The sequence below is a fragment of the Amphiprion ocellaris genome, chromosome 6 (genome assembly GCF_022539595.1).
Source record: "Amphiprion ocellaris isolate individual 3 ecotype Okinawa chromosome 6, ASM2253959v1, whole genome shotgun sequence".
NCBI classification, from domain to species: domain Eukaryota; kingdom Metazoa; phylum Chordata; class Actinopteri; family Pomacentridae; genus Amphiprion; species Amphiprion ocellaris.
In genome coordinates, this window is record NC_072771.1 from 8,087,720 (window position 1) to 8,159,808 (window position 72,089).

At 40.3% G+C, this 72,089-nt stretch overlaps 4 protein-coding genes across 5 annotated transcripts; 3 read left to right on the forward strand and 1 right to left on the reverse strand.

Moving 5' to 3' along the window:
* Positions 1-4,628: 4,628 nt before the first annotated feature.
* On the forward strand, positions 4,629-10,534 carry ccn1l2 (cellular communication network factor 1, like 2). Its single transcript, XM_023267121.3, has 5 exons — positions 4,629-4,929; positions 5,097-5,310; positions 7,158-7,520; positions 8,580-8,782; positions 9,405-10,534. Exons 1-5 carry the CDS (start codon positions 4,861-4,863, stop codon positions 9,699-9,701), a joined length of 1,146 nt encoding a protein of 381 aa, XP_023122889.2. The 5' UTR covers positions 4,629-4,860; the 3' UTR covers positions 9,702-10,534.
* Positions 10,535-17,474: 6,940 nt separating this feature from the next.
* On the forward strand, positions 17,475-22,663 carry si:dkey-90l8.3 (LIM domain transcription factor LMO4-B). The gene is made up of 5 exons (XM_023267127.3): positions 17,475-17,823; positions 19,217-19,453; positions 19,555-19,651; positions 20,021-20,179; positions 21,858-22,663. Exons 2-5 carry the CDS (start codon positions 19,239-19,241, stop codon positions 21,864-21,866), a joined length of 480 nt encoding a protein of 159 aa, XP_023122895.1. The 5' UTR covers positions 17,475-17,823; positions 19,217-19,238; the 3' UTR covers positions 21,867-22,663.
* Positions 22,664-60,172: 37,509 nt separating this feature from the next.
* On the forward strand, positions 60,173-66,570 carry bcl2l16 (BCL2 like 16). Of its 2 annotated transcripts, none has more exons than XM_023267123.3 (3): positions 60,173-60,326; positions 60,403-61,007; positions 64,551-66,570. In XM_023267123.3, exons 2-3 carry the CDS (start codon positions 60,525-60,527, stop codon positions 64,677-64,679), a joined length of 612 nt encoding a protein of 203 aa, XP_023122891.1. In that variant the 5' UTR covers positions 60,173-60,326; positions 60,403-60,524; the 3' UTR covers positions 64,680-66,570. The 2 variants fall into 2 exon arrangements, with proteins under 2 accessions (XP_023122891.1, XP_023122893.1); XM_023267125.3 differs by having other exon boundaries at positions 60,187-60,326; positions 60,461-61,007.
* On the reverse strand, positions 65,397-68,010 carry tubb2b (tubulin, beta 2b). Its single transcript, XM_023267122.2, has 4 exons — positions 67,853-68,010; positions 66,883-66,991; positions 66,683-66,793; positions 65,397-66,569 (listed from the first exon to the last, which is right to left on the reverse strand). The coding sequence occupies exons 1-4, from the start codon at positions 67,907-67,909 to the stop codon at positions 65,509-65,511; spliced, it is 1,338 nt and encodes a 445-aa protein (XP_023122890.1). The 5' UTR covers positions 67,910-68,010; the 3' UTR covers positions 65,397-65,508.
* Positions 68,011-72,089: the final 4,079 nt, after the last annotated feature.

Genomic DNA, 72,089 nt, shown 5'->3' on the forward strand with positions numbered 1-72,089 from the left:
TTTTTTGTCATTTGTTTCAGTATATCACTTTCATTTGTAGACACTGTCTCAAGAGAATCAGATGTTTGCTTGTTCAAATATGTACCGAAAACATCAATTACCATTCAATATAATTATGTTTTCTTGTGTCTGTCCACTGTGTAGTTCAAATACTGTAGGGGCTGTTTCTTATGCAAACCAGTGAGCTCCATTTAATTTGCACAGACTCACACCTTGTGTTTCATGAGCTCTTATATAAGTCCAGTATAAACTCTGTGTAATCCAGTCAGCACTGTGGGTCTGTTTGGGTTCCTGTTCCTGTTGTTAGTTGTCTGTGGTTGGCTCAGATGTTGCAGCTCCTCGTCCCGCATGCTGCATGCGCTTCCTGTTTACCCTCTTGGTGACTGTGAAAGTGTGAATGCAGGATTTTGTGAACAAGTTTTTGCTGTTGCACTTCAAGGAAGCTCCTCAGTGAGAGGACTCTGAGGTGAATTGTCGTGTTTTTGATTAGAAAATGACACCTGACTGAAGGAAGAAACCTGCATTCTAATGGAGGCAGGTTGGAAGGTTGCAAGAAAAACAACTTGTTGAAAGAGTTTAGAGGAAGGAGCGTTCGGGTCGGTGGCTGGTGTCAGATATCGAGCTGAGAAAACAAACAGGGGGGCAGCGGCAGCCGGCAACTCCTGACCTCCTTGAGTTTTGGAAATGTTTGCCTGGCTGACAAACAATGGTTGGCACATGGCCAGGCAGGAGGGTGCCAAACTGGCAACTCCTCCCCCTCCCACCTCAAACCACCCCCCCCTCCTCCATCAGTGTCAAACACAGTGTGGCCAGTGCACACATCCTGCCTTTGTGGGCCAGGAATGCCAAGAATCCAGACTGCTGCCCTTCTCCCCCTCCTGCCAACAAGGTGCTCTTGACCCAACCTCCCCCTCATCCCCCACCTCACCCCGGCGTCCCAGCGGTTTTACTGGCTAGCCGGTTGAGGTGTCTGGATGGTTGCTTGCGTAAGCTGGAGCGCTGCGTGAGGTTTATTGTGCCCTTTCTGCCCATAGTAACATCACCACTTCAGTCGGCTGCTGAAACACCTGCTCAAAGGCGGCTTCAACCTGAAGGCCACGGGTTTGCTCTGAACAACATACACCGTTTTGATGAGGCTTTCAGGGTAGGCTGTGGAGGTTGAGGCCTTTTTTCATCTTTAAATTGTGTTTGAATTTGACATGTACCCACCTCTCATCTGTGCAGCAATAGAAATTGTTCTTGATGTTTCTCCTAGATGTAGAAACTATGGAGAAATCTAAGTTCAGCAGGTAGTATTAAGAGTGGGCAGGTCCCATTCCAAAATACAGTATACAACAGAAGTGTGTACAACCCTGTGCAATATGTCAGACATGTCAAATTGTTCACTTTTCTATCACCTCTTTATAACTGCATTATTCAAAAACATAAAAATGAGCTGTGAAGACCAGATGTTCCTCAGTTTGGGTTGTGTCTACCAGCATGTATGCATCATTGCTCCACATGAAAAAGAATTGCCAGAGGAACTGAAAAATGTGACTACGAGAATTCACAGAGAGAGAAATATAGATATAGGATATTTGATTACCAACTAGATGAGCCATAATTAGCACAGCAGTGACTGTTCTTCTCAAAATGACACCCTGAGTAGTGCACTACTTGCACAACTATGATCCATCATGGAGGACTGGTAAGTGCATCAGATTTGACAGATGGGTTATCAATAGAAATTAGCGTTTCTGTGTCAGTCCAGGCAGTGTTATGGGCAACTACATACTGTTAACCTCTACAAACTGCATCCAAGAAAAAAACATGGTCGCTGTTTGATCCAAATCTTTGAGATTAAACTTTGATAAAGCAGATGAAAAGAAGCCTGATGGATATTGAGAGCGCATTCTTTGGGATGTTTGGTGAAGCTGACAGTGAAGGATGGAGGCTGGAGTGTGATGATATGAAGCTGCCTGAGCCTGTGGATACACCAAAGTATTGTCTGACAAGATGAGTCCCAGTCTGCAGAAGTTTGACAAAGACGTATATTCTCCCATGATAACAATCCAAAACACAATGCCAAAATCACACAAGAAAAAAAACATGAAAACTACGATCTAGCTGAGTATATTGCCTGACTTCAATCCAATAAAACACTTGGGGTATTTTCAAGAAAAGGTAGAGTAACAACCTCCCCAAGCAAAGAGGCACTGAGAAGAAATGTTTGACAGAAATTTGTGGGCACCGGTGTCCTTCATGCCTAGGAGGATTGAGCCTGTCATCAACAATAAAGGTGGACATATGAAGTATTGGGGAAAAAAATCAAAGATTTCAATCTTAGTACTGACTTTTGCTGCATTGAGTTAATGCTGTGGGACTTGTGTTGTTAATACAGTAGTAACATATGAGCAAATGCACCACTGTTCAACCTAGAGGTAATGCAGTTACTCTAAGGTCTCACAATCTGAATAATTTTACATTGACAGAAAAATGCAGTAGGATGTACTCACATTTGTTCTACACTGTATCTATTGGCATAGTTTTCTTTATTACCATGACAAGTTTTATGTTAACCACTTGACGCCTATTGTTACGAATTCGCAACATAGCACTTTCATTCAGACTGCAGCCAAGATAGCGCATCCATTCCTCCAATGCCGGTTTGTGCATATTCAGTATGTACCTCAGAACCTTTTGCAAGCACTGGTTTGTCGTAGGACCAGTCGGAGTGGGACCTAATTATTATATATCTGTTATTATTATTATTATTATTATTATATATCTGTTCTATGTGTAATAGATAAATTAACGATCTCCGCTTATTTTAGCATTGACTGGAAAGCAAAAACACACAAAAAAGTTTTTTATTTAATTGTAAAGAAATTCAGGCGTCAAGGGGTTAACCGCTCCTAGTAACTGTAACCACAGATTAAGTATTGACTAAGACAACACCGTTTCACCAACAGAAAACTTCTGCCAAGTAAATAATATGAAAATTAAGTATAATAATATACATATAATGAAATAAACTTAAATAAAAAACAATATATTCTCATAAAAGATATATATACACATATATGTATACATATATATGTGTATATATATATATATATATATACACATATATACATATATACATACATATATATACATATACATGTATATATATGTATGTATATATATGTATGTATATATATATATATATATATATATATATATATATATATATATATATATATATATATATATATATATATATATATATATATATATATATCGTCTCGCAGCTAGAAGATCTCCGGTTTGTGTTCTGACCTGGTATCTTTCTGCATGGAGTTTACATGTTCTCCTGTACATGTGTCAGTTTTCTCCAGGTTCTCCAGCTTCCTCCCATAGTCCAAAAACATGCTGAGGTTAATTGGTGATTCTAAATTGTCCGTAGGTGTGAGTGTGATTGTTTGTCTTTCTGTGTAGCCCTGTGACTGTTACCTGTCCAGGTGTCCCCTGTCTTCACTCTAAGTCAGCTGGGATAGACTCCAGCCCCCCATGACCCTGATGAGGATTTAGTGGTGTATAGAAAAATAAGCAAACACTCAGAACATGCTAATTCGCGTGAACTGGGGATCTTCTAACTGCAAGGCAGTGGTCCTAACCACCAAGTTACTGTACAGCCCATAAATGGAACCCCATACCATAATGGAAACTGTGTTTCACATTTAGCATCAAAACGTTCTCAAGCTTTTCTGCAAACATAAAGACGACGATGCTGACCAAAGAGTTCAAACTTGGACTCATCCATCCAGAGTACCTTCTCCCAGTCATCCACACTCCAGTGGCAAATTTTAGGTAACACAATATTTTGAAATTGCAGTCCTAGAATACATTTGTTTCCTTGTAAATTAATTTAGAGATGTAGATTGTTCTGCGTCCATGGGCTCCGTGCTGAGCAGGCTGTACCCACAGTATTTTTAAGAGCCTTCAGCAATCTTATCAAATGCACCAAATTGTGTTTCCTATGTTTCATGACAGCCAACACTTAATGTGAGGACTTTCCTGCTCTCCAACTGGTGCCCGTGGGATGACAATGGGAATGCAGAGTTTTTCCTACCAATCATGGGAACTTAAGGATAGGTCTGTATTTCCTGGAACACAGCCCATTAGGAAAGAGACAGAGGGAACACAGGATGTCCTGAGCACAGAGCTGAAAGCTGTTTCCAGGGATTTTCTCCATATCGCCACTCTCCCTGTTTAAGACTCTGTCATGATGGACCAGGATTTCCTACTTAGGTTTTCCATTACACCTGTTCTAACACTGTTTTGTTTTCTCTCTTGCAGATCTTTCTAATATGACCTGGCCTATGTGAAGCCGTTACCTAGATTTTTTTAGACACACAGCAGGAATTAGGAGCCTCTAGAAACCAGTGACTTAGAATTATATATACAATGACACCTTGACACTGTCCCATATTTACACCGTGACTCGAACACATCTCTGTCAGTGTTTCACATCAAGGAACCCACCACCATCTCCCTCCTGGACGCTCTTCAGCCTTCAGCCGTCTTGAGAGGAGAGTCCATGATGTCACAGAGGAAGGGGCGGGGGCCGGTGTGTCTATAAATGCACAGGGAAACCTCTCTGTGAAGTAGAGCTGAGCTGTGCTCACACCAAGACACTGTAGGAAAGCAAACAAGTGCAGATGGATTGGGTACCTCTCAGTGCATGGACCATGACCTATGGATACCCTTCCATCCTATAGCTGACAGACAAGACTTCCTTCTTCTTGGCACTCTGGACCTGAACAGCTTTTTACTTCTTGCGCTTCTTTGTTCCTTTGGGAAGATTTTATCCGGTTTTGTTCATCTGCTGTGATCAGTATGCTCAGCCCTGTGACTCTGCAGCAGATCATTTCCACCCTGGTTGTGCTGTGCAGCGTTGAAGTGATAGTGAGTTGCTGTGCCTTGTGACCAATTGTTTCATCCTTTTCTGTATTTTTTCTATACAATTTCATATTCTTTAGTCTTTAGCTAATGCTGAAAAAAACTGTTTTTTTAAGGAAGATTTCTAAAGATTTTGAAACCCCTCCTGAACCTGGCTGTGACCCTGTCCTCAGGTAAAGGGTGAGTGTCCGGCTGAGTGTTCCTGCGCCCCCTCACCCCCGCTGTGTCTGCCAGGCGTCAGCTGGGTAACCGACCACTGTGGCTGCTGTAAAGTTTGTGCTCGGCAGTTCAATGAAGACTGCAGTGCGACCGAACCCTGCGATCACATCAAGGGGCTGCACTGCCACCTGGGGGCCGGAGGAGACCCTGAGAGAGGACTGTGTCGAGGTGAGGGCCGCATCATTCAATGTGAAAAAACAAAGACAGAAAAAGCATTTGTTGGTTGTATGTTTTTCCATTGCTCCTCTGGAAGGTAAACTTTGTATTTACAGAAAAATGCAGTGAAAATCAGCTAGATAATCAAATCGATCTAGTTCCCAACACAAGAATCCCATAGAGAAACGTCTAAAATTGATTTATATATATATATATATATATATATATATATATATATATATATATATATATATATATATATATATATATATATATATATATACACACAAATCTCTTCCTGTGATGATTCCTGTTCTGACCCAGGGCTGCACAGTGGCTCGGTGGTTAGCACTGTCGCCTTGCAGCTAGAAGATCCCCGGTTCACCTCCTGGCCTTCCTGGGATCTTCCTGCATGGAGTTTCCATGTTCTTCCTGTGCATACGTGGATTTTCTCCTCCCACAGTCCAAAAACATGCTGAGGTTAACTGCTGATTCTAAATTGTCTGTAGGTGTGAATGTGAGTGTGATTGTTTGTCTCTATGTGTAGCCCTGTGATAGACTGTTACCTGTCCAGGTGTCTCCTGCCTTCACCCTCAGTCAGCTGGGATAGACTCCAGCCCCCCATGACCCAAAGGAGGATTAATCAGTACATAGATAATGTATGGATGGATGTTTTGACCCATCTGATTTTCTTTATTGCTTGCACATGTTTAGATGCACATATGTGGTTGCACCTATTCCTCTTTCAAAACCTTTTTAAAGCTTTCTAGTTTTGTATATAGTTATTTGTATGTTAAATACTTCTATTTCATTTTTAGGGCAGCTGGAAGGAGAAAAACCCATTTTACCGCATACTACATGTGACATGAAGTTGTTAAATGTTAGACATTATTTTATATTAAAGGTCAACAAGCAACAGGACTGTCACTCACCTCTTACAGCAAGGGAAAAATCTTACTGAGTTAAATTAGCGTCATGAAAAAAGATGTAGTTGCACATTAAATGAGGACTCCAGCTACTTGGAACTGTGCTGAAACACTTATGTAAGACCTTCTGTGGCACTGGAAGAGCTCTTTCAAGCGTAACAAAATAACACTGCTGATGTCTTCAGCATCATTTTGGAGAATACAAAACTCTGTTTTTCAAATTGAATGTATTTGTTAAAAGATAGATAAAAGGCACTGTGAATCTTAATTCTGGAAGATATCAGATCCTGTGTTTTTGGAGAACCTAGAAACATCAACAATCATCAGCTGGACGTCTTGAACCCTCTGAACTCCAAGCAGTTTCTCCATTCTGTCACATTTTTACTCATTGTGGACTTATTTTTCACTGCTAGCTAAAGTCCTGCACATATATGGAAACAGAACAGCCATGAATAAGTAGAAAGACCTCAAAAATGTTTTATAGAAGCTATAATATGGTAATTATCAACTATAACCACACTACTGTTCAAAAGTTTGGGGTCACCCAGACAATTTCATGTTTTCCATGAAAACTCACACTTTTATTCATGTGCTAACATCACTGCACAAGGGTTTTCTAATCATCAATGAGCCTTTCAACACCATTAGCTAACACAATGTAGCATTAGAACACAGGAGTGATGGTTGCTGGAAATGTTCCTCTGTACCCCTATGGAGATATTCCATTAAAAATCAGCTGTTTCCAGCTACAATAGTCATTTACCACATTAACAAAGTCTAGACTGGATTTATCATTCATTTAATGCTATCTTCATAGAACAGAACTGCTTTTCTTTCAAAAATAAGGACTTTTCTAAGTGACCCCAGACTTTTGATCGATCAGAGGTCTCTGCTCACATCTCGGTTTCCTGTTTTGTGTGTTTTTGTGGATAGCTGAGGCCCACGGTTTGCCCTGTGCCTTCAACGGACGGGTGTACCAGCACGGTGAGGACTTCCAGCCAATCTGCCAACACCAGTGCACCTGTATGAACGGCGTGGTGGGCTGCATGCCCCTCTGTCCTCACCAAGTGCCCCTGCCCAACTGGCGCTGCTCACGGCCCCGGCTGGCCTTGCCTGAGGGCGCCTGCTGCGAGGTGTGGGTGTGCGACGACGACAACCGCATCAGTGAGGAGCCCGAGGAGCCGACGCACACTTCCCCGCCAGACAGCCAACCTCATCCCAACCACATCAGTGCCCTGCTGAAGGCGCAGCCACAACCTCAACATCCAGCTGCCATCGGAGAGGCCACATTCAGAGGTAAACATCTGAGCCTTTCCTGGTGCTCACCACCAATATTATTTATGGTTTTTCATGTTGATGTGTTGGAGAGGAGATAACTTTGCTTTGAAATCACAGCACTTCTGGGAGACAGCAGTGCTGTGCACAAATACGGCACTTGGGTGTCATTCTGTGATCATTGTTCTTCCATCATGCATGCATAACATTTCATTTCACTTCTGAATGGTTTTCTACTTTTATGTCTTTAGCAGGGTTTTTTAAAATGTACACAACTGTTTAAAAGTTTGGGGTCACTTAGTAATGTCCTCATTTTTGAAAGAAAAGCAGTTTTTTTCAATGAAGATAACATTAAATGAATGATAAATCCAGTGTAGACATTGTTAATGTTGTAAATGACTATTCTAGCTGGAAACAGCTGATTTTTAATGGAATATCTCCATAGAGGTACAGAGGAACATTTCCAGCAACCATCACTCCTGTGTTCTAATGCTACATTGTGTTAGCTAATGGTGTTGAAAGGCTCATTGATGATTAGAAAACTCTTGTGCAATTATGTTAGCACATGAAAAAAAATGTGAGTTTTCATTGAAAACATGAAATTGTCTGGTTGACCCCAAATTTCTGAACAGTAGTGTATATTCAAACCATTAAACTACATATGTAATTACTTTAATCAAGATCTGACAAAAGATCTGTTATCGTCAGACAGCAGAAATATAAAAACCTTCCCATTTAAAAAAATGTCACAGCAATGTTTTTCCGTCACCTTGTCAGCAAGCTTATTATATTCGAAGGATGACACTACAGGAAAGTTCCCAATGAGTACAAAAAAAATTCACTCAGGAAATGTAACAACTTGCATATAAGAGCTCTGGCTATGAGGCTATTGTGGGCACACCGGAGCAAATAATAATATCACATAAGCAGAATTTGATAATGGATTGACAAAAGCATCTAGGCCTAAAATGTATATTGACTTCTGTGACATTTAAAACCTAAAAGTCCCAGGATGTCTGACCGTCTGCTGGGATTCATAGTGTGATTGTTCCGTGTTGTCTGTCTTTGGCTCTCTCGTAGAGACGCCGTCCTTCCCCATGTTTGATGTTTTACTCGAGCCCCGCTGTTTCCAACAAACAACTGAGTGGAGCCAGTGCTCTGCCACATGTGGGATGGGAGTTTCAAGTCGTGTGACCAACAACAACCCTGACTGTCGGCTGGTCACAGAAACTAGACTGTGCCTGATCCGCCACTGTGAGCTGCAACTTCCTGTAACTAGCAAGGTAGGAAATGTCTCCGTCAGAAAGTGAAACATTTGTTGGAGATAAACATTTAAAAAATGGCAGTGGTGCTGCATAGTCACACGGTGTGAAGAAAAGGGTAGCCCAAATATAAGATATAAACACTAAATTTGAGAAGAAAATCACTTAAAACTAGTGAAATTATCTGTCCATGCAGCAACTTAATTTTACTTGAAAAGAAATCTTGAAATAAGATTTTTAAATCTAGAAATAAGTGGTCCCAGGTAAGTATGCAAAGATTAAAATAAGTTGAGAATGCTGATTTTCAGGTCAAAATACTTGAAATCAAACTTGATATTGCCCAATAATAAGTGAAAAATATTAAATATAAGCAAATCATTCTCTTTTTTAACTTTTTATTTTCTTATTTGCAGCGAATCAAGGTTTTAAACCAAGAAAAACATGACTAATTGAAGTAAAGATGACTCAGTACTAGTGCAGTATGATTACAGTGTCTTGATAGAAGTTGGTTTATCTTGAAATAAATCTAAATCCATATTAAAACTAAACCCAAAAACTTAAAACCAGGCGTTATTCTATGATTATACATCTTAACATTGTACTGTTGCTGAACGTGCTAATTTTTTGTCTTATCATGTGGAAGGGGAAGAAGTGTCAGCGAACTGTCCGCCCACAGCAGCCTGTCAGGATCACCTTTGCTGGATGCTCCACAGCTCAGCGGTATCGTCCTCGTACCTGCGGATCTTGTACCGATGGCCGCTGCTGCTCCCCTTCTCTGTCCCGCACCGTACGCCTCCGCTTCCACTGCCCTGACAGCGACACCTTCTACAACGTCATGTGGATCCAGCGCTGCAGCTGCACTACGAGCTGCCGTACGGACGGCGGGCCCTCCAGCCCTTCAGTCAGCCTCTACAAAGACATCCACACCTTCAGGGACTGACACGTCATACCCAGACCTGGCCTGCCACACTGGGTGGAGATTCTACAACCTCTCCCATCCCTGAACCCACTGCCTCCCTGTCAGTCAGTCAGCTGGGTGGAAACGCTCGCTTGCACTTTAAGCTTCCTGCCACCGTGATGTCAGTTTGTCCACACTAAAGCGACACCAGGCCAACACTGAGGACAACATGCTGCAGTGTTCCTGCTGGCAGAGAGCTTTAACTGAAACTTCTTTTATTTATTTGTAACTTTGGATCCAAAGGGTGACACAACAATTTGTCAAACAGCAAACAGCATCTTTTCTTTTGATGCATTTAAAAATATTGAAGAATATTTAGATGACATAAGGTGTATTCTTTAGTATCTGTACAGGCTGTGTGCTCCTGGCCTGTCCTTTGTCATACAGTTATTTCTATACATGTACTGATTGTAGAATTGATTACTTACTGTTTGTGCATGTGTGTGTGTGTGTGTGTGTGTGTGTGTGTGTGTGTGTGTGTGTGTGTGTGTAGATGAAAGTCTATTGCTCTATTTGAAGAATGAGAAACTTTCACATGGTAAAGTTTAGAGAAACTGTGCTTATTCTGCTACTCTGGTATATAGATATAAGCATATCGTGTATATAGACTTCACTCTTAGTTGTGGAGTGGTAAATTGAAGGATCTCCTCATTTTTCGGGGTGTGATTTTATTGCGTTTTTTCCTTCTCGGTGTGCATACAGCGCTTTGTTTTGAGGGATGATATAATACTGTATATTTAAGACATGTTGCATGTGTTCACTGGACGTTTTTGTCTGTCATCTTCTGTACATCAAATAAAAACTTACCAATCTTGGATGTCTCTGAAATTTAGGCTAAGGTCTGAATTAGATGCCTCAAGAGGTTTTGCAGTTGTCCTGCAAACGTTCCTGGACCCATGGCTTTGTCAACTGTCTGCATGTATATACAGAAATATTGAGAAGACAGAGAACAAATTAGTAATCTTACTAGCGTTATGGACAACTCACAAGATGCTTCAGTTGGGACAGATATTTCCAAGCCAAGGTCACTGATACCACCATACACTCTCCTCCAAAATGAGCTCACCAGGAATCATCAAGCACTGATTTTTAATTTTCCATTCCTACTATAGTGTTCCTCCCACTGGATTTTTTTCCCCCATTAAAATAGTCCCTTCCTGCCATAAGGCTCATTCATGGTTTCCACGCAACCGATGGGGTCTTTGAACACCAACACTGGACTACAAACAGTAGTTACCCATCGGTTTTCTAAGCAGACAGTCACATCGCCCCTCACATTGAACACAGAAAGTCACAGAGGGTGTTTCTGACAGTCTGTGACTTTGTCTTCTGGTTACAGATTAGACTATAACATTATTCCTGAGGTGTGCTGAACACAGTTGGTGCTTTAAATGTATTTTTTGATTGATATTCTAAATTATTTTATTTGAAATATGTGACAGTAATGCTGACTAAGGGTAACTGGCCATAAGGAATCTTGAACAATACGTTGTTAACCTGAAACCCGTGTAGGTTCTGATCCTGTGATGTGAGCCTGCTGTACTTCTCCTGCTCTGGTAGTCTGTAATTAGGCCACTGATCTGTCAGCGATCTGGTTACATCTAAGTGAGCAACAGTCTTCTGAACTTGAAGGATTTGTTTTCAGTTTGTTTTATTTGTTGAAAAGACAACCAAGTATATGATTCAATGAATATAATCTCAGTTATTGAAAGGCTTACATCTCTGTGTGTGTTTTAGGCAGAAGAGTGTGTGTCACTTCCTCTAAGCTCTGGTGATTAAAATAAGTTTAAATGATTAGCCATTACAGTAAAAAATGTAGAACTTCTGTATTTTGGCTCCATCTATGCAAAAACATGCACAAATCAAAATACCTCCAAAACACCAGCAGCTACTTTAATTGCAACTCTGTTAGTGATGAACTATGAAGGTGTGGATGATTGAAAACCTCCATCTGCTAAAAAGAAAATGTTTTGTTCTGTTTCATACGACACATGCTGCATATACACCTTCTTTGGCTTTGTTACAACAGTGGAACCCTGAACCTGAAGCATTAGTGTCTTACACTCAGCACACGTTCATGCTCCTGCTCTGTACTCATGTTGCTTCGTGTCCTTACACAATGCTCCGGCCGGCTCTGGAGCACAAACATTACGGAGGACTACCAAATTCCTCACCCCAGCCTCCCTGGCCCCTGCCTCCTTCTGACAGAAGGGAGGAACACTGTGACCTCCTGACTGCTTTAATCACGGCTGCTGGTGTGGGCTTCATCTCAGCCACCTCTCCAGTCTTGACCAGCACCAACTGGACCGGAGATATTTAGTGTGGTATGTAAAGCAGTATGTTAACTGCTTGGTGGTTACTGCCCATTCCCTGCACTGAGGGTGGCGCTAGAAGAAAACTCTCATTTCAAGGGTTCATTGCAGCCTTGTTGCTGTTTCTTTCCAGTGGTCTTTTGCAGAATCGCCACAAGAAATCCCATTTAACCCAAAAGGTTTTGTCCTCACAGACCAAGATTAGAAGCAATACCTTCAGAAACCTATTGACTTTAACACTTCCAACTGCAAAGAGGATTAGATTTTACTCCTTTTGGTGATAATTTTGAATCCATATTGGATCCATCATTTTATATTTGTAAGACTTTCCTAGAGCCAATAAATATGTTTCTTGGGACATGTGTAAAGTCCACAATGTGGAGGCAAACCTTGAAGCTATAAAACTATATTGCCTCCTCAAGAGGCAGTAGATCTATCTTTAAATGTCTATGACTAAATCAATCTTGGTGTGCAGGATTTCTTTGGGATGAAATTAACTCCCAAAATGCATTTCATAACAAAACATCCAATCTCTTCACTTCAATTCTGCTGCTACTATACAGACAAGAGTTAAAGATAATGCTGCTGAGTCAACTAAAACCAAATTCTGCAGCTTACATCAGTTCCATTTGGACTTGATTTGGGTTAGATAGCTGTGGTACCACGTTTGGGTAACAACAAAAACCACTGCAATGTATGTACAGAATGAGTAAAAGATCTTTACTGAACCAGCAACCCTTTATGTTTCTGAGCTCTGGCCTCATTAGCATCATTCTCTAGTCAAGGTAAGTGAGAGCATACTGTCTGAGATCACCATGGTCATGACTTTCTATTACTAGCTCCTTCATGTTCTGATCATTTACAATGCCTATTAAAAAAGTACTCACCCCTTGGATGTTTCACCCTTTTGTTGCTTGTATACATGAAATCATGGTTAAAATAATTTGGCTCTCACTCGCTCTCTGAGTGCTTTTCATGTTAACAATGGCTGATTTCTAAATAAATACCTTTAAATTCAGAGGGCACTGATTCGTTTACCCTCAACAGAGAGAAAATAGAGTCTCAGCTGGAAGGATCTCACCATATTACAGTGAGGGCGTTTCATTAAAGTGACTGAGTTGGCTGTGATGCTCCACAGTGGTTTGAATTGACTGGGAACCCAGACTGGAAGGTACAGGTGTTGTCCAGCCTCACAGAAAGCTGTGACTTTTAGCATGGCCTTGATAGAGGAACAGGAAATATGTCGGAAATCAACGGAGGCCTTAGAGAGCTGTCTGCCTCTCTGACCACACAGCAAGGAAACCTCCCACTACCCCAACACACATTCTGAAAACAGATGTGTCAAGGTGCTTATTTTTCAGCACAACGAGGGACAATAACACTTTAACAAATATATATAAACATAACAAATTATTTTATCTGTTGCTATTGGCACAATGTGCTTAAAAGGAAATGTGTGGAACATGGACCACCTTCTTTTAAACCTTGTGTTGTCGTGTGGGTCAAAATTGACCCATTTTAAAGTTTGAAAATGTGGGGGAAAAAATCATTTTCACAGTGAAACTTCTGATGTCCACACTTTCAACATTTTTGGGAAATTTTGAACATTTTTTGGTGGAAAAAAAGAAATGGTAAAAATGTTTCCTAAGAACATTTACAAAAAAATCAACCGAAATCAGCAGATTTCGCTGGATTTTGGTTGAATTTTTTGTGAATGTTCTTAAGGAAAATATTAGAAGTTTTACTGATAAATATGTAATCACTTTAGATATTTTTTGGATTTTTTTGGGAAGATTTTTACTCATTTTTTGAAAATATTTACAAGAATTCTCTTGCCAAATTTGGTGGATTTTTTTTTTTAAAATAAAACTTTTAAGAAATTATTGGAATTTTTTTCCTGAAGGTTTTGCAAATTTTCAGAAATTTGGGGAATTTTTTTGCTGAATTTTTGAAATTTTTTCAGACAAGGAAACAATATTTTTTGGTGCCCGTAAATGAGGACAACAAGAAGGTTAAGACCATCATAGCAAACCTATTTTATGGAACTAAAGTCAACATTTCTACAAAAGATTCTGTTTAAACTGAGGCTCCACAGTTGCGTACACACTGTGACGTCAATGCTGATCAAGAAATACCACTACAACAACTGCTGCTGTAACTACTCCCTACTGCTGATAATTCTGATACAATGTTATTTTGCAATGCAATTTTTCCAAGTATGTGGTCATAAACTAAAGTCCTTGATCTGTTTTGGCTTGTTGATGGGACTAAATGAAAAGTTAAGGGGTTGCAGAAGTCAGCAGGAATTATTCTCTAAGCACCATGTTTGAAAGTACCAAATGTAATGGCAGTACATTAAAAAAAAACTGTGGAGAACCTCAAATGATAGCTTCACTGAAAGACAATGAATTAAATCACTGAAATCAGTAGGCTTTATTCTCTGGGTACCACATATAGAGGACTATAGCAGCTGGGACACACAGACCTTCTATAGAGTCATGACATCCAGTGGTTCCTTCTATACCAGGATGCAACAGTTAAGAAAAGAAAGTCAGCGATGTTAGCTTGTTGCTGCAGGTGCCAGTTAAAAGGGAATCGCATACAGAAATGTCTGCCATACATCCTGAAGACTGTAAGATTTATCAGAAGAGACTACAACACACCACCATGCTGGAGGTCCTGCTGCAGGGAACTACACCTCAGACCTTATAGAGATCCATTTCCAACTATGCTGAAAAGGAATCACTGTATAGATGCCAGTTTGTCCTTAAAGTACAAATCCTTCTGATCATAGCAATCATTTCCTTTAGAGCCATCATGAGATTGTCAACTGTGGCTTTGATTGACAAGTCTTCCAAAACAGGATGGGTTGCCATAAAAAATACATCCTTGGTGCCTTAAGAATTCCTCCCACTGGCTTTTGTGGTCCTTTAACTTTCCATCTAGCGCCACCATCAGGTCAAAAGATTTTCCAATACAATATGTGTTGAGGACTTGCTGGTGTTGTGTGGAATAGTCTGAGCGACTTTCTTTGTTTCCAATGCACAGAGCCAGGACTTTACAGGAACGCTGGGGTTTTATTCACTGCACAGTCAGAACCAACAGCTAGTGGACTATAGCGGAGGAGATATCCAGCGCATTTGATTAGACTTGCTGGCTCATCCTTTTAATTCAGTTTTACTGAGTCAAGGCAGGATCTTGCTCCTGTCCAGCTGGTTCCTGCCAGGACCAGATCTTATCACAGTGGTATTTCAATGAGTTGAGCCTAACCCTAACCCTAAACCACAATATAGCAGTTATATCAAACAAGCAGTTTTCTGTCTCCAGACCTGTGTCAATGCTGACTAGACAGCATACAAATGTAGCTGATAAAACATTTTAACATCTGTTAGAGTGTACAGTGCAAGGCCAGGAGTGTCTGCTCCTGGCAACATTATGGGATGCTGTCCTCTACTGGAACTCAGCTGAAAGTACAGCAGGGTGGCAGAGTGACAGAATGTGACCTGTTGACACCTAATGTGCCAGTAAACAGTGAATCTGCAGCGTACTGTATGCATCGTTTAATGCTTGTGCTCATGTCTGATACACACAATCCAAGGACGTTCCCAGTTTCATGAACTCATTTTACATTTGATACTGGATAAATCTGCAAAAACTGCATTATGGTCAGCTTTTATCATACACTACCGTTTAAAAGTTTGGGGTCACTTAGAAATGTCCCCTTTTCCACTGGATTTACGATACATTAAATGAATGATAAATCCAGTCTAGACTTTATTAATGTGGTAAATGATTATTCTAGCTGGAAACAGCTGATTTTTAATGGAATATCTCCATAGAGGTACAGAGGAACATTTCCAGCAACCATCACTCCTGTGTTCTAATGCTACATTGTGTTAGCTAATGGTGTTGAAAGGCTCATTGATGATTAGAAAACCCTTGTGCAGTTCTGTTAGCACATGAATAAAAGTGTGAGTTTTCATGGAAAACATGAAATTGTCGGGGTGACTCCAAACTTTTAGGTAGTGTGGTTATAGTTTTCATATAGCATGTAAAAAAAAAACATCTGACATTTTCCAGAATTAAGATTCACAGTGCCTTTTATCTATCCTTTAACTCGTACATCCAATTTCAAAAACAGAGTTTTGTATTCTCCAAAATGATGTTGAAGACATCAGCAGTGTTATTCTGTCATGCTTAAGTCACAGGAGTGCCACATTAAAATATAAACCTGTTTAAAAAAATATGGAAATAAATGTGTAAATATAACGAGGGGAAAAAAAAGAATAAATAACTAACTAAATAAATAAATAAATAAAAAGGTAAATTTTGCTTGTGCTTTTACTTGATGGATGGAGGAAAAAGCAAAGACAAAAGGGAAAAGCAATGACAAAAAGGAAAAACAAAAGGAAAAAACAAAGGGAAAAGCAAAGGCAAAACCCTTTCTTTCTCTTTCTTTGTCTTTCTTTTTTCTTTCTTTCTTTCTTTATTCTTTAATTTATTCTTTTATTTTTTCCTCTTTATATTTACACATTTATTTCCTTATCTTTTGATAGATTTATTTATTTATTTTTATTTATATTTACACATTTATTTTCTTATTTTTTAACAGATTTATTTATTCAATTCCCTTTATATTTACACATTTATTCCCTGATTTTTAACAGATTTATTTATTTATATTTATATTTATACATTTATTTCCATATTTTTTAACAGATTTATTTATTTTTAAATTTGCACATTCATTCCCTGATTTTTCAAACAAATTAGTTAATTTATTTCTCTTCATACTTATTTATTTCCTTATTTTTTTAAAAAAAGAGATTTATATTTTATTGTGCCACTCCTGTGACTCCATATTCCAGTGCCACAAATGGTCTTACATCACTATTTCAACACAGTTCTAAGTAGCTGGAGTCCTCATTTAATGGGCAACTACATCTTTTTTCATGACGCTGATTTAATTCAGTACATTATACCCTTGTTGGAAAAGTTATTGACAGTCCTGTTGCTTGAAATTACCCGAGTGACCCCAAACTTTTGAACGATAGTGTAAATAAACTATAATCTTACTATGTATGACAAATTAACATTTTCTTTTAAAAATTAAAATTGATTGACTAAAACAACAGAAAAAGATCGAATTAAAATGAAAATAGTAACATGTAAAAGGTAAAGTTTACAGGAAAAGGCGCATAAAAGTGCAGAGTTAAAGTACTGGAAGATTAGACCAAATTTTACAGAAATAAACAGGATAACTACCGGGATAAGTTCCTCCAGTCCACAGTGGGCTGTGGGCTGCATATTAATCAGTCTGACAAAGTCATAAATCATTCTGACTGCGGACACGCCCCCTGCCCTCCTATTGGCTGCTGCCCGCCTCCTGTCGGTGCGTCCCCCCTGCTAATTTAAATAGCCGCTTGCGCAATTTAGTGAATAGAGACCCTGTCAAAAGCCTGAGGAAGAGATCTCTGCGTGTTGATAGACGGACAGCAGTGACAGAAGAGAAGCAGGAGCTGAGTCATGTCCCCTCCTAACCGCTACATGTAGTCATTTATCCGCCGAGCTGGACGTCGGGGAGACTTTCTCAACTATTACCGTCACCGAGCCGTCCCGGGCTAAACGCGCTTCTGCTTTGCCTTTTTTTCCCCTTCTTCTTCTGGAAAGCTATGGAGACCAGAGCATGTCACGTCTAAGTGCGCTTTTACAACTCTGAACGTGCCCAGGTGCCTGTGAATATTTCTCCTCAAAGTTCTCTCGGCAGGAGGAAAAGCTTTTGTCTCGGCGAGGTAACGTCTCTTCATCCTGTTTCATTTGTCCCCCCGTGTCAGCCAGCAGCAGTCTGGAGATGAGTTTAGCAGGAAAACACACTTCACTGGGGGTTCAGAGGCTTCCCTCACACATAATGTTAATACCTGTTTAACAGCAGTCACATCAGTAGTAAGATCAATGTGGATGTATTTAAGTTACTAGAGCTGATCTTCTGTATTTACACTGCATGTGCTGCTGATTGTGTACAGAAAAGAAGTGTCAGTGAAAAGATTTAAGTTAAATGTGTGTGTCTATATATGTAGTAAATAGTAATAGTAGAGCGACATTCTAAGTTGTTACCAATCATTTATTTAAGGTTTATGTTGAGTATACACTACCAATCAAGAGTTTGGGGCCACCCAGACTATTTTTTTCATGTTTTCCATGAAAAGTCACACTTTTATTCATGTGCTAACATAATTGCGCAAGAGTTTTCTAATCATCAATGAGCCTTTCAACACCATTAGCTAACACAATGTAGCATTAGAACACAGGAGTGATGGTTGCTGGAAATGTTCCTCTGTACCCCTATGGAGATATTCCATTAAAAATCAGCCATTTCCAGCTAGAATAGTCATTTACCACATTAACGATGTCTAAACTGGATTTATCATTCATTTAATGTTATCTTCATTGAAAAAAAACTGCTTTTCTTTCAAAAATAAGGACATTTCTATGTGACCCTGAACTTTTGAACAGTAGTGTAATAAAATACACTAAAAATATAGCAAAAATATATCAAAAATACAGTAAAAACAGTCAAAATGCAGCAAAAATATAGAAAAAATACAGTAAAACAGTAAAAATATAGTAAAAATGCAGTAAAAATATAGTTAAAAAATCTAAAAATATAGTAAAAATACAGTAAAAATATCCTAAAAATATAGTAAAAATACAGTAAAAATATCCTAAAAATATTGTAACACACACACAGTGTAAGAGAGCGAGATCATCGCAGGGCACTTCACATAGAAAGGTCAAGTCCTCACAATATTATATAGACAAAACGACAAATCTGGACAATTCCCCCCTTAGAGAAGGTTATTTGGCAACAGTAAAAGACACTTCCTTTCTTTCTTGTGTTTCTCAGGAGGTTCAGTCAACCTGTCACACAGTTAAAGTTACTCTGTTATCAGTCATTTGCAGTCGTGCTGAATCCTCCTGTAGGTTTTACTGAGCCACTTTAAATGTAAATAAAAGGGTTTATTACTAACTTATAATTATTACAACGTTAACATCGTCTAGAAACAAATATATTTTACATAATATTTACAAGCGTTGACGACATTTCCAGGGAAACGGTGTATTTAGAAGTGTCCACGTTGCCTGTAAAAGTTGATAAAGTGAATGTACCTGTCAAACTGTGTCCAGGCCTCTGAGGGCCCACGTCAGCATGGTGAACAGCCAAGCGTCAGGCGTACCGCCAGCGCCCAGGTCGTGTGCAGGATGTGGTGGAAAGATCGCCGACCGCTTCCTGCTCTTCTCCATGGAGCGCTACTGGCACACGCGCTGCCTCAAGTGCTCCTGCTGCCAAGCCCAGCTGGGGGACATCGGCACGACCTGCTACAGCAAAGGAGGCATGATTCTGTGTCGGAGCGACTACATCAGGTGAGAGGGAGGAAAGAGAGGCGGCTGAGAGGGAGGAAGCCACTGGTTTTCAGATTTTCCAGGCCGCGCAGACAGAGCAATCTGTGTTTTTGTGTTTGCAGACTGTTCGGGCACAGCGGGGCGTGCAGCGCCTGCGGCCAGTCAATCCCAGCCAACGAGATGGTGATGAGGGCACAGGGAAATGTTTACCACCTCAAGGTAAATTCCCAGCTCTCACATCGTTGTGCTTCATCTCCCACTGCTCGTTTGACAGAAACATCTGGGATTTGGAGGGTGGAGGCGGCAAGAAAGGAGGAGATGGAAATTACACTGTCAATGTTTTTGCCTCATGTTCTCGTTATTACATTTGGAGACTTATTCTAAGAGATTTATTGATGGTTTTGCAGTGCCTCATATTTTAATTATTATGCTTCTGTTCAGTTATATCAGGTGACTTTGCTGACTAAATGTTTCGAATTTGAGGTTCATTTTAGCTGAAGTCACGCCCCATGTGCTGTAATGGCCTGATATTGGTCTGAATCGACGTTTTTGATCATTTGTTGTTTTGTTTTTTCCACTAATGTCCAGTGTTTCAGCTGTGCCACCTGTAGAAACAGACTCATGCCTGGCGATCGCTTCCATTACGTCAACGGTACGATCTTCTGTGAGCACGACAGACCCGGCACTGCCTTGCTAAACAGCCACCTGCCTCCACTTCAGAGCAGCTCTGTGCTGACAGACCAGAAGGTGAATAAAGGGGCTGCTGACACAACACTGCAGAACCGTCTGTATTTACAGCACAGCGTAAATTCTTGTTGCATGAATATCACTGGGCTATAATGTGGATAATAAAATCTGTTGATTCCCCCTGGGAAAAATGACCTCAGCAGGACATGTTATTACTGTGAAGAAATTGAAACAGTAAAGAGGGTAAAAATGTGAATGCATGAGGTGCTACATTCATAATGCAGCCATTAGAGTCAGTGCAGGAATGAAAAAATATGACTATTGTAAGAAAAAGAACCATAGAAGGATGCCTGAAAACATTTAAGAAACAAAACAATGTAGACATAAAGATGTTGGTATTAAGATAAAACAAATACATTCGCTCAAGCTTTGTACTTGGGTACAGTTTTGAAGTAATTCTTCTACTCCACTACATTTCACCAGATTATAAAATGCAAGGATTTATCAACAGGATGTAAGATTGTTAAAAATTAGCGCCACCTTCACCAGATATAGCATTATAATACATTTTTCTTAATAATGCATCAGTAGAAATCCACCAGTACTACATAAATTATTTTCTAAATGTAGTGTTGTGTTGCAGGGTAAACATCATACCACTTTTCTCCACGATGAAAAACTTTGACATGATCACAAGATAAAATTTTTGTAGATCTGAAAAGCAACCTCAGAAGTGACCTGGCAGCACCTTTACTTTCATGAGGTACTGATGTTACGCTGCTCTCTAGAACTACAATATGATAAGTTCTTTTATATCATGTTGTATGTTGTTTATGTGGAATAATTCAACTTCAAAAAGGTGTTATACAATATAACTACCTTTATTTAAACATATGGGTGCATCTACACTACCACTCAAAAATTTAGGTCACTTACAAATGTCCTTATTTTTGAAATAAAGGCATTTTTTTTCAATGAAGATAACATTACATGAATGATAATTCCATTGTAGACATTGTTAATGTGGTAAATGACTATTCTAGAAACTTTTGAACAGTATTGTAACTTTCAACATCTTCTTCAATCTCCCTTTTTGGCAGCAGCAGGTTGTGGTCGCAGCCAAAAATGTAACCTAGCTAGCCCCAAATAGCACACAGAAGTCAGCAACTAGGTGGTGAACATAGAAGAATATTTAACAACTAATAAAGTGAAACATTTGCTTCTGGAGATGGTGAAGACCAAAACAGAGCTGGAAGAGAGTTTATATTTGGCTTACATTCATTAGCTTGACACAAACTGGGCACAGGAATGTAATTAAAAAACAATATTTAGCTGAATATGTGAAGTTTTAAAGAATTTGTGCTAATGTGGTAAATGACTATTCTAGCTGGAAACAGCTGATTTTTAATGGAATATCTACATAGAGGTACAGAGGAACATTTCCAGCAACCATCACTCCTGTGTTCTAATGCTACATTGTGTTAGCTAATGATGTTGAAAGGCTCATTGATGATTAGAAAACCCTTGTGCAGTTATGTTAGCACATGAATAAAAGTGGGAGTTTTCATGGAAAACATGAAATTGTCTGGATGACCCCAAACTTTGGAACGGCAGTGTAAGTTTAAAGAAACTCTAAGACTTGCATAAGGCTTGGATCTGGGTCTTTGTTTTGAAAGAAGGCCATACAGGTGAACCTGAGGTGTGTATTGAAACCATTTCTCTTCTTTCTGGTCTGCAGGTATGCTGAGTGGCAGCAGTGCCGTCATGTTTCCCTCCCGAGCTTCACCTCTCCTCAGTGCACTCCTGTCTCGCTTCTGTTGCCGTCGTTAATGTGGACCCAACCTTCCCCAAACCCTGTCAGCCGGCCACCTCTCTTCTCCTGGACAGAACATCATTTCTCATTCAAGATATCCCGTTTCTCACCATAACAGACTCTTTAATGCATACAAAGTCCCGTTTCTATTGTGTTCAATGTTAAAGTGGTCTGTGCGTCATGCAAAGACTTAGGGTTTGTGTGGACTGCATCGGCAAAAGGCTCCGTCTGGACTAAGAGAAGGCTTGAGGAAAACGGTGACAATGAAAACAAGCAGCCACTAAGAAGGAACAAAAGGAGCTTGGTATACGTTTAATGGACTGCTGTAAAATGACTGTCAAAGCTTTGCTTATGCCGTGTGGCATTATTTCCCCTGAGCGTGTTTTTAATGAACTCTTGATCTCTCTCTTGTATATGTTAATCTGGAGATCCAACACACTGACAACTGAAGATAAAAATGATGGGTGTCAGGCAAAAAATGTTCAATCATAGGAAACCCCTTAAATGAGTTTACACACCAGAAGCTTTTAGAAGCACGCATGGAAAACAAAAACCTGTCGCTACCATCCACCATGAGTGATTTAAACAAAAAAGAAGCCCAATGATCCAGTGAAGGTTTTGATGTTTTTCTTCTGTAGAGTTTTATTTCTTTATCAGGTGCCTGTTAAATGTGTGGGGAAAAAAATGTGGATTTAGAAACAACAATCCTATTAAAAACGGTTTTCCTCTAACATGTTGATGTCATTCAGAAGCCCCTCGGCAGTTTTCCAGTGGCGTTGTGTAGCGTGGTAGTTGTTCCTGGCTCTCTCCTGCTCTTTAGCTCTATATGGTGAAAACATGCCTGATTACCCCAAGGAATGGAATTAGAGGGCTTGAGCTCTGACCATTTACAGAAGCAATTAAACATGAGCCCTGTATCTGTGCTGCTGGTGCTCCTGGGCGGCTGAACTTGGGGCATATCCTGTAGCTGACTGGCCCCGGTGGCTGCCTGCCTGCCTGCCTGCCTGCCTGCTTCCAATAAAGCCTCATCTGAAAGCAGGCTAATTAAAGGGGAGTGTCCCCCTCTACATCCAGGGCATTTGAAACAATCACACGTATTTAGTGTTTACCATGTGCCAATTAAAGCTCAGCCTCTTTGTTCTCCGCCACTCTCTGCATGGCTTCGGAAAATTGTTTTCTTGAGCTGCGTCTAATTTGCTCTATCTTTGCGTGCCTTTTTAATGTTATGTTAAAACTTTAAGTCTCAGCATACCATCGCAGGTTGGGAGTTAATCGTAGTGTGCTGTGGTGCTGGAGTATGCAGCATGGAGGAAGCAGAAGATAGCATCTGCTCTACTTTCACACCTTGCCTGGGAGCATGGCAGCCATCAAACTTGCACCTTAATGCGCTTAGCTATTTAAAAATGTCCCACTTGTCGTGGAAGGTGCTGATACTGCATCAATTATTTATTCCACGTCTGATCAAGAAGCGTCATGCAAATTCATTAACGTATGCAAATGATCACAATTACAATTATCTTTCTATCGTGATGGTGAAGAAATAAAACCTCGGCACATTCCCGAGTCCCACCGCACCACAAGTTACACTTTGCATTCAAACTAATCAAGCCTCATCTGCCTTCTCCTAATTAGCCGGAACGTTTTCAGATGCCAATTAGCAGGTCTCATGAAAAGGCTCTTTGCCATGAGGCGTTGTCTTTTATCAGAGCTTCTGCAGGTGTGTGGCTCACCATGCAGCCTGTGTCATAGGAAAGTGTTTATTCCTGCTAATTAATCATATTAACACATGCAGATGAGTGTAATTGCCTGAGCTCCTCCACCTCATACTGTGTGAAGGCACAAGAAGATGCCAGGATATTTTTACATGCTTTTATGCTAAGGACGGTGATGATCGACAAAGCCGCTTTCTTCTTGCCCAGACTCGTGTGACATAGATCCAAGATGGCTGCTTTCCTTGATGCCGGCGGGCCTGTCTGTCGGCCAGAAGCTCTGTCTAATGACTCGGCCTTTCTGTGTGTGGAGGGGCCAGGCCGAGCGTTTGGAACCCACCGATGTGCTGGCGTTGGCTTCCACATCTGTGTGACAGTGCAGTCTGCTTTGTGTCACCAGATGTGAGCTAAAGCGTGAACGGCGGGAGAACACGACGGGCTACCTTAAAAACCGCTGTTAGGGATGTTTTCAAAATCAAATCATTGAGCCTAAAAGGTTTTCATTTTTATTTTGTCTGTCTTTTATGCTGAATGATTGATGTTTTCAACCTGCATGTCTGTAAAATTGTCATCAGTGGGCATTAAACTGTTTTAAAATGATCATTCTCCTTTTTTGCATAATGTGGGATTCGTAGGCCACATGTTTAGCGTGAGACCTGCCATCACTCCACAGAAGCATTCGCTGCTTGGCCTCACTGCAGTTATGAGAAATATCACTGCTTCTGGCTCTTCAAAACCCTTTGTTACATTTTTTCCATCTTGCTCTGGCGGTGCATGATGAATAAATTACAGCACATAAGGAAGTATTTTGGAGGAATGGAAGCAGCGACATTTCTCACAGGAATTACTTTGATGGGGAAAGGGGCAACTGATATGTGACACTCTCTTAGTTTGTATCAGCAGTGTACAATTCAGAGGGTGGAAGCTTAACAGCAAAGCCACAAATGATACGGTGAGTCCATATCATTTTATTAATCTGTAAGCACTACAATGGAAAATCCATCCACCTATGATGTGTTAGGATGGACAGTATGCTTTATTGAAATTGAAGTAAACGCATCTTTTATGTGACCTTTTACACTGGAGTTGTTGTAATCACAGTGCAGTATGTGCTGTTAGATTCGTGACCAGTGCCGTCATCCTTATGGCCAGTGTCTTAGTTCTGTATCATGTTGTGAAGTTTGACTCTCTGTCTGTGATGCTTGTCATTACTCTCGCTCTAAATACTCCAACAAACCAGAAAAGTAAAGTATAGCCTCCTGTCTGTCTCAAAAGACTTAGAACAGCAAAGTAAAAGCTTTCTTGTACTGAACATTATCTGTTGACTTATATGAAAATGCCATAGATTCATAACTTCAAGCCAAGACTTTGTATTCTAACTTCAAGCCAGCAGTTCTGAAATGACATCATGGATTTAGGCAATGAGCTGCGTGTTCATGATGAAACAGTGCTGCTGTTGTGTGTGGACTTAGTGCTCTAGATGAATGCTGATAGACAGGTCTTTTCCACCCTGAGGCGCCGAGCTCAACGTTAGTATGTTTGCTGTAAAACCGCCATCTGGTTGTCAACATTTTCAATATCCCAAGCATGTAAATTCAATAGTAGTCTGTGGCATTTGTCTGCGCTGACAATCCTTCTGAAAGCAGCTCGGGCTACCAACGCTATTTCTGGTAACTTCCAATCCCTGAGCACCAAATAGCTGTTTAGAACCAGCAACTACCAACATGCACTTAATTTGTCATAACCATGGCGTGTTAAATGTTCCAGTGATTTCTCAATCGTCTTTGAGCTCGCAGAGGGCTCCAGCACTGCGCTGCATACTCTGCATTGTATGGGAGTGAAACATGAGACAGTGCTGGAACATGTAGGAAGTGAGGCATGTTGCAGCTATAACTCACTGCCTTCAGCAGGGGAGTAGAGCAGCTAATGACAAAGAGAGCGACTTTACAACTCCAAGCCTCATTCAGGAATGTCAAGGAGGGGAGAGGGAGAAAAGTTCTCCTGGCCAATCGGAACGCTTTGAATAATTAAAGTGATCGGCTTAATTAGCTCAATTACGTTAATTTGACCACGGAACACGGCCATATGGTGAAAGGAAACAAAAGAGGGGGGAACTAATTAAAAGTAAAATAATGAGGATTTTAATTAACTGGCTCCCCAGACAGTGGAGCGCAGGGATCAGGAGCCTGCTACCATAATTAAAGTGCTGTAACGCTGGCAACATCTCTCCTCTCTTTCTTATATCTGTGAGGGCTCTATCCATCTAATTAAATCTGTAAATAAATTAGCAACATTGAGGGTTCCTGCTTGACTTAACACCGCCTGCAATCCACCGCCTCCCCCCACCTTCCCAATAACACGCTCACCTTACTTTCAGCACACTGCGCCACCCATATGTAGGCAAAGGTTGAGCTAAGGTCTGTCATTAACGGAGGGATGTGGGTAGAGGATGGTGTGTGTTTCTCTCACTCTGTCATGTTTGTGCAGCCTGATGCTTGTGCTCGTTCTCGTTCAAAACCCCGGATTCTGCTTCAAAGCTCTATCTCCCGGAGACACCGGCTGACACAGGAGGCCAAAGCACAGGATGATGATTGCTTCATGTGTTTCCAGGCTGCAACCAGCCACCATGTGTGCTCACTATGTGCCGTCACGGCTTTCATCCTACGTCCCTCATACATTTTAGCTCCGTGTCTCTCTGCAGTCCTTCAGCAGCACCTCCTCTGTGCTCTGCTCAACTTGCTCCTGGCCTTTGTGCTTTTTCCAATGTACAGCCACTGTCAACCTGCAGCAGTCCCTGCCCTGTGGAAGCAGGAGCTCTTTCATTAAAATGCATTCAGATTGACAAGAGACTTATTTGCATATTAAATTAACAAGCACTTAAGAGTTCTGAGCGAGCTGTTAGACTGCCAGCTCTGAGTAAATGAGGAGCGAGTGAGCGTTCGACTGTCATTACCCGCGGCTGTCAAAGTTGGACACGGTTGAGGAATGGTGTGTTCAAAGATAGGGAGGCGCACAGAGGCAGATAAATGTGAAATATGTATCTTTTATTTTTATCTGTTTTCACAAAGCATGTAAATCTTTCATCCCGGCACATTAAAAAGGTTGCACCTCCGCTCTGGGTGATGGCGATGACGATGTTCCCAGCAGTGCCTGTGCGAGGTGAACACACAGGGGTGTTGTATCAATACCAACCTGAGCAGGCTGTGGGAGAAACCCGAGGGAGGGCTTCTCACCGCAGAGACTTACCGACAGCTGCAGGGAACAGCAGAAGGCTGTTTGCAAAGTGATTGAAGCACCAGTTTACACCGTTTTTTCCTCAAGTGCTCTGCTGATAGAAAAAAACCCCACAGCATCAGCTCAATAACCAGACTGCACAGCAGGAAGATGGTAGATCTGCTCTGTGATTTTACAGCAATGATCATGAATAGTTTGTCTTGTAAACAAAAGTTCTAATTTTCATTTTGTTCTGAGTTAACATTAAGCAAATAAATACTGAAAAAAGGCAGTTTAATTAGAAAAGAAGTCTTGCAATTATACGGTGTACCAAGGAAACAAGTTCGAAATGGAGTCAGAACCTGCCAAAAACTTCCTGCTGCAAATCACTCCAGAAACTTTAACAAAGTTGCCTCTACTTTGCTTTTGTGTTTGATTGATTGCTATCATCTCTCTGATTGTCAGTCTATTATGTGTTCATTTTATTACTGTCTGTGATTTATAATCGGTTCATTTTATCGCTGCAGTTTTATCACTTTTTCATTTTGGTTTATTGCTTTTACTTGTACGACACTCTGTAACTTTATCTCAAAAAGTGCTTTTATAAATAAAGTTATTTTTCACTATAATGTGGTGGAAAACAAATGGAATAACAAGTGAACCCACACAGCAGAAGTCCACTAACATGCTGTATATTGCTGTATAATGATGAGTTGAATTATATTTCTTTTTCTCATGCTGCACTGGAGACATCTTACATTCATTGACCTGAGAAAAATAAGAAAAAGGAAAGAAATTTAATGCAAGACTTGTTTAGAGTTCTTACTTTTACTTCACTAATAGTCCTCAGGAGGACAGAGACTGTAAGCAGGCTGATTTTAATAATTATTTGCAAAGCTGGAATACATTCACTGATACTTTTTTCTCCCTTTTAAATGGACCAGAATGAGGTTCTACAGGAGCAGTTGAAGCATGCACAAAGGTTTGGTCCGTCCTAGAAACAGCAAGTGTCTGCAGAGGAAAAAAGCTTTGTGACACAAGCAGTTTCGGACAGAAATGTCAAACAATGCAGTCCTGTTATCAGTATTGTTTGATTAGAGAGACTGATTTTTGCTGATGATTCTGGAAGGATTTTACATTTGCAGAAGAGCTGGTGTTCTGGTTTCAAATGGTTGGTTTAAGGTTCATGAAGATTCTTCCACAGTAACCCAGTTATTCCCACAGTGTTGCAGATATTCTACAGTGCTTCCAGATCAGGTATGCCCGAGTCTGATACGACTGTAGCGCAGATTGTCTCAAATGTTGCTGTTGTAACGCATGCAGACGTCAGTGGGACTCGGACAGATAATGAATCTACATCCTGTGGTCCCAGGTGGATCGTTGATCGTTGATGCAGAAACCTTTAACAACACGATAGAAGCAAATGGCATCCCACTGACCTCCACACCAGAAATCACAAGAGCAGACATCTTGAAACCTGTCCAAATAAAAGTGAAACGTCAATTAACGGAGGTACGTCAATCACTACTATGCCTTTTGTAACTGTTTATTTCTGCTTTAAAATTGGAAGCTTGTCTAATTTAGTGGAACAAGGGTTCAAAACTTAACAGCAGTCACTTGAAAATGATGTTCATCTTGTAGTAAATGCCCAGTGAGTCAAAGGCATTTACACTCGTGCAGAGCTGGTCCTGCTCTGGTTAACGAACCTTAATCTGAACTGTTCCATGTGTTTCCACCAAAAGGTGTTTGTGGCGTAATATTTTTTTGGGCACAATGTGCTAAAATTAAACGATGATATAATCTTGGCAAATGCTATTGAATTGATGAGTAGTGTTAAAATATGCGTGTGTAATACATAATGTCGAATATTCTAGTAATCACTAATGCCTTGATTGTATTGTGTGTGTGTGTGTGTGTGTGTGTGTGTGTGTGTGTGTGTGTGTGTGTGTGTGTGTGTGTGTGTGTGTAGAGGACGGGGAAAAAAGGAAGTCCTTGAAGCTGTGTGTGTTGAAATAAGGATGTCTGGAAGGTGGTGGGAGATCACAAAGTATAACCTGTAATTTTGTTGTGAAGACAAATCATGTTTTTTTAGGAGATGAAATGTGGAGTGCTCAAAATAAAATGGTGTATACTTAAGGCATTGTAACTGTTAAAATATGTTAGAAATATAAGAACACATAATGGTGTAACATGCATGAAATCTGTCACAAAACAATAGGGCAAAGTGTGAACATGTCTGGGCATGTTCTCTGTCAAACATGACGATAACCGAATGAGTATGTCCCCTGTAGGGTGTGATCTAATGGTGAAATATGACAACTTGATGTTAAGATCTGACCAATGAAGTTAGAAAAGTAGAATGGTACCAAAACTATCAGAAAATATGCTCTTTAGACGTAGAAAAATGACCAACTCTCACAGCTTAAAATTAATGTGCTGTTGTTAGCATTACTGTAAACATGATATATGTTAAGATGTCTATTTTGACTGATGTGGTCTGTAAATGTGATCTTTTTGATGTAAGCTTGTTTTCTGTTTTCGGACCCCAGGAAGACTAGCTGGTGCCACTGGCATCAGCTAATGGGGATCCTTTTAAATAAATAAATAAAAGACAATGCACAGCTCAGTATCTCTGGTGTTTCTTGTGGTGTTAATCACTGCTAAGAACAACTCCTGGATTTTCTGTCGACAATAAATCCTGCTGCCCTTGAATGACGACTTCTCCTCGTGATTTCTGAAGATCTTTAAAGAAGCTTTTAGACATTTGAACACGGTCAAGTCTTAGACCCTGGCCCATGATTTGGGACTTAGTTTCCAAATAAATGTCACTTAGTTAGACTGAAGTAATTATTGGCAATAAGATGCTAAAAGTTCACAGCTACAGAATGCAACATCTGCCACCTAGCTTGGTTTTCTCCTGAAAAATCTGTTGTTGCAAAAGTTTGGGGTCAACCAGACAATTTCATGATTTCCATAAAAACTCACACTTTTATCCATGTGCTAACATAACTGCACAAGGGTTTCTAATCATCAATGAGTCTTTCAACAATGTAGCATTAGAACACAGGAGTGATGGTTGCTGGAAATGTTCCTCTGTACCTCTATGGAGATATTCCATTAAAAATCAGCTGTTTCCAGCTAGAATAGTCATTTACTACATTAACAATGTCTGCACTGGATTTATCATTCATTTCATGTTATCTTTATTGAAAAAACTGCTTTTCTTTCAAAAATAGGGACATTTCTAAGTGACCCCAAACTTTTGAACAATAGTATAGTTCTGCTACAAACTGGTGAAAATGCAGGCCGGTTTATTGGGTGGCACACTTGTTTAATGGTTGTAAAATTGTACTTATTCTAGAACCAGAAAAAGAAAGCAACAACAGTAGAATTAGCCTTACTGAGGACTCTACTAAAACACATATCCTGAATTCATTCTAATGCATGTCACATTGACACGTTCTGTAGAACCAGTGTTCAGAAGCTCATACACTTGTGTAATTCTCATACACATTATCCCGCCTCTTCTCTCTCTCTGTGATGGGAATCTTCTATTTTTCCAGGTACAGTCACAGTCCTGGCCAGCAGGGCTGCTGCCCAGCATCACCCTCATCATTAGAGGAGGAACCGCCAAACTGTTGTCAGATGAGCGTCTGGGGATCAAGCTCTCCCGTTTGTGTTGAGACAGTTTTTATGATAGGAGAGCTGGGAAAGGCCAGGCCCTCATCAACCCCCCACTCCACCAAACCAGGTGGAGCACACGTGCGTTCATTAGCGCCCTTTAATGAGGAACAGATGCAACAATGCTCCCTCGCTCTCTCTCCCTCTCTCTCTCTCTCTCTCACACACACACACACAAAGAGCTGTGCACAAAGACAGGCGCACTCATACACAGTCGCACACACACACACACACAAACCCTCTGAAAATACACAGATACTCCTGCTAATGCTATGGAAGGTCATGGAGGCAATGTTAACATGTATTTATATTCATGCACACACACCCATCCACTGGCAGCTATATACGCAGACAGACTTTCTCACATTAAAATAAATAGATCCTCGTGAAAATACACCCCCATCCTCACACACACACACGCGTTGGCCCATTCAATCCTATCATGGGGGGGATCTTTCACAGCTCAGACCTGTGGGCCTCATTTGTCCAATTTAGATGAATGACTGAGATCATATATCATTCCCTTTATGTCAGACTATTTTTGTCTTGAACGAAGTCGATGCAAGGAGAGCTGCAGGAGCCAGAAAAATGCTCCGTCTGTGGATCTGCGTTGAGCTTTTACTGGTGTGAGAGGCTGAACTTGTCATCCGTAACAACAAAAGCAGATGGGGGTTGCAGTGTCTAGCTGAAGGAAACATGCAGACTGCTGATGGACATATTGGCTGTTTCTGTTACCACGATGTTAGAGCAGCCTGTTTAAGCCTGGGGCTAAATTCACTTAATCCCTAAATTCTGCAAAATCCTTTCTTTTTAATGTTTGCCAAAGCCAATAAATTTAATATATTTTGGACTTTAAAAAGAAAAGTAGCAGCACTTGTGGTACAAATTATTAACCATGCTTCAACAGACGTAGCTAAACTTTATAACTTCAGCATTTATTGAATTTCTTTATGAGAGTGAGGTAAGTAGGTTGTATCAATTTTGGACACTAATGAAGCATCGTCAATTTGCGTCATTCGGCTGTTGTCCACTGTAGAACTTGTGGCTGTATCAGTGCAGCCCCCGAACCTTTGTGTGGTTTCTGACTGCAGGAACCAGCCCTGGTAGGATTTTTCTCTAGAGGAGAAATGATTTAGTTGAGGGACTTGATGCTGACTGGTTATACTTGGAGAGGAAAGTTGGTTGGTTTAATTCGGAGAGAACAATAAGCCCTCTTGATGTCATTGTCCAGTAGCAGTCTTCTCCTCTCCTACATTACCATCAACATTGTAAAATATAGCATATGAGCTAACAGTGATGCCACTTTTATCCACGGATTTGTTAAAGATTTCTGTATCATTGTGAGATAGCAGCATGCCGTCACTGTTACTATGACAACAAGTGAACACTATGTCCGCTGCTTGCTGATGATCACATGACTGTGATCCTACTACAAATCCACCACTGAGGACTTATCAGGACTTATCCGTCAGAAATGATACAAGGAACAATTGATTAAATTATGGGGGTGTTTCTGAGTCCCATCAATTCCCGCCGTCTGCTACATATTTAGGTCACATGATTCGGCATCTGTACATAACATACACATGCTTAACACATGCCTGTGCTCAGTGCAAGGTCATTTTGTTTGTGCTATGAAAATAGCTTCTGTTGTCTCATTTACATTTCATCTAAAAATAATTTTTGACAAAAAAATACAGTCTACTAGCAGAATTGTGTAAATGAATTGATATTTTTAACCAGCTGTATAGTTTTGTTACCCACAACTGAAATGAAACAAAAATGAAAATTAAATATTATTTTGATGAAAATACAAAGCATTTTTAGTTCACCTGATTAGCTTCCTTTAGCATGGCATCAATTGTCAGTTTCATTCATTCATGTTTTCTTAGAAGAAGGCTTACTTCTAGAGAAAGGTATTCTTTCCCCCTGTCTGCCAAGGTGACGTAAATGTAGCCATTTACATAAGTCTGCAAGGGTCTGCATAGATTCCTCTGCAGACGTCTGCACTGTGCAAGGGAAACAAATGGCGTTTAAATCAAATGTTGCTTTGAGAAGCAACTGTACGAGGAGATTCTCCACCATCCACACCTTTAGAATTCATCAAAAAGAGCTGGAATTGACGTATTTGCTGCCAGACTTAGAGTGCTTTAACTTAGACATGCTTTGCAGAACACAGTGAAGTTGTAATTTCTCCAAAAATCCTGTTCTATGTCTGCACATGGCGCCCAGCACACCTCAGGAACAATCACAAAAATACGGTGCTGCGGTCCGATCTGTAACTAACTGCTAGATTCTGTAAAAAGCACAGCCTTTCAGAAACATCCCCACAGCCCATGTGATTTCCTCCTCTGTTTCTGTTCAACATGAGGAGCAGTAGGACCCTCTGCGTTGAACACCACCATGTTCCTGTTGTAGTGCGAACAGAACCATGTCCGCTGTCTGCTTTCACAGTGGTCATATGGAAACCGCAAACTGCTCTTTACTGTGATGCATCAAACTCAACACATTTGAACAGCAAAACATTGTAAAGTAAGTTTTCTCCTGTGAAATGTTAATTGATCTGACTTGATTATAAGATATCCTTAATTAGAATAAAAAGTAGGACATTTTCTACTGTTTCAACTAACCAGAACCTGTTGCAATTTGGCGGCAGAAACACATGGAACATTGAAATCAGTATTAATACACACATCTGTCTCCGTTAGCGTGTTTTGTCTTGAATTCCCTGCCACGTGAGTTTTCCATCCCTGACTGCTTTCTACCAGAGGGCCTGGCTTTAAAGCTACTATCCCCTTATTGCCCATTAAAGTTAACTCACAACATTCCCAGCCTTGTTCCCTAATTGAGGCCTCTGAACTGGGGGAGCAGGTGGGGTTCACGCTGCCACGTTGGGTTTACGCTCAGCATGGGGCTGCAAACTCCCCCTGAGCCGAGCTGGCTGAAGCATCAGCAAAATGTAAGGTAACTGATATGTTATTATGAGCATGCATTAGACCAGTGGTGTCAAAGTCATTCTAGTTCAGGGGCAACATTCAGCCCAATCTGATCTCCAGTGGGCCGGACCAGTAAACCAGAGCAGAATGACCTATACATAACAGCAACTCCAAATTCTTCTCCTTGTTTTACTACAAAAAAAGTACATTCTGAAAATGTTCACATTTAAGGAATTATGTTTTTACAAAGCATTATAAACAACCTGAAATTTCTTAAGAAAAATTCAATTCAATTTCAACAATATTTTGCCTCAGTTTATCATTTACACATTACAACTTCCGGATCACAGTGTTTCTACAAAAGTGCAAAGCATTTAGTCACACAGCTTTCTGGAAGTGAATGATCAAGTATTTCACTTTATGATCAAAATGACAAAAACTAGATTAAAAAAAGACAAAATATTACAAAAACGAGACACAAAATGACAAAAGTGAGAAACAAATCGACCAAAAATGAGACAAACAACACAAAACAAAACAAAAAAGAGACAAAAAAAATTAGAAAAGTTAAAAGCACCCAAAAAATGGACAAACGACACAAGGGAGACAAATAAAACACAAAACAACAAAAATGCTACACAAAACAAAGAATAAAGCAACACACAAACGAGACAAAAAGGAAACACAAAATAACAAAAAAAGAGACAGACGACAAAAGCCAGTCCAAAAAAAGACAAAAAACAACAAAAACGAGACAAAATATTACAAAAATAAGACACACAATGAGAAAAGAACAATGAGCAATCTAGTATTTTAATTTATGATCAAAACAACTTGGCATAGTCTAGAAATTAGTTTTAATCCATAATTTTACAAATTTTCGATCTGCAGTTAATGTCTTCTCTATAATTTTTTACACTTTGCAAAATTGTCCAGCGGGCAGCATTGAACCGTCTGGCGGGCCAGTTGTGGCCCGCGGGCCGCATGTTTGACACCCATGCAATAGACTGAGGAGTGATATCAACAGAAGAATCTCCTTTTCCCAGTTAACATCATTGTTCAAGCACATAGGTTAAATGACTGCCTGCTGCCCACTGAATGGACCTATTCCAGATGTCCCTGTAACCCTGACAACATGGTAGTATGTTTAACAGAGCAGACATCTCACCTTGGCACGATTACACAGTCATTTTAATACCAGCTCATGTGTATGAAGGTGCAAGTCTCGCAGCTTGCAGGTTCACAGTGAATTTCATAATTCAACACCATTTCATCACTTGGGAACCAGTTAGTGAGCCGACACTCGTTGGTATTTTATGATTGCTAAGCAGCAAATCACATGTAGAAATGTGTTTCATTATATAACAAATCAGTGATACAGTGTGTGGGCTGAAAATAGAAGCGTGATGAGGGGAATCAGTGGTCACTGTTGAACAGCACGAACAACCTGAAGTCAACATACTCTAAGCTGAATTTAACTGCAGAGATGTGCATTTGCATGTTTTCAGTTATGATCTCAATGTTAGTATTTCTAATTTTAAATGGGAACTATCAAGAAATGAAATGAAACTGAACAAAAGCGTTCCCTTGTTTGCTCTGAAAGTCAAATTCAAATTTATCAATAAGGCACATTCAGAAACAGAAATTCAAGTCCAATGAATAGCTTGAAATGATCCAAAGGTAAGTGGTGAACTGTCAGTGGTTAAAAAAGGTAAGGTTACCCAAAACTGAAAAATAATGTACATTTCAAAATCACACAAAAATACCTTTTACAGAGAACAAGAAATGGGTTTACAACTTAAAGCTGTTCTGCAGCAATGGAGGTTGATCAAGCCTTGAAAATTGGTGCTACCAAATACTACAGGTGTCCCAACTTTTCTTGATTACTTCCAACCCCCTCTGTCTGCATAAAAGTAGTGTTGGAACACACCATGGCACCATACCCTCCAGAGCATTATTAGAACTGTATTGTACTGCAGAAAGTAGTGTGTTGCTATAAAAATGGTGAGGAAAAGGCAATTAACAATAGAAGAGAGACAGACCATCATAACGTTTAAAAATGTAGGTCTTTCCTACAGAGAAATTGTTAAGAAAGTCAAGGTGTCAGTGAGTCCAGTTTTCTTCATCATCAAAAGGCTCAGAAACTGGAAGAAACTCTGATAGGAAGAGATCTGGAAGACCCAAAGCCACAACAGAATCAGAAGACAAGTTTCTGAGAGTCAACAGCTTGGTGATAGGAGCTCACAGGACAACAGCTTCCATGAGCTTCATAGTGGTCGTAGGAAGAAGTCTCAGTTTCAACTGAGAAGACTTGGAGTTGCAGGTTTGACAGGTGGAGTTGCAGCAAGAAAGCCACTGCTAAGACGTCAGAATAAGAAAAAGAGTCTTGCCTGGACCATGAAACACCACCAATGGACTACTGAAGACTGGAAGAAAGTATGATGGACTGATGAATCAAAATTTGAAATTTTTGTTTCATCACACAGGATTTTTGTACCCCATTGAGTAGGAGAAAGGATGGTTCCTCAGTGACATCAACTGTCAAACATGGAGGAGGAAGTGTGATGGTCTGGGGCTGCTCTGCTGGATCCAGGGTCAGTTCTTGTACAGAGTGAGAGGAACCCTGAACATAAATGGCTACCACAGCATTCTGCAGCACCATGCAGTATCCTCTGGTATGTTCCTGGTTGGTCAGAGGTTCATCCTACAGCAAGATAATGACCCAAACAGAAGTCCAAGCTATGACAGAACTACCTTAGGAAAAAAGAACAAGATGTTAAGCTTGAAAACATGGAGTGGCAGCACAGTCTCCAGACTTAAACCCCATGGAATTGATTTTGGATGAACTGGACAGAAGAATGAAAGCAAAGCAACCTACAAGAACCACACATTTATGGGAACTTCTGCAACAGAGTTGGGAAGAACTTTCTGAAGAATATTTGATTTCCATTGTGGAAAGAATGCCACATTGCCATTTTGGTTTCCAAACTAATTTTTTTTTAGCTTCATTTGTTTATTTGTGCTTTCATTTCAGAGAACAATGAGACATGAACATGCATAATTTCCAATAAAAACTGGAAAAGTTGGGTTGTTCTAAAACATTTGACCCGTAGTGTATTTGTATACCATCTGCGAAACAATGAAAAGGAATCTTATGCTTCTTTAAAAAAATGGCTCCAAGGACAAAATGTTCAATAAACAGAGGATTGGATCCAATATGTAGAACACAGACAACAAAACAAATCTTGCGTAGCTCAAAGCGTTTTAGTTTGGATGTCCCACACTTCTGACAGTCAGTTTTTTTTCTGTTTTCTCTCTGTTTATGAGGCGCAGTCACCTCTGTTTGTGCTACCTGCCACATGAACACAACTTCATATATTTATTTTATGCTATTACAATCTTTATATAACTGATTTTAGTCAGAAGTGGGCCATTTGTCTACAAACCCTGATAAAGGCTGCAGTCCGACAGGTGTTTGTACAATTTTGTTGATGACTATGACACCACTTTTTTTTTTGTGATTTCACATTTGATTCAAGTATAGTGTAATACTCACACCTACAACCCGCAACTTACAACACCTCAGCCATCTATCTGAGCCTGAAGAGTCAAACAGAGAGGGACGCTGATCAGAAAGGGAGCAGCGGAAATGTCAGTGTGTGGTTCATAAGTGTGTGTGTGTTTGAGGTTTGGCATTTCAGACAGAGATATCATTGCAAAGAAGGGTGAGAGGTGTACAGAGCTGGTTCAGAGAGGGGGTGGGGTGGATGTACGGTCTCACCTTGAGAGCGGTGGACTGTGGTTTTCCTGACTCCAGCGAGGCTCTGCTGCCACACGACGCTGGGCAAGATGTTGGGATGCAGGCTCGGAGTTCAAGTCCCCGTGGCTCTGCTGGGCGCCTGGTCCTCAGTCCCCGCTTGATAAGCAAGTCACTTCTGCCCTCCTCAGCAGAACCTCCCCCAGCTGGAAATGCCAGCGTAGGGCCGAGGGCAGAGCTCACCCTAACGCAGCCTCACCTCCATGAACCACAGGGCACCGATGCTTCTTATCAGCGCTTCTACACCTGCACAGCCACTACAATAGGATGTGTGTCTGTGTGGGGGCAGTTTTTTTTTCTTTTCTTTTTGGGGGCTGGGGGAACAGATGGACAGACAGAGGAAGGCCTGGTAGATGGAATGGGCTCTTCGTGTTGTTTTTTTTTTAAACTTTTGAAATTGACAGAGGACATGTTTTCAACAACAACAGGCCTGATGGTTTGAGGTTGTCATCTCAGAACTTCTGTCTGTATCTGCTGCTGACCTGAGCTTTCTCTTCGTGGTGGAGATTTGCAAAGATGCACCCAGATAAGAGATCAGGCCAACTGCCTTCCACCAATCTATGGCCTCATCTTCTGCACCTCAGAAATAGGAGGGAGCTGAAACCGAGCGCCGTTTCTGAGCTGGTAGGTTAATACAATTTGTACTAAAACAAGCGTATTTGTTGCTGTATGTAAGGGCCTGCAAGACTTTAATGGTCAGAGCAACCACTCTGCTGCCCTAGGAGGGTAAGTTGATCTATTTTGGATTTAAGTAGGTTGTGATGCCTCTTTACATGCATGCGTATGTGTGCACACAAGCATGGCTTTGAGTGTATGCGTGGCTGCACAGTTTTGTGTGTGTTTTCTATAATTGTGTAAGCCACTGAGGAACTGATAAGCCTAGTGGAGCCAGACGGCAGACACTTAAAGATGTCGGCATCGATAAGAGACACGAGACACACACGCATAAAACACTCGCTGTATCGTGGCACTGCATCGGTGAAATGTATACACAGTCGTATGTGTCTGAATAAACATTTTGTCAAGAAAACACGTAAACAGATTAATCTCATCACTGCTGGGATTGTAGGTGAAGCTCAGGCTGAACCCAGGTATGTGTGATGTTATCAGGAAGCCATTTGTTGTCATAACCATCGTAGCTGCATTCTTGTGCTCCGACAAACACAGCCTAAGGAGTAAATTTAGCTCTTCCTTTTATTTTATCGTAAATCCTTATATTGGGAGAATTTGTCTAAAGGTGTAAGTGTCTGTGGAGCCTCTGCTCTGGTTGTGGGACATGATAGCATTGGACAGACAATGGTGAAGTGAGCTTATCTAACTGCTGGGCCAGGGGGTCAGTAAACCTAAAACAGCAATGATCTCAGTGCTCATTGGCATTAATTCTTATGCTCTGTGTGAGTGAGGCCTTGCAAGAATCTGGCTGTAGAAAACAGGTTAAAAGCTAATTGATTGCATATTAGAGTGCATGAATTGTGCCTCTGCCTGTGCATGCATGTCTGTGCACAAGGACGTTACAAGTATCTGTGAGTGTGAGCGTCCCTTGCCCCCATCCCTCCTGTCTGTGTTTTTGAACTTGGAGATGAAGCCATCTGTACTGCTCTCTGGAGACAGCGAGCTCCCTCGTCCCTCCTCCACTCTCTACTCCTGCTGTAATGGGAAAATTGCTGCGTCTTTCCGCTCTGGTTGGGATTGGCGGCGTTGATAAGAATTGCAGGGACAATTAGAGGTAGGAGTTTTCATTGAGAGGCTTTCAAACGATGCTGAGCCGTCATTGGCGGCTGACACCCCCCGGGACATACCATTGCACCGTACATGGCTCAGTGAAAGAACATCCCTGCCTAGAGGCAAAGTCCACTGTTCGAGTGCAGCAACAGCCCTCCTGAACCGCCACAGTCTTTTCATATTTGTAATTGCATTGATCTGAACAGCGTTCACTCTCAGTATGTACTCAGACAAAAGACGTGTGCAGCAGCTGGTCTGACTCCTTTTTCTTCCTTTTCATGTCGTTCTCTTGTAATGCTGGTTACACACAATGAGGACAACAAAAAGGCCTTCTTTCCACCAAGTCTTGGCTTTGTTTGGAACTGCATGATGAGCCTGTCATTATCTCAGCAGGCTCCGACGAGCACAGCTTTACCTTACCTTTCTCCTTCTCCCAGAGATGGGCATGAATTAGGGAAATAGCTCGCTGTGCTGCAGTCCCTCAACTAATTACTGTTAAAAGGTCTGATATGACTTGGAGGTGTGCAGGCAGTGTGAGACTAGAGCTCACATTCAGGCAGAAATATGAAGGTGTGGAAGGGCCTGGGAGCACTGTTTATGAGCTAAGTGAAGTGGACCATCACAGAGGGAGTCAAGCAAAGGCCAAGGAAGTGATGGAGGGAACGATTGTGGGAGAGTGAAAAGGAGGGCGAAGGAGGGTGGGGGGGCAAGAGTAACATTCCTGTGTAGGACCTGATCCCCTCTCTTCAGTAAGAGGACACTCTTGTCTCTGCATGTCGCCCGTATCCACTTAGAAGCAGCCTTGCTATCTTTGCTCCTGCATTTTCATGTTCACTGGGAAAGCTGGAAGTGTTAACGTTTCACATCTGCAGCCAGTGCGTGTACTTCTCAAACTCTTTCCACATCTGAACTATGATTCAGTCGCACGCTCTCTTTGAGCTATTCATCACACTCAGTCTCTGCTCTAATTCTCAGGACCAGGTCTCCAATTTCCTCATGTGTCCGAGGTCAAACAATCATCAAAACACCAACTTGGTAGCTGCCAGGTTTCTCTAGAGCTTAGATAAAAGCTGTAATAATAACAACGCTAGGTGAGTCAGTGGCACTCCGTTTGCAGCACACTGCTAATTGGCCATAAACGAGCCCATCTGGTTTGATTTGCTGTTGGTTGAGGCAGCAGGACAGCAGCTCCCTCCTACCAAGCTCCTCTAGATTTCTGCTCAGCCCCACTAACAGCCGAGACCACCAAAGCTGAGCTCATAATATGAAACCTGAACTCCTCCTCTCTACAGCAACACATAAAAAACTGTAGGTATGGCTTATTCCTAAGCCTTCCTTTAATGGCTGCATTATAAATAACCCCTTGTTAAGGCCTTCATTTGAGAAGCTGTATGCAGCGCTCATGCCTGAGACTGAGAAAATGAAATATGGATGTGAAGCGGCCCTTAGAAACTGAAAATGCAGTCAGGAAGATTGTATTTCCGACAGTGTGAATGAAGATGACTGTTGTTGGTCCGCATGAAACTGCTTGACCAGCTGAAACCTGTGGGTGGCACTGGACTGTGTAGAGCAGTGAGGGGACTCAGACTGAGTTAGAGACTTTTATTGGACAGAATAGTGTTGCTCTTAAGGTCATTCCAGAATTGGAGAACATTTTATTTCTCACCCAACAAATTTCAAATAATCCATGTTCAAAATACTAAAAAAAAAAAAAAAAAAAATGCAGTTGTGCAAATGTTCTTGTCCTGAGACCAAATCTAAAAAAAAAAAAAAAAAAACTAGGAGAAAAGAATGTTTGAAAATATTTTTTAAATCCCAAACAAGTCTGGAGTTCCTCCTAAAATTCAATTTTTCTCTTGTCCCACCCCCCTGATGACCAAACTGAATCTCAAATAAAACAGTTCAAGCCAAATTTAAATCTCCTTTTTTTTCGGTATTATTTTTTTTAATTTATGTCTCTTGTAACTGTTGGAACATTTTTTAATCAACATAATATTTTAGGTAATAATCATTATACATGGAATGTGTCCCCCAACATGTTAGCAACCTTGTTTTGTGTCTTGCTTTTGTTGGTTTATGTCTTGTTTTTGTCATTGTCTGTCTCGTTTCTGTCATTTTCTGTCTTGTTGTTGTAATTTTGTGACTTGTTTTAGTTGTTTTGTGTCTTGTTTTTGTCATTTACATCATCAAACAGTTGTCCTAAAAAATGGGTAGAGCAAAGCTTTGTCCTCTCTTCTAGTTTCCATATTTTCATCCCATTGTCAGCCTTGATTGAATGTCTCACTCTACCTCATATTATCAGGATCAGACTAATTCTTTTGATTGTTTTCCATCAGTCAGTTTGTCCTCTTGGTCAGCAGTAACAGCAGCTAAATATCTAGCTTCTACTGCTGAGAAAAAGATCACATTAGCATGGATTAGCAACCCTGTTACTGTGATTAGAGTAGGGTTAGCAAACAACACAGAAAACACGGAATAAAAATGGTACCATTGATGTGTAAGCTGAGCCAATAAAGCCTTTGATAGTCTATTACCTATTATTGATCAAAATGAAGCATAAAACTGTAAAAAAAAAAAAAAAAGAAAAGAAAAGAAAAAAAGAGTAGGTTTATTTTTTAAACATTTTGAAGCCCAAATATCCTCCAATTCTGGAATGACCCATTAATAACTAGTGATGGATGAACAATATAACCCTAGTTTACCCAAATTACAAAACATATTAACTGTTCAAGTTTTTGAGATATCTGTGTCTGATACGTTGTGAAGACATAGTTATTTATAGAGCACATTTCATTAAAAGGCGGTACAAAACCAGTTTGGCTGCACCAAACAATTTCATTGGCCTCACCGGTGCAAATGACATTCAGCAGGTCTTTGGTTGACACATCCAAGTAGATAAAATCCCTGAGTCTCTAATGATGTGAATCTGACATTAGAAGACTTTAGTCTACTCTTTTCAAACTCATTTTTGGTCACATTGCTGTGCTGCAGGACTGAATGGAGACTTCTCTGTCTATCCATGCATGAGGTGCTTAAGAAACACTGAAAAATTATAGAGTCAGCATATGAAGTGTTTCAGGGACATAATAAAGTAGTAGCTCTAGAGAACAATCTGTCTCACACTTTCCTCAGAACATAATGAGTCTCTGCATGCATATCAGTAAAGCCATGCCACCTACCACCATGAGTAAATTCTTAACCTGTGGAAAACGCTGTGATATGATGAAATGGTCAACATTTTACCTTGTATTTTTGGTAATGAGTGCAGCCAAACCATGACTGAGAAAAGCAATGTCAGAGCACTGATATTCCAAATCAAAATGTTGAAAAAGCAAAGTGTCTCCAGGAAACTTACCCTGTGCTGTGACACATGTGGGCTGGAAGAGCAGCAGCACAAAATAACATTTACCACTAATCATAGTAGAAGCATAGAAAAGCAACCCTTTACTAACTGTAATCCCCAGATCATGCTCATGAAATAGACTGAGGTAAATAAAAAGTTATCGTCTGCATCCTTCTTCCTGATTGCAATCGTTTCCATCTATGTAATCTGTTAAGAAATTACCAGTGTGTATATGAGCTTACAAAAAGGGCAAACCTTGCATTGTAGGCATGGTGAAACATTTTACAGTTTTTCTCAGTCGCTTTGGCACATTTCTCGAATCATTCTCGACATCTGCAAAACAGTAAGAGCATTTCTCAAAACAATTCATACAAATAGCAAAACAACATGGATTGCCCAAAAAAAGCCAGTCTCTTGCTCCAAATCCTTAGTTCAAAAGTAAATATCTGCATCAGTGAACATGTCAGTGTCATCAGAATGACAAGTCCTTGCGTCATTGTGTTTGGATCAGACAGTCAAATTGCTTAGTCATGTTGTCATTATAACAGTGTACTCTGGAAGGATGTTCTGATGGCTAAAGTTCTGATGACAGTTATTGTAGACTGTAAGTTACACATTAGTGTATGTGGGAGATTGATTACAGGAGACTGGACAAGATTCACATTTATGCTTTTACTGTTTGTATTGTAATTTGTTGACAGACCATGTCATTGCGATACAGAAAGGAAAACAACGCTGCAGAGAACAAAGAAAAAAACAAAAGTAGAAATGTGAACATAAGACAATCTCCTCAGGGAAAACTGTACATGCAGTACTGTAGGAATTACAGTGCAGTCTTCCTACACCTCCTGATGTTCCTGTCTGTTGGGTCACAAATTCTCATCCACATCATGAATATCTTCTCTGAGTCTTTGAGCGATTTCAGAAAACCTGAACCCTTCACACATTTCCCTTCTTAGAGAAATTCAAGAGGGAGCAATTTACCAATTCAGGACAGATTTAGAAAAAAAGTCTAATGGAAATGTATAGAAACACCCTTGACATATTATGACAGCTTGCTCAAACATTTTGCATGTAAAGACTTATGTGATGAACTAATGCCTAAATGTTGTGGGGGGTGAGACTATTCAACAGAGACCCATTATAACACATTTTGATCAACATGACATAAACAATTGATAATGTAGGAAACAGCAGAGAATTGTGCAGAATCATTTGCATGGATGTACCAAAGCATTTGCAACTTGTTCAAAGAAATGAGAAACTGCTTTTTTGATGTGCACAAGTGACACAATGATGCGAAGATTGAACAAGTAGTTTTGAGAATTTCAATTCTGATCTGAGAAATGTACCAAAGTGACTGAGAAAAACTGTAATTACGTACTGCTGTGCCTAGTTGGACTGCACAGTGGCTCGGTGGTTAACACTTTCACCTTGCAGCTAGAAGATCCCCGGTTCACGTCCCGGCCTTCATGGGATCTTTCTGCATGGAGTCTCCATGTTCTCCTGTACATATGTGAGTTTTCTCCAGGTTCTCCAGCTTCCTCCCACAGTCCAGAAACATGCTGAGGTTAATTGGTGATTCTAAATTGTCTGTAGGTGTGAATGTGAGTGTGATTGTTTGTCTCTATGTGTAGCCCTGCGATAGACTGTTACCTGTCCAGGTGTCCCCTGCCTTCACCCTCAGTCAGCTGGGATAGACTCCAGCCTAATAAGGATTAAGCGTTGTGTATAGATAGTGGATGAATGGATACACCTAACTGAAAAAGTTTGGCACACCAGCCCCACCAATGTATAAACTTAGTCTTGGAGCCCTGCATGGGAACACAATGTGATTTACATTTTAAAAAATATGTAAAAACATCCAGCAGTGGTGTAAGGAATGGTACATATATTGTGAAAACTAATGTAATCTTATATGTGGGAGCAATGGATGAGATAAAAAGAAGATTTTGGACACAACATGAGAGCTATTCTGTACTTCATTAAAAACTCATCTGAAATATTCCCTTTTTGGTGTCCTGACAGATGGGATTACAGATGTAAACGTAGATTGGTTGTTGGATATACAGATGTGAATAATATGACAATGGTATTTACCTGCCAACAAGTCAGCAGCAACAATGAGAGGGTGATTGGCCCTAAAGTGGGCAAAAATAGACACAGCTATGACAGCTACAGTGGGCAAAATGTATAGCAATTCAATTTAAAGTGCACGTCCAGCACTACAACAATAAAGTTACATTCCCAAAGTCACAAACTACATTAACCTTTGCTTAGTTAGAACTCAAATAATGGTAAATTTGACTGGTTCCACTCTGTGGGGTCCAGACCTGTTGGCACCACTTCCACACCTTTAGCCTCAGATCAATCCCAGCACATCCTGCCCACTCTGTTTGCACAGCTTGCTGCCCAACACTCATACTAATACAATACATTACCTCAAAGCAGAACACACTATCACAACCTGTCATAATGTGAAGTGGCTGCAGCTGGATCATAAAATAGGGGGTCCTGCCGGCTCTCTCTCCTCTGGGTCAGGTTTAAAGTGACTTTGGGTCAGTTAGTAAGCTTTCTGATATTTAAACTGACTGGGTGGTCAACCTTGAACACTTAAAGTAAGCTAAATGCTTATGATATCGTTACACTATCAGCACTCTTAGGTTTTATTTGGGTTATACTGATCTCAGTCTGCTAAGCATGGAAGGCTTAAAGTGAAGTCGGTTTGTCAATCATTACCACCTCTTTCCTTTCAGTCTTTTTGTAATGTGTATGGTTTTTTGGCTCAAGATGCACTGTTTGATTATTTTAACAAAACAAGTATATATGCTACATGTAACTTTCTATTGTATTATTGGGTGACAAGGTGACAGCACTGCTTAAGATTATTGCTACTCTTTTAGTTTCGTGCAGATAGTCTGGAGATTTGCAGGTTGGACCGTGATGCGAATGTTTGTAAAGCAAGAAGTAAATATGCAGATATGCTTGAGCACTATAGACTTGTATGTGTAAGACACTTTTAGGAAAGTAATATTGTGTTGTACCCTCATTTGCTACCAGAACAGCTCTGCGTCATTGAGACATGGACACCTGACCTCTGGAGGTGTTCTGGGGTATCTGGCATCGCTGCCATATGTGAGATACATGCAGGTCCTGAAACTTGATCTATTTCAGGTCTTAAGGTCAGCGAAAGGCCGAGTCGTGGCTCCACATAGCGGATTCAGACTTTGAACTATTAACTACTAGAACAGATACACGTCAGTCTTCTTTGCCTCTTGTATCAAACAAAGAAATGCACATGGGGCCCCTGGATGTTTCTGAAAGGCTTTGACTGCACTTTTTACAGCATCTGGTTATTTTCTGTCTCTCATACAGTCACTGGGGCTACTCATGTTGTTGTTGACTGTGGGCTAGCTGCTCTGTTAAGCATCATATTTGGTATTTAACATACAGTGGTGGAAAAAAGTGTTTGGACACACCATGCATTTGTGAAATATTGCATTAAGAATCATGCTTAGGTCTTCAAGTGTTATTTCTTTTAGTACAGTCACAGCCAAAATACTGAACAAATCCTAAAAAGGAGCTATTAAAAACTTTTTAGTGAAGTTAATTAATTTAGAAGAATTAAAACCAGTAATTCAAGAAGAATGGGACCAGATTAGCCCTCAACAGTGTGAAAGGGATTAGAGCTCTACTGCTGCTAATGGCAAGACTACTAAATATTAATTTGATGATGTGATGGTTTATTTATCTGTTGTTCAGTTTTGAACACATTCTTTGTTATCTGTTGACTTTGATACCGACAATGTTGAGAACTGACAGATTGAAACTGTCAACAATTTAGTTTTGTTAATTTTTCTAGTAAATAAAAAGCAAGAAATATCATTTGTATTTGTTTGTGTCTGTCTAATGCAGCCACACATTTTGAAACACAAAAAAAAGACTTTTCCAGAAATATTTCAGAATAATACTTGAGATTGTGTCAAATTTTAAGGGTGTCCATTTTTTCCCCCATTGCTGTACATTAAATATATATTATATTTTCAGTAATGATCTAAAATGTAGAGAAAAAAAAGCTTGAATGAGGATGTGTGTCCAGAATTTTGGCACGTATTGCATGTGCAATAAAAACAATAAATGACAAAAGTAATGAAAAAATATATATTGTTCCCACAGCTCAGTTCATCTGACACTGTGTTGCTTAGGTTTGGTGAATCTGGTAAACCTTTTGGTTGCATTTCTGCAGGCAGTGGATGAGTGTGTACTACCATAGTATCATAGTTACCTACATACATTATCCAGTGAGCAGCGCAGGTTGAAGTTCACGATGGAATAATGCAGAAACAAATGAGGGCAGGTAAGAGAGATAAGCCTCTGCTAACAACTCTGTGAGTGTGACAGGCGTTAAAGTGGGAAAACGGGAGAGGCAATTTCATTCCTATTCATTTTGCTCCTAGCCGTGGTGCTGCGGAATGTTTCCACTAATGCATCACTTGCAGGTAACTGACTGATAAAAATAGATTTTTAATCTCATTATCTCTGAAGCAGCTATGCAAGTAGAGAGAGTGTGTGAGAAGCAGAGCAGCAGAAATTGTGTGACTGTTCATAAATGAGTGTGTTTGACGGGGGGAGAAGAGAGAGACAGCGGGGGAGGGTACAGATATGCACCCTCGCTTCTTCCCACCCCTGGGTACTCTAATTGAGAGGAGGCTTTTGTTATATAAACAAGAGGTACACCTCAAGTTGAAAATTAAATATTTGGAGAGCAGGCGGCATGCTTTTGAAAGTGATATATATTCCAGTGGGTGAACGCTGGTGTCAAAGGGCTGCCGATGAAGAGGTGGTTATTGGCATGGAGAGCCTTCTCCTGCACCGGAGAGTCAATTCTCACCTCGCCTCTCCTTCACAACAATGAACACAACAGCCTCTAAAGCTCTATTTCTGTACACCCCAATTGGATCATGCTGCTGCTGATTGTTCTACACCTCAATAGGCTGTTAAAGTGGTAATCTGCAAGTTCCTTGTTATTTTCCTTTTTTTACTTTGTCGCCATGTTTGGTGCTAAGCGCTCATTACTGCAGTTTTTGCTCTGCATGTCCCAGAGATCAATCAGTGAGTCTTGTACGCCGATGTCTTTTTACTTGGATTTTTGAAGTCAGAGTTCCTCTAAGTGGAACGCTTTTGTGTCTTCAGCTGCGCGGCTATTACTGCTCATGCTGCTTTGTGTTTCAGACATGGCAGAAAGTTGTAAAGTCTGCCTTTCTGTGAGGAAAAGTGTAAAAGAGCAGCAAGTCAGAATTCCATGTAATGAGGAAGGGCAATATCTCCTCAACTCATATAAACTAAACGTAATGACATAGATACTACAGAGGAAGAGGGTGGATGAGATCCTCATGGTTTTATGATGTAAATGTTTTTTGGGGCCTTAAACGCACATCTCCGGTCTTGCGATGACACCTAAACCAACTTAATTCACAGATAAACACTGTGAGACGTAGCTGGAAAGATCTATAAAAAGCTGGTAAGCAAATCTTGTTTCATGACACCAGTAGCAGAATCAGACAAGAAAAGCACTCAGAGAGCAGTACTCTGCCAAGGCTGCTCAGTCGTTGTATGATTTCAGAGGGATGAAATCTTGAAAAAAATTGTGGTCTGCAGTAGTGGATTTGTAGTAGGATCACAATCATGTGATTAGCAGGCAGCTGATGTAGTGTTCACTTGTTGTCATGGTTACAGTGAGAGCGTGCTGCTATCTCGGCATGATGCAGAAATCTTTAACGTGGATCCAGACTATAAGCCGCATCACTGTCAAAATCGTTTCTGACTTTCCCTGAAAATTTCATCTAAATCTGTTAGTCTGTTTTTGAGAGATGTTGCTAACAGACAGACAGACAGACAAACCAATGCCAATCATCACATAACTCTGCCACGTTCCTTGGTGGAATAAAAGTCTCTGTAGGGGTGTCCAGGCTGAGGCTATTACTCATGGTGGGTCTTGTTCTTTTTTTTCAGCAAATCATTCTAGTTCAAGTAACCATTTTTTGGTCACCTATTCTTATTAGTCCACCAAGGAAGTTATGTGATGATCAGGGTTGGTTTGTCTGTCTGTCTGTTTGCCTGTTCACAACAGTACTCAAAAACAGACTTCGATGAAACTTTCAGGGAAGGTCAGAAATGACACAAGGACCAAATGATTACATTATGGCACCAAAGATGAGTTTAAAAAACAGCTGTCCTGTGAATTTTCCAATATTTTTAAATACAATATATAACATGTCAAATACAAACTGAGAGACAGTCGTCTGTCTGAAGGAGGTGAGGATAGCAGCAGCTCAGCTGTTCTAATCTGCAGACACTGAAACAGCATTTAGATGATGGCTAACACCAGGGCTGATACAGTCATGGTGACATGAACCAGCATTTGCAGTACTTTGAGCTGAACTGACTGACACATGTAAGACTTTTATTAAATGGGATGCCCCATACAGAAGTGGACCAGTTGCTCTGTTATATTGCACTGCTGTACATGTCCATTACATCAAATATCTGACTGCTACATCCAATCCAATCCAGCTAATCAGATTATGTCTTAAAATGATGCACAACACACACATGGTCAAACGTCATGCGTAAGCTGTCACAGCACAGTAATTCAGCAGGCATTCATGATGACAGTCTGACAGATTGAGACTGAGATTTATCTCGATCCATGTTATGAACAATGAACCTGCAGGATTGCTGTTGTTGCATTTTAACATGGACAGAAATTTGTGTGGGCAGAAACTGAATTTGAATCATTTATATTTGAATTTGTGGCTCAACTTGAATAATTGAAATAGAAATTTGAACTTGAATCATTCATCCATCCATTATCTATACATCCTCATCAGGGTGATGGGGGGGCTGGAGTCTATCCCAGCTGACTGAGGGTGAAGGCAGGAGACACCTGGACAGGTAACAGTCTATCACAGGACTACACATAGAGACAAACAATCACACTCACATTCACACCTATGGACAGTTTAGAATCACCAATTAACCTCAGCATGTTTCTGGACTGTGGGAGGAAGCTGGAGAACCTGGAGAAAACCCATCCATGTACAGGAGAACATGGAGACTCCATGCAGAAAGATCCCAGGAAGGCAGGGCGCAAACCAGGGATACTCTGAAAAAGTGTAAAAGTTAATTATTTGTACAAACTCTCTCATTATCTGTACAAACATACAGAAATGAGAAAGGATTACTACCCATTTAACTTCCTGTTTAACTGAGGTCACATAATACAATAATAATTCACAAATAACCTCCTGATCTGAAGACAGCAAAACTCCCCTCATGGATAATTTGGAAAACTGTAATGTATTTTTGCTCACAGACTTGGCAGAAGCTCTGATGTAACTGATGTCACCTTCTGGAAGACTTACAGACTATGATCTTCATTCTAACTTTAAAATAACATTTTGATATTAATTTATCCTGGTCCAGGTTCTGTTCTTCTATAAACAAGATGAGGGTTATGTATTGTCTCAGAAAATTAGCAAACATTAATTTGAACTAATTCATAAAAATCACATTCTAAACATAAATTGGTTTCAGATGAAAATAAAATGATTTGCTGCCTTTGGAATGAACACCTGAGGAAAAACTGAACAGAACATTTTAACAGATGACAGCAAGCATAAAATAAAGATGCTTGAATCATGTTTACTGAACACCCTGCACTGATGAACGGATAGACCAGAATTTTGTCATTTTTTGAGTCCTCAGAGCATTTTTTTGTTCTGATATCTAACAGGAATACAGGTTTGAATTTATTTATTTATTTATTCATTTATTTCAAGAAACAGCGAGGTGATGGACTGAGGTGTTACTGCCTGTACACATCTGCAGAATCTGATGCTTTCCTGGAGGTCATTAGATATCAGAACCATCAGCTCCTGAACACAACCGGCTCTAACTCCTCCTGTCTGGTAGGAACAACAGAACACTGAACACCAAAACAGCCAGAGACTAGTTTTTTCCCGCAGTAAGGACATTTTAATCAGTCTAACTAGCAGCTAACTCTGTTAGAATCCCAACCCTGAACTGCTATTGTACACACGTGGACAAAATTGTTGGTACCCCTCGATTAATGAAAGAAAACCCCACAATGGTCACAGAAATAATTTGAATCTGACAAAAGTAATAATAAATGCAAATTCTCTGAAAATTAACCAATGAAAATCAGACATTGCTTTTGAATTGTACCTCCAAAAAAGGACCCCCTTTAGTGATCTTCTGTGCCTGTCTGAATTTCTAGTGAAGAATTAAAGGTGGAGCTTTATGTCTACACTTGTTGCCATTTACTGAAGTGATTTCTTCATAAGAATGTATAAACAGACCAAATAACAACTGTATAAAAATAATATTAAATGAAAGGGGGGGGGGGCATAATTCTGCATTAACACTACTGCTGGCCCCACACATGTTTCAGCTCCTTCCACAGATGTTCAATAGGATTTAGATCAGGGCTCATAGAAGGACACTTCACAATAGTCCAATGTTTTCCTCTTAGCCATTCTTGGCTGTTTTTAGTTGTGTGTTTTGGGTCATTATCCTGTTGCAAGACCCATGACCTGCGACTGAGACCAAGCTTTCTGACACTGGGCAGCACATTTCTCTCTAGAATACCTTGATAGTCATGAGATTTCATTGTACCTGCACAGATTCCAGACACCCTGTACCAGATGCAGCAAAGCAGCCCCAGAACATAACAGATCCTCCTCCATGTTTCACAGTAGGGACAGTGTTCTTTTCTTGATATGCTTCATTTTTGCGTCTGTGAACATAGAGCTGATGTACCTTACCAAAAAGTTCCAATTTTGTCTCGTCTGTCCATAGGACATTCTCCCAGAAGCTTTGTGGCTTGTCAGCATGCAGTTTGGCAAATTCCAGTCTGACTTTTTAATGATTTGTTTTCAACAATGGTGTCCTCCTTGGTCGTCTCCCATGAAGTCCACTTTGGCTCAAACAATGACGGATGGTGTGATCTGACACTGATGTACCTTGACCTTGAAGTTCATCTTTAATGTCTTTACAGGTTGTTCTGGCCTCTTTTGTTACCATTCGTATTATCCGTCTCTTCCATTTGTCATCAATTTTCCTCCTGTGGCCACATCCAGGGAGGTTGGCTACAGTCCCATGGATCTTAAATTTCTGAATAATATGTGCAACTGTAGTCACAGGAACATCAAGCTGCTTGGAGATGGTCTTATAGCCTTTACCTTTAACATGCTGGTCTATAATTTTCTTTCTAATCTCCTGAGACAACTCTCTCCTTGGCTTCCTCTGGTCCATGTTTAGTGTGGTTCACACCATGTCACCAAACAGCACAGTGACTACTGTAACCCTATAAATAGGCCGACTGACTGATTACAAGTTTGTAGACACCTATGATGTATAATTAGAGGACACACCTTGATTGAACATGTCCCTATGGTCACATTATTGTCAGTCTTTTCTAGGGGTACCATCATTTTTGTCCAGGCCTGTTTCACGAGTTCATTTTTTTAAATAATTCTGTTGAACCAACAATATTGTCCACGTGTGTATATACTGTATAAACTGTAGATCATAAATCTGTTCAGACGATCTGATTAGATGGACATCATTCCTGATACCGGTTCTGTCTGATTAATTTTCCGGTAAAGGGGAGGTTTTATGGTGCTTTTATAATACTTGCTCAAATGAAATCCAAAGGAAACTTTGGATCTGCTTCACTTTATTAGGTGAAGTGCTATGAGATGACATGTTGTAAACTGGTGCTATGTACAGTACTGTTTAAAAGTTTGGGGTCACTTAGAAATGTCCTTATTTTTGAAAGAACAGTGTGGACAATAGTGTAATGGAACAGAGATGAGGAATGAAATTCATACAATTTAATTCAGTTCAGTTTTATTTACACTTCCGTGCAAAAGTTTGGGGTCATTCAGACAATTTCATGTTTTCCATGAAAACTCTCACTTTTATTCATGTGTTAACATATAACTGCACAAGGGTTTTCTAATCATCAACTAGCCTTTCAACACCATTAACTAACACAATGTAGCATTAGAACACAGGAGTGATGGTTGCTGGAAATGTTCCTCTGTACCTCTATGGAGATATTCCATTAAAAATCAGCTGTTTCCAGCTAGAATAGTCATTTACCACATTAACAATGTCTAGATTGTATTTATCATTCATTTAATGTTATCTTCATTTAAAAAAATGATTTTCTTTCAAAAATAAGGACATTTCTAAGTGACCCTAAACTTTAGTGTATCTCCATTCAGGGATTTATGTCAATACACATGTTCCAGGATGGCTCATAACATACTCACAAAGTATCTGCTAATATTTAACCTGAAGCATTACTCACACACTCCTACTAATAGAGGAACACAATGCAAATGACAGAGCTGCAGAGGAGTTTTTCAGAGTGATAAGTGAGATGAGACGTGCATTTGCCAAAGAGCAAATTCAGCCACTTTGTAAAGCAGAAACAACCCAGTCTTGTCCTGCTGAATGGAACAATGCAGTGCAGTGTGTGTGTGTGTGTGTGTGTGTGTGTGTGTGTGTGTGTGTGTGTGTGTGTGTGTGTGTGTGTGTGTGTGTGTGTGTGTGTTTGCCTGCTATCTTTAAGCAGCACAAGAGTATCTCTGGCTCTCAGGAAGTGGTTTATCAACATCTACACAGAAGTTGAAATGCACTTTGAAGTTCCTACCCACTGCAAAAAAAAGAGAAAGAAAAAAAAAGAAGGCTCCAATAAAAGCTGCAAGGTGACAGAGAAAGGTTGAACAAAGCAGACGGATGAATACCGACCTCCTCCTGCTCCTCCCCGCCAACCCGCAGTCAAACAATCGTGATCTCTACGCCTCTTTGTTCAGAACTCCCATCAGTCTCGCAGTGGGAGGTGTGGTCAGAAAGAAGAGGAAATTGCTATGAATTTGTGGATAATTGAAAACACCTATATCCCCCTGTGTCTCCATCTCTACCTGCTTTAAAAACCTCCACAGCCCTTCTTCCTCCCTGACGTCCACCTTCTATACCAACACACTCCTAATGGCACCCCTTCCCCATCCTGTCCTCCATCTCCCACTGGACTGAATTGATGCAAACGATTGCGCGCCCATTTGCTGTCTGGAGGAGAGGTGACCCACTTGTGTGGTTTGCCCGCTGTCTCCTGCCCTGCCTTCTCCCAATTGCAGGTATTGATGCCTCGCCATTGTCTCCCCCCTGCCCAGGGGGTGGAGTGGTTTGTGGGAAAATTGGGGGACCCCTCAGGTGTTTGATGGCTTTTATCGATTCACACCAGTCTCTCCAGCTCCCATTTACCCTCTGCTACACCGTGCAAGCTTTTTAGATAGCAGCTGTATCTGCAGAGATGGCTATTGTTAAGTGGTATTATTCTGTTCTACTGATGCATAAACATCCCCCTCGTGTTAAATTATAGCTGGTCTACTTTCAAATGTCTCTCATTAATTGCAGTCTGTTGTACAGTAACAAGAAATAAACCACGTCACTTTTCCCTTCAGCATTTGAAGAATTCAAACTTAGAAAGTCAGTAAATGTAAGCTCAACGTCATTAGAATTTGCTCTTATTAGATAGAAACTGAATTCCAAACAACTTGAAACCAAATGGAACAGTTTGAAATATAATTCTGTTACTTTGAAACTGTATTTGATGATTAATAAACATTTAGGTCTCCACATTTGGTTTTCACAATTGAAATTTGATTCTTGAAATTCAGATTCTGTCAAAGTGTGCGGGTTGCTGAGGAAGAGTAATCGATCACAGATCCACAGAGCTGCATCAGCTGATCAGCGCCTACAGGATACAAACACAGATGTTTCCTCCTCCTCCTGCTAGACAGAGTGAAGATAAAATCTCCTGAATACAGTTACTGCTGGAGGAGTCCAGCTGTGAAGGTCTGAACTGATTAAAGGGTCATTGCAGTTTTTTTTTATGCTAATCAGTTATTAGCTAGCTAGCTAAGACAACAAGAAGGCTAACATGAGCTACATGGAAACAAGCAGGAGATCCGTTACAGAGAGTTTGAATATTTTAGATGATAATAAGTATCTGAATGAACTTCATTTGTCTACAGAAATGTTCTGCAATATTTGGACTGGAACTTAAAACCAGTAGTGAAGTCCGGACATCAGCTGTGCTTCACTGATTGAAGGATCTTAATAAGAGAGGTGAACAGAGCATCATAATAGATTCATTTTCAAGAAATGAGGAAAATGGGATCACACATGCAAGTCTGAGTGTAATTTGGATTGTACCTAAGTTTAGAATTCTTATGAAATCTCCATAAACATCTTATGATATGACAATATTGATGGTAAATGACAGTATTCTGGTCTTAACTCAGCTTCAACTAAATATGGAGTATTTCATGCATTCTGCTTTAATGGTTCCCCAGAGAACAGTGACACAGACAGATCATTTTTATAAGGGTGGTCATGCTGAGGCCATTTCTCACATAGGTGCCACAACGTCTCCTTTTTTGTTTCAAGCAAATATCTGTAGGCCACATAGTCATATTGGTTTGGTCACCGACTTTTATCATTTGCTTATGCAGACGAGACTGTCATGTAGAAACACCCCTTGAGAACTTATATACAGTACTGTAAGCTTTTTATGCAACCCTCAGTTGATTAAAAACCTGCAATGGTTGCTTAAGTTCTGAAATTTAGTTGTTGATGCAACTCATTTAAATTTCATAAGACAAGAAAAGCACTCAGAGAGAGAAGTACTCAGCCAAGGCTGCTCAGTCGTATGATTTCTGATGGAAGTGATGGATTTGTAGTAGGATCGTAATCATGTGATCATCAGCAGGCAGCTGACGTAGTGTTCACTTGTTGTCATAGTTACAGTGACGCTGTGCTGCTATCTCACAATGATACAGAAATCTTAAACAAATCGAATAAACTGCATCACTGCTAAAATCTTATCCCTTGGTCCTTGTGTCATTTCTGACCTTCCCTGAAAACTTTATCCAAATCCGCTAGTCTGTTTTTGAGTAATGTTGCTAACAGACAGACAAATCAACGCCAGTCGTCGCATGACTCTGTCACATTCCTTGGCAGAGTAAAAAGTACATGTAAGACTTTTATGTTGTGTCCTGAGCAGAACAAGGACCTTCATAGTAGTACAAATCCTTCTTAATAGGTTTCATCCCTAGAGTCTCTGCAAGAGTTTCAACTAAATCCACAACTAAAAATAAATTATACACACTCTAACTATTGGTGACATGTGCAAAAAAATTTTTTATTTATTGGGTCAATGTGTATTTGAGGGACTTTTGAAGCCTATGTAATATATCTTGCACACATTTTTATTAAAAGTTAAAAAAAACTAATGTTTTTTTATGTTCATTATTATCATGTCTTTACAAATTACATAATTATCTATTATGGAAACAATCACTTATCAATAAAAAAATGACTGGATATCACTAAAATGTCAACTAAATAACCATCCCAATTTAATACAACCACCTTCTAATTAGCTAAACAATAATAAAATGAGTTTATTAAAAAATAGTTTTGATCGTGTCCTTTTTATTAAGTTGAGATAATCATGACAGATATTTCTTTTTTGGCAATATATCAATTTTTATATGGAAACTAACAAATTGTATCTTTGTCCTAGAAATAACTTTCAACTGATTTCCCCATTACAAAAACACCTCTCAAGGAAGTGTGTTAATTCCAGATCACATGACCTGCTCCACATGATGTCATTCCCTCCTGAAGAAAAGTCTGGCCAGACTCCAAGGCTTTCTGAGTTCTTTAATATAAAGTAGTGTGTGAGTCAAGTGTGGATTTATGGCATGTCAACAGGTTTACTACAATATCTTTATAATAACTTTCAATTTCAATTTTACTGAATTGTATATACAGGGTGGGCCATAAGTTTCCATACATAGGAAAATGTATACTTTTTTATGTTTCAGATACCCTAGAAGATGCGTTTGATGCTATCTTTGGGGGCACTTGAAGGCCATGGTGTACCAGGTGAAGATACGAGACATAAATCATCTCAAGGAACGTATCACCAACACCATTACAAGCAGAACTTCAACTGTGCTAATGCAAGTTCATCAGCAGTGGAAAACATGTATTAATATGTGTTTTCAAAACAATGGTAATCATATAGAGCACATCATATAAATAAAAATGGTTGTCCAACATAAAATGTTTATTTTTCCTATGTATGGAAACTTATGGCCCACCCTGTATAATAATTAGAAGAATCTTTCTATAAAATGCCATGTGGTGTATGGTTATAGGCGCCATGTTGATCTTAGGCCTGAAAAAAATGTCAACTATGGTACAAAAAGTCCCACAAATATATATTGACCCTACTTATAAAAACAGATGTCTATTTGACAATAGTATGACATCTCTGAATTGCAAATTACAAAATTAATGTAAACATTTTGTGGTTGGTCAGAACTACCTGCTTGTATGTGGTTGAATGGAGATGTTTGTGGCGTTAAAATAATGTGTGTGGAAACAACAGCTGTAGAGGAATAGTTCTACAAAAAAAATTCTGCCATAAAAAATAGTAGTTGCTGGATGTAACTCTACTTCTGTGTGTAGCCCTCCAGCAGGCTTTACTAATGGCCAGCCAGGACCTCACCCAGAGGATGAATCCTACTGATGATGGTGGTACTTAGACTTTATTCTAGCACAAATATAACTGATATTAATATCAATTAATCAATTAATATCATGTCATAACAATAATATTAATATTTCTTGTTTTAATTGTGATGTTTCATCAATTATCAAATGGATTGCTGTAAAATTTGGTACAGCCCTTACCCGACACCTTTAAAGTTCACCAAAATTACTGTAAAGAGCAGGGGTGTCAAAATCATTTTAATTCAGGGGCCACATTCAGCCCAATCTGGGCCGGACCAGTAAAAACAGCATAATAACCTATAAATAAACACAACTCCAAGTTTTTCTTTTGTTTTAGTGCAAAAAAATATGTTCTGAACATGTTCACATTTAAAGAATTATCTTTTTTCAAAACATTATGAACAACCTGAATATTTCTTAAGAAAAATATGTTCATCTTCAGCAACATTCAGCCTCAGTTTATCATTTACGCATTACAACTTACAGATCACAGAGTTTCTACAAAGACACAAAATATTTAGTCGCAGGTATCTGGAACTGAATGATATGGTATTTTACAATGATCAAACTGACAAAAGTCAGACAATAAAACAACAAAAACAAAACAAAATATTCCAAAAATGAGACACAAAATGACAAAAAAAATGGGACAAACAACACAAAACAAAAAAGAGCCAAAAAAGTTACCAAGTCACAAAAAAATTATACAAAACAGCAAAAAGGAGACCAAAAATTATGTGAGAAACAAAACAACAAAAAATAGACAATACAAGCAAGACAAAAAAAAATACAAAATGACACAAATGAGACACAAAACAACAAATAAAGCAAAACAAAATGACAAAAATCAGACCAAAAACAAGCGAGACAAAAAGGAAACACAAAATGACAAAAACGAGAAACAAAGCAACAAAAACATGAAAAAAAACGACAACAGTCAAACAAAAAACAACAAAAACAAGACAAAATATGACAAAAAATGAGAGACAAAATGACAAAAGAACAATGAGCAATCTAGTATTTTACCATATGATCAAAACAACTTGTCAAGGTTTAGAAATTATCTTAAATTTATAGTTTTACAAATTTGCAGTTAATGTCTTCTCTGTAATGTTTTTATTTTATTTTTCAAAGTCGTCCTGTGGGCCGGATTGGACCCTCCGGTGAGCCAGTATTGGCCCGTGGGCTGCAGGTTTGACACTCCTGCTGTAAAGGTACTAATTTTCCCCTCAGCCTCACCTGGTTTTACTGTTTAGCAGCAAACGCTGACATGCTGACATGCCACACTAAGGTGTCACTGTACAGAAGCATGCTATTGTCTAGTGTTTAACTTGAAAAACACGTTTGCAACTGTGCAGGCAGATCAAAAAGCTCTGTTCAAGGGCCAGGAAGTGCTCACAGATGTGGCCACGTGAGCATATGAGAGGCCTGATAGGAGCCTCTATCTACCATGTCACTTCCTCTGTTCCTGGGTCAGCAATGAGGAACAACAAGGAGACATTTTACACACTCACTCTGATTGTACATCTGATGTGTGTGAGTGTGTGTGTGAGTGTGTGTGTGTGTGTGTGTGTGTGTGTGTGTGTGTGTGTGTGTGCGTGCAGGAGGGCTGGGGTTATTTCTGGATGATTAGCCTTATCTTGCACATTCACAATGTATGCTGTGCCAGATGGCCAGAGAACACAGAGCTGCTAATGGTACCACTTGATCATGTCTTTGCTGGGCTATAAATCAGTATATTAACAATGAATACAAACGCTATAGACGAAGCATTTGATTGATCCCCATGTGGTGCATAAAGACATTTCATAAAAGCGGAGCAAACACTTAAAGGACGATGTAGATTCAGCCACGCGTGCCTGAGTGTTAGTCTGTGGGAGACCTCTCATGAGGAACCATCCACCGTTTAAACACGTTTATTAGAAGTTAGTTAGAATGGCTCTTCATGTGTTTTTACACTGAATGTGGTGAGATAGCTAATCGACTTGCAGATGTGGCACAGTGTTCAAAATGCTTTGTTTTTCAAAGTTCACTGTAAACAAGTGGTTATGAGTTCAAATCCAATGCGCGCAGACACGTTAAAAGACAGGATGTGTGTCTCTAGTGCTCCCATGTGGTGAAATTCAAGTCTTGCAGCACTTTTAAACACCCAGCCATCACTAAAACAGAAAGACGACAGTTCTGATCCAGATTCTGAGATATCCTGTCTCCACCCTGAGATAACAGAGTTCAGTTGGGCTTTGTTTTTTGGCATGCTGCTCTGAATTATACCCATCCACACATGGATCAGGCAGGCAGCCCAACCCACCATCCCTACCACGATTCACATTCTCCTTATATTTAGACAGGGATGCATACAGTGAATCCTGAAAACACCTCTAGGAAACCATTTGCTTTAAAATGTCAGTGCAACAACGGTTGGGTTTAATAAATAAATACATAAAACAGAATTCTGCTATGGGACCCTTCAGCTGGACCAGAGCTCCCACTACAATCCTCCCGTTTGTGAGTAAATTAGTTAAAAACTAAGAATGTTTTGTGAAATCTGTTAACACTCCATAATAAAAAGTCCCAAGACATGCTGTAAAACTGGATTTTTTTCAGTATCTGTTATTTTGAGTGAGCTACACAGCTGTACACTGTAGCAGCCTCCATACACCAACAGTTTCAAATGCATGTTCAGGCAATACACGAGAGGTGAACTATTTCCTAACAGATATCATCATGAATGTCCCTCAGCTAATTACTGAAGACAGTTTAGAATGACACGTTTTCTGAAATTTCAGCAGATGAGGCATCGTCTCACTAAAAATGCACAAAAGCGAATAGATTTGCAGAACTGAAATATGAAAATCACATGAAGTGGGGTGTTAAATTCTGGTTAAAAATCACCAGACAGACGTTTCTCCTGCAGCATGTCCTGATAACATGCAAAGTGACAAAGTTCTCTTTGAAAGCTGTACCCCATCAGCAGCGTTGCCTCTAATTGTTTGTCCCACGCTGCAAAGCTAACCTGTTTCCCTGAAGCCTGCAGATCCTCTGTGCTCTTTATTTAGCCCCATGACTTGTGTTGGAATGGGGACGTGTGTGTGGACGGCTATGATTGTGCATATGATCAGTGTCAGTTTCCAACAAGGGCTCTATATTTAGCTGGCGGGGGGGACTGGGTGACTCAGTCTGACTGCAACACATACAGACACACTCCTCTGGACCACAACACTCTTTACCTGCTCTCTGGTTTGTACATGTGGTGTGTGCACCTTGGCACCGCTTGTCTTTCTTACTAAAGATGAGGTGAGTTATGCATTATTCTCTCAAACTACATTGCAGTGCGGGTGTTTACTTGCTCTTCTCTTTACAAACCTCACAGTAGCAGCATCCTGACAGACAGGTGGGACTGAACATGGCTGTGCTGCTTGGTTTTGCAGCTGGTATCTGTGGTCTGATGAGAACACAGCTTGGTGATTAGTGAAGTGGCAATCAGAGACGCCCATGTGTCAACTGGAAGTGCCAGAGGCCAGACTGGGCCTGAACAGTCCTGACCCGCTGGTAAGAGAGGCTTTTCTGATGGCCCATGACTACATCGACTATGTAACCAAAGGGGGGGCTGATGGCACCATGGGTCCTGCCCCTACAGCCTGCACCGCAGCCCTGCGCCACGCCGGGGACGAGCTCCTCACGCGCTTCCCCATCTTCTTCAGGCGCTGGCCTCGCGTCTTTCAGGATGTGACAGAGAACACGGCCTGCCCCATGCTCATGAGCATCCTGGATGAGCACTTCTTCCCCCCCGTCCCCGGGGGGCGACGCAGGGACCTGGCCTGGAGCGCGGTGCTGTCGGTGTATGTGCTGGCCGGCCAGATGGCTCTGCACTGCCAAGAGAGGGGCATGTTGGCGGTCCTGCCCCAGCTGAAGGAATGTGTGGGGGCATATGTGGACAGGGTCATCTGCCCTGAGATACGAGACAGGGGAGGATGGGTGAGTGAACACGTACATCTCCTTTATATATTATCTAACTACTGTAAGCTTCTGAACACCAGAACCCACCAGGAGCTTGATTGTTATCTTTAGACAATCCCTGTATATCAGAACCACGAACTGTGAAAACAGAAAGTGATGCTGGATTTTCCAATTTCCAGCTGTTTAACATCATATTTCATCAAAGTCACTTTATTCTAAATGTGTCATTTAAAATGTTGCCAAAAACAAAACATTTGCATTTACCACAGTATGTGAAAAAATAAAATAAAAATGCACTCCGTAGCAATGAAGCCATGACTGGTTCAACAGACACGACAATAATTCTTTCACTGAATTTGGTTGAACTGCAGGCTGTGCTTTCACTGAGTAGATATAGGAAACAAGCATGGAAACCGATTAAAAATGTACAACACCATTCAAAAGCACTTAGAAATGTCCTTATTTTTGAAAGAAAAGCAGCACCTGTGCCATTCCAATCAGTTGGAAAAATTATCCAAATCTATGCTTGGATTTCCAAATCCAAGCATGATTTTTCAGTCAAAATCACTTGACATATATATGTTGAGTATACACATACACTACCGTTCAAAAGTTTGGGGTCATTTAGAAATGTCCTTATTTTTGAAAGAAAAGCATTTTTTAAAAATAAGGTCACATTTAAAGAATGATAAATCCAGTGTAGACATTGTTAATGTCTAGCTGGAAACAGCTGATTTTTAATGGAATGTCTCCATAGGGATACAGAGGAACATTTCCAGCAACCATCACTCCTGTGTTCTAATGCTACATTGTGTTAGCTAATGGTGTTGAAAGGCTCATTGATGATTAGAAAACCCTTGTGCAGTTATGTTAGCACATGAATAAAAGTGTGAGTTTTCAGGGAAAACATGAAATTGCCTGGGTGACCCCAAACTTTTGAACAGTAGTGTAAGTGGTAAAATATCTACAGTATGTAGAACCATGTTGCTAACACCGATAAATTTTGGACGTGTTGAATCCAGGTATTTTTTTGTGATCCATAGTATTGTAAATACAACACAGAATATAATTCTGAGTTCTTTCTACTTGTAATCATGATTGTGCCGTTTCCTTTGAAATGCAGGATATTATAATGGAGTAAAAAACAAGCCCACAGTGAGAAAACATGAGAGCAAGAAAGGTTCAGAAACAATGTACAGTTTTGAGAGGTTACAACTTTAAATAACCAGATCCCATCACACATTATGGTCTTTAAATAGCTCAGATCCATTCAACCCTGCTCTGTTCTGACAAACAACAGGAGCGGTTAAGGCATTTATTATTGGATTTAATTCAACTCTAAGACATGTCAGAGGCACATTCCAATAAAAAGACTAGTTTAAACGGAAGTATGATGGTGCTGCTTGACACCATATTTCACTTTTGCATGGCAAAAGCCCATTTCTTCTGAACTCCATGGCCTTGTTTGGTAATAATGTGTGTTCATCTGTGCTTGCCTGTGTCTGTGTAGTGTTGTCTGTGATTAGTAATTAGAATTCAACATGTCACATTAGAGAAGTGTCCTTTTAAGCACCAGTCCTGCCCACTGAAACCAGTCATTTTAGATAAATCCAGAGTTTGTAAAGCTCAGAGCTGCATACAGAGAATTCCATTCCACTTGTTTGCTCTGGATAGATCCCCTCAGATGTGGACATTTGGTTGCTTCCAATGCAATGTTGTCAGAGCTAGAATAACCTGCCAGGGTGGACCTATAAAACTCTACTAAAACCCCCTTTGTTCCATTTCCTGCGCTTTGTGTTAGCACCTTTTGTGCATGGTACACCCTGCAGCTTCATTTTATTTACAGAGGAATAGTCTGTGGTAATGTGATTAGGACCTAGAATATTTAAGAAATTAACTGTTGAAGCATATCAATAAAGACAGGCTGCTGACATTTAAGTTTGTGCTTTGTGATGCATGCATTTGAATTAACCATTTAGTTGTACAAATAAACTAATCAGTTAATAATAATTCACTATGTGTAAAATGTATTGCCGACTTGCCAGCTTCAACTGGTTTCTCGTGCAGCTATGTAGCCTGTACATCAGCATCCCATCTCAAATAAATAACACAAAATGCTGGTTGTGAGTAGCTTTTAGAAGCCATGCCAAGTTGGCCAAGTTGTATCACACAAACACTACCTCAAAAGTTTGAGGTCACTTAGAAATGTCTTTGTTTTTAGAAGAAATGCATTTTTTTTTCAATGAAGATAACATTAAATGAATGATAAATCCAGTGTAGACATTATTAATGTGGTAAATGACTATTCTAGCCGGAAACAGCTGATTTTTAATGGAATATCTCCATAGGGGTACAGAGGAACGTTTCCAGCAACCATCACTCCTGTGTTCTAATGCTACATTGTGTTAGCTAATGGTGTTGAAAGGCTAATTCATGGGTGTCAAACATGCAGCCCGGGGTCAAAAGCGGCCCTCCAGAGGATCCAATCCGGCCCATGGGACGACTTTGTAAAATGTAAAAATTACAGAGAAGACATTAACTACAGATTGTAAATTAGTAAAACTATAAATTTCAAATAATTTCTAGACCATGACAAGTTGTTTTGATCATAAAGTAAAATACTAGATTGTTCATTGTTGTTTTGTGTCTCATTTTTGTAATATTTTGTCTTGTTTTTGTTGTTTTCTGTCTTTTTTTTGTCTGACTTTAGTCATTTGTCTTATGTTTTTGTCGTTTTGCTTCTTGTTTTTGTCATTTTGTGTTTCCTTTTTGTCTCACTTGTGTGTTTTTTGTCATTTTTTTTGCATCTTGTTCCTTTTTTGTCTCGTTTGTGTCCATTTTTTGGTCACTTTGTAACTATTTTGTCAATTTTTTTGTATTGTTTCATGTTGTTTGTCTATTTTTTGTTGTTTTGTGACTCATTTTTGTAATATTTTGTCTTATTTTGTCATCTGTCTCATGCTTTTGTCATTTTGTTTCTCGCTTGTGTCATTTTTTGTCTTGTTTTTGTCCATTATTTTGCCGCATTGTAATTTTTTTGTCAAATTTTTTGTCTCTTTTTTGTGTCTCATTTTTGTAATATTTTGTCTTGTTTTTTGTCTTTTTTGTCTGACTTTTGTTTTGATCATAAAGTAAAATACTATATCATTCAGTTCCAGATGACTAAATGTTTTGTTCCCCTGTAGACACTCTTGGAAGTTGTAATGTGTAAATTGCATTCATCTGACACTGTCAGAACGTACTTTTTTGCACTAAAACAAAGGAAACATTTGGAGTTGTGGTTATTTATAGGTTATTATGCTCTGATTTTACTGGTCCAGCCCACTTCAGATCAAATTGGGATGAATGTGACCCCTGAACTAAAATGAGTTTGATACCCCTGGGCTAATTGATGATTAGAAAACCCTTGTGTAATTATGCTAGCGCATGAATAAAAGTGTGACTTTTAATTGAAAACATGAAATTGTCTGAGTGACCTCAAACTTTTGAACGGTAGTGTATGACACTCAAACTTGCCATTTCATCCTAAACTGTAAAAACTCTACTGTGTGTTTCTGACAGACTGGTTTTGTATCACGCTTTGGAGAGAAGCAGGACTTGGAGGGCCAGCTGAAGAAAGCCTGCTGGTGGACACTACTGGCACTTGCCATAAGCATCATCACCTACTTCTTCATAAAAAGAATGGCTTAGCTAGCCAATACTGCCACCTAGTGACTGCAGGCAGAAACTCTGCAGGAGTGGGCTGCCATAGAAAAAGGCTGCCGTATGTGCGACTTCTATAGAAACATGTCCATGTACATCATTATTGTCCACATGCAGCATACAGTATTTCACATCTAATGTTGTGGAGGTATTTGAGCTGCCTAAAGAAATGTCTGCAGTTAATCTTATAATTATACAGAAATGGTCCACACACATCAGCATGTTTCACATTTTATGTCCTGTCGGTCAATGTACAAACTTGTGATGTATTTAAATTGTTTCAGGTCACATGCCGGTGAAAATCGAAAGCTTACAGTGTTGTTTGTGCAGCAGGATGTGAACTCTGACCAGGTATTATAAATTAATCGCCACTGAAGGAGTTAGCTGTGCAAAGTCTACATGTGGTCAGTGAAAATGACAAAGCAGAATGATCAGATTTAAGGAGGTGTTTGCTGCATTTGACCCTGTATGTTCTGTTCAGGTTCAGTAACAAACATCAGGCTTTACCAGTAGTTTATTCAAGGGAATGCATGCTAATGTGTAAAGGAGTCATTTCACTGAATCTAAATTCCAGTAAAAGTGATGGTAACACAGCTACACTTTATGTACAGTGTAGTAAACTCAGATAAATTAATTATACTTGAACATGTTTATCAGCTAATTTAAGCATATCAATGACAAATCATTAAAACACAGGAGACAAACTTGAATTATGCTGTGGAACTTTTATTCAGAACACAGAAAACGTGAAAAGACAAGAGGTTTACAAATGAAAAGCTGAACAGTGGAACTTTGGAAGAACAATTACACAATAAATTTAGGCCAGTTCCTCTTCGCCCTCCTCCTCAAACTCTCCCTCTTCCTCAGCAGTGGCATCCTGGTACTGCTGGTACTCAGACACCAGGTCATTCATGTTGCTCTCAGCCTCAGTGAACTCCATCTCATCCATACCCTCGCCAGTGTACCAGTGGAGGAAAGCTTTGCGCCTGAACATAGCAGTGAACTGCTCTGAGATGCGCTTGAACAGCTCCTGGATGGCGGTGCTGTTGCCGATGAAAGTGGCAGCCATCTTGAGGCCACGAGGAGGAATGTCACAGACGGCAGTCTTGACGTTGTTGGGGATCCATTCAACAAAGTAGCTGCTGTTCTTGTTCTGCACATTCAGCATCTGCTCATCCACTTCCTTCATGGACATGCGGCCACGGAAGATGGCAGCCACCGTCAGGTAGCGGCCGTGACGGGGGTCGCAGGCGGCCATCATGTTCTTGGCATCGAACATCTGCTGGGTGAGCTCTGGCACAGTGAGTGATCTGTACTGCTGGCTGCCTCGGCTTGTGAGGGGGGCAAACCCTGGCATGAAGAAGTGCAGACGAGGGAATGGCACCATGTTTACAGCCAGCTTGCGCAGGTCAGCATTGAGCTGCCCAGGGAACCTGAGGCAGGTGGTGACGCCGCTCATGGTTGCAGACACCAAGTGGTTGAGGTCACCGTATGAGGGGGTTGTAAGTTTGAGGGTACGGAAACAGATGTCGTACAGGGCCTCATTGTCAATGCAATAGGTCTCATCTGTGTTTTCGACCAGCTGGTGGACTGATAGTGTGGCGTTGTAGGGCTCAACAACTGTGTCTGACACTTTTGGGGAAGGCACCACACTGAAGGTGTTCATGATGCGGTCGGGGTATTCTTCACGGATCTTGCTGATAAGCAGGGTACCCATACCGGAGCCTGTACCACCACCCAGAGAATGTGTGAGCTGGAAGCCCTGTAGGCAGTCGCAGCTCTCAGCCTCCTTCCTCACCACATCCAGGACAGAGTCCACCAGCTCTGCACCTTCCGTGTAGTGACCCTTGGCCCAGTTGTTGCCAGCACCACTCTGGCCTGTAAACAAGAATCCAGATTTAACTTCACAGTACACTATGAAACTTAAAATTTAATTTAAAAAAAAAAAAAAAAAAAAAAAAAAAAAAAAGTGTATATAAGAAATAACTCACCAAAAACAAAGTTGTCTGGCCTGAAGACCTGGCCAAAAGGTCCGGACCTCACAGAGTCCATGGTGCCTGGCTCCAAATCCACAAGCACAGCGCGAGGGACATATTTACCACCTATAAAAAGCAGGCAAGAGGTGAGGAGAAAAAAATATTGAATAAAGTCTGAATTAAGTGTACAAGAGAGTAAGTGTTGCTTTACTCACCAGAGGCTTCATTGTAATAGACATTGATCCTGTCCAGCTGCAGGTCACTGTCACCATGGTAAGTACCAGTTGGGTCAATACCATGCTCATCACTGATCACCTCCCAAAACTGTAAAAAAAATAATTATGCAAACCCTCGTTAGCGCTAAAGACAAAAAGACGCAAAAACAATTACGAGTATAGTCACATAGTATAGCGTGTGTATCAGTCATGAAAAGCATTTAAAATGAAGTCAGTTGACTCAATTTCCCGCCGCGCTGCCATCGGCGCGCGCGCCCTCACCCCCTATTGGCTGCAGTGGTTATGAATTTGAAAATTCCTTGCTACGTCACTAACCGTCTTCTCCAGGCAGAAGCCGGGCGCCGCTCTATGAGCGCTGCCAAGTAGGCCTCAATGAACCGGGAACAGTTTTAAAATCTGCATACATTTACCGGTTATGACGGTAGAACTACATTTTATCTATTCACAACCTACTCCACCGCCCATCTACCGCTGCATGACCACACATTCTATTGAGTCTTGACTATAAGCCGTCAAGTTACTTCCTTTTGTCGCATTGCTGGGTTTTCATCCTCCCAAAGAACAATGGCGATTTTCAGCTAAGGGCAATTTGTCAGTGTACAAGTGTTGTTTGTCGATTAGCGTTGCAATTCTATAAACATACAACGGTTCCTAAAGAAATTACTACAAGAAACGAGCTAAATTAATCGGATAGATAAAATGTAACATGCCCATTTTGTTTAAAAATCTTTTAATTCGCTAATACATCGACATACTGGAGACCTAAAATCATCCCAAAATGTAATAACGTTTAGATTAGCCGTCTGAATGTAATTTTCAAAAGTAGGACACGTTGATATTCCCAGGGTGTGGTTTCTGGGACGACAGCGACCACAAAGAACACGGTGTTTCTCAAAAAAATAAAAACAGCTCAGTAAAGCTTTTAAAAGACAAGAGTAATTTTACTAACCTTGGCACCAATCTGGTTACCGCACTGTCCAGCTTGAAGATGCACGATTTCCCTCATATTTACTGGAGGTAGTACACACACAAATCTGCAAATGACTTTGGCTTTCTTGAAGTGGGTGCGTAACGGCGCTACCCTTTCCTTTATACCGAAATAGGATCCGCCCCCTTCGCCACAGCTCAAATGTCTATTGGCTATTACGTATAAGCACTCTTGATAGACACACATTTTGACCAATCAGATGTTCAAATACTGATCAGCGATTGGCGCACTGTGCCTGCCAATCACTCTCATCTGAAACGTGTGACTAACGTCTAATCTGTAGACGTTGGCCTACTTCCCTCGTGATGGCGGAATGGAAATGCGACACTTGGGAGTGATTTTATTCTGCATTTCATAGCTGCGCGTTAGCAGCTGTCAAAATAGCGAAACCCTTTGAATTGTCGGTCAGCAAATTATTTCGTGTCATTAAACTATCAAACTGTAGTCTCAGTTAGCTGCTGGATAGCTTCAGTCCACGTGGCTCACAAACAGAACACAATGGCTCGGTTTAGCAAAAACCTCCCTGCTTGTGCAGGACAGACCGGCCCTGAGTGGCTACAGCCGTGATTTTCAGTCATGTGTTTCTGAGGCCAGCGAGTCTGCAGCTTTTCACTGCACACGGTTACAGCAGCTCGTTTCACAGATTATTTCCCCTTTCTGTGGTGCAGTGTGGGGTAATGAGCTGGTGGGCAGGATGAAAAGCTGCATTCTTGGCCTTCATGGTGCTGAAGGCATTAGGCACTGTGGAGTTATGTCACAGTAAAGAGCACAATCCTCTTCTGTACTGAGAAACTTACACATTTTAAGTGAGAACCAGTGAACCGTGTCCTGTATGATTATTAGAGAGGCAGACAACCAATAAAGACCCCTGTACACTACATCAAACCTAAACAGTCCAAACCTTTGCTCGTGTAGGCATTTAGCCTTTATTGATCTGAGATATTTATTCTAAAAATAATTAATGAAAATGTTCTAATTTAGTTTCAGCTGTAAGGTTTAAACAGAATATTGTCAAGTGGCTTACTCAGACGGTCAGGTTCTAGCCACTAAAGCAATATTGTGGAATGAGGGCAGGTTGCCTTATTAATAGTTAATCTGAGATGCCAAACAAGAATGTGGCTGTGACTCCTGCATGGTGTATTTGCTACAGCTGTCTGTAAGGACCAACATCCCTCCCAGGTGCTTGTTGCCATGACAATTAGGTTCTCCCATTGGAAGTTGTAGACGTCTGTGTGTTAGTGCAGGCAGGGCTGTAAGCTTTTCATGGGCATACCCAGTCTTTAGCTTGGTATGAATGCATACCATACATTTTTATGTAGATTACTTCTTGCGTGGACTGCAAAAGTCTCATTAAACCTAAATAGTGTTATTCTGAGTTCATACTGAGCCTGGATGTTCTTACAGGCACACCACTGCTACGCTTATCATATACAGTATGTAGGTCATGCTCGTAGTCTTTTCTGTGTGTGCATTGTAATGTGACATACAAAGGCCTTCTCTGTTAGCTCCCTGACAGAGCTATGTCACAGTGAGGATGAGTCAGGATGGATGCAAATAAGCATTTAGCTTCCCTTTTCTGCACTGTGGCTTGTTGTTTTCAGGTGTGCCTGCTGGATTCTGAGGTAGATAAAGTTGAAAGGACTGAGGCCAGTGTTCAACCAGTGTTATACTTTACACATCTGTGTGATGAAAGTTTAGTTTTATCCTCAGGTATGGAGCATAGTTATGGGTGAGTGTGCAGATTTTATGTTGCTTGTGGATATCCACGCCTGTCCTACAAGGGGACACGCACAGTAGTTACTGATCTGCTGTGCATGTATACTACCGTTCAAAAGTTTGGGGTCAAACAGACAATTTCATGTTTTCCATGAAAACTCACACATTTATCCATGTGCTAACATAACTGGGGTTAACAAGGGTTTTCTAATCATCAATGAGCCTTTCAACACCATTAGCTAACACAATGTAGCATTAGAACACAGGAGTGATGGTTGCTGGAAATGTTCCTCTGTACCTCTATGGAGATATTCCATTTAAAATCAGCCGTTTCCAGCTAGAATAGTCATTTATCACATTAACGATGTCTACACTGGATTTATCATTCATTTAATGTTATCTTCAATGAAAAAATGGGATTTTCTTTCAAAGAAAAGGACATTTCTAAGTGACCCCAAACTTTTGAACTTTTGAAGGAAAGCAGAGTTACTTTTCCTACAAAAATAGTGTACAGTACACTAGTATTTCTATTGTCTTGTATGTTGTCAGCTGCTTTAAGCTCTGACCATCTGAAGCTGTCAGGTGAAGCTTCTTGCTAAGTGCATCTGCTGCAGTCTTTGATTCGGACTATGCTCTGTATTCTGAATAGGGATAATTTATATATCCACATTCATACATTTCTACATATATTTGAACTATTTTTTCCACAGATTGAGTTTTCTGCTTACGACAAAACACAGATTTTATTCCAGTGTGGGCCTGGGTGTTTGCACAGTTCATGACTATAGAATGACATTTAATTAGCAGAACATGTAAATCAAGGATGTCTCATCATTGGTGTTTCATCGAGTGACATTAATTAAACTGCTAAAGAAGAAAGGTGAGCATGGTGAACATCATGTCTGCTGTCAGCATTGTCATTGTGAGCATATTGGCATGCTGATGTTAGCAACAACAAAGCCTGCTAGGCTGAAGACTCTCTGGGCCAATTTTAGTATCTCTGTGCTGTTAAGACTAAAAATTAAGGCAAAAAACTCAATCCATAAATGTACAATAAGATGACTTTTGTATTACCCTGTACAAATACACATCATACACTACATACTCTATCATATATAATGTTCTTTAATGTGACAGAGTTTGTAAATACCCAGTTAAAGCCCCCATCAGTTTGACAAGACAACTTTACTACATGGTGCAATATGTGTAGCAAATTCTAGACAGTGTGTGCTGGTTAGCCTCAGTACTGGGTAGATATTCTGTTTGATCTCAGTCAGGTTTTCTTCTTTACGGTCTGTTGCCTTTGTGCTGTAACTGATCAATTATTCATGGATTTCTTTAGAGGGATGAAGTGTGTGCATTGAGTGGGTTGTGGTGACAACTCTAGTCAGGTCAGGTGGAGCTTAAAGCACGAAAAGTCTTTTCAGCATACTGGGAGGAGATTTTTGTCATTTGAAGCTTTTTATGAGTACAGCGCCTCATGATAAAACACTTCCTACAGTATGCTTGCAGTACAGCAGCATGCAGTATGAAGCCCTGCTGAACCATGACTCAGCATCTTTCAGAACACTGCAGCAGCAGGAGCGGCACTCAGCCTCCAGCAGCCAGATCAATATTATGAAAAGGACACTGCTCAGATGAACACATATCGTCTCAGTGATGGTAATGATAATGTTATCTCTCGCTTTTGGATCAACTGGAGGTTTTTCCAAGAGTTATTGGGACATCTTGATAATAAGGAATTGCAATGTGCCAGCTTAGAAATAACAAATCAATGGACTAGTATTTTAGCATAACTCAGTTTATTGTGCAGATGAAGCTTCCTCAGTGGTGGTCAAGGCAATGCCCTCCAGAGTAACTATATGGTTAGATAGTGAGTTTCTCAGGTATTTAAGGCCAAATAAAGGAATAACTGTGTGACATTTGTGGAGCAAAGGACATTTTTGCTGTATATCCTAATATTTTTGCCTAAAGAAATCTTGCACAAGGTGAAAAGTAATTGTCCCAGCCAGGGCACCGGAGTGGGATCATTGTGGTCACACAGACATCCAAAAATCTGTCCAAATTAAATTGTGGCTCAATATTTTTAATTGATTGCAGCGATGTGCCTGACATTCAGCAGGTGTGTCTGTTTCTGGATGGCCTGCCGAGTTAGATAAACTCTCTCATCTACCAAGGCATCTACCAAACATCAGTAAACTGTAGCTTTAGAGAACAGCTTTGGTTACGCTTTTACCCTTTAAACCGCATGAGTCCCTGCATGCAGATCAGTCACACTGAGCCACCCGCTACCACAAGTGAATGTGGTAGCAGGTGGGTCACATTCACAGGGTGAAACACTGAGGTACAGCATGATCAAATAGTCAGCATTATGCATTACATCAATTCCGGAAACACCACTTTTGCTGTCAGAGCATGAACTTTCCATACTGACTCATTAAAAAGCACAGTCTTTAAAATATTCATCCTGTCCAGTGACATG

Coding starts and splice junctions, on each gene's coding strand:
- ccn1l2 (XM_023267121.3), top strand. CDS start 4,861: ATGCTCAGCCCTGTGACTCTGCAGCAGATCATTTCCACCCTGGTTGTG. Junction 7,521..8,579: donor CGGAGAGGCCACATTCAGAG/GTAAACATCTGA, acceptor GCTCTCTCGTAG/AGACGCCGTCCTTCCCCATG. Junction 8,783..9,404: donor AACTTCCTGTAACTAGCAAG/GTAGGAAATGTC, acceptor ATCATGTGGAAG/GGGAAGAAGTGTCAGCGAAC.
- si:dkey-90l8.3 (XM_023267127.3), top strand. CDS start 19,239: ATGGTGAACAGCCAAGCGTCAGGCGTACCGCCAGCGCCCAGGTCGTGT. Junction 19,454..19,554: donor TGTCGGAGCGACTACATCAG/GTGAGAGGGAGG, acceptor TTGTGTTTGCAG/ACTGTTCGGGCACAGCGGGG. Junction 19,652..20,020: donor GAAATGTTTACCACCTCAAG/GTAAATTCCCAG, acceptor ACTAATGTCCAG/TGTTTCAGCTGTGCCACCTG.
- bcl2l16 (XM_023267123.3), top strand. CDS start 60,525: ATGTGTCAACTGGAAGTGCCAGAGGCCAGACTGGGCCTGAACAGTCCT. Junction 61,008..64,550: donor TACGAGACAGGGGAGGATGG/GTGAGTGAACAC, acceptor TGTTTCTGACAG/ACTGGTTTTGTATCACGCTT.
- tubb2b (XM_023267122.2), bottom strand. CDS start 67,909: ATGAGGGAAATCGTGCATCTTCAAGCTGGACAGTGCGGTAACCAGATT. Junction 66,992..67,852: donor GTAACCAGATTGGTGCCAAG/GTTAGTAAAATT, acceptor TTTTTTTTACAG/TTTTGGGAGGTGATCAGTGA. Junction 66,570..66,682: donor GCCAGACAACTTTGTTTTTG/GTGAGTTATTTC, acceptor TCTTGTTTACAG/GCCAGAGTGGTGCTGGCAAC.